This window comes from Odocoileus virginianus, chromosome 18, assembly GCF_023699985.2.
Source record: "Odocoileus virginianus isolate 20LAN1187 ecotype Illinois chromosome 18, Ovbor_1.2, whole genome shotgun sequence".
Classification (NCBI taxonomy): Eukaryota; Metazoa; Chordata; class Mammalia; order Artiodactyla; family Cervidae; genus Odocoileus; species Odocoileus virginianus.
In genome coordinates, this window is record NC_069691.1 from 18,287,849 (window position 1) to 18,359,937 (window position 72,089).

At 41.9% G+C, this 72,089-nt stretch overlaps 1 protein-coding gene across 2 annotated transcripts; it reads left to right on the plus strand.

The window, feature by feature from the left end:
- Nucleotides 1-15,599: 15,599 nt before the first annotated feature.
- Nucleotides 15,600-21,241, plus strand: DMRT2 (doublesex and mab-3 related transcription factor 2). Of its 2 annotated transcripts, XM_070480168.1 has the most exons (4): nucleotides 15,600-16,115; nucleotides 17,733-17,835; nucleotides 19,445-19,525; nucleotides 19,919-20,000. In XM_070480168.1, exons 1-3 carry the CDS (start codon nucleotides 15,600-15,602, stop codon nucleotides 19,498-19,500), a joined length of 675 nt encoding a protein of 224 aa, XP_070336269.1. In that variant the 3' UTR covers nucleotides 19,501-19,525; nucleotides 19,919-20,000. The 2 variants fall into 2 exon arrangements, with proteins under 2 accessions (XP_070336269.1, XP_070336268.1); XM_070480167.1 differs by lacking the exon at nucleotides 19,445-19,525 and having other exon boundaries at nucleotides 19,919-21,241.
- Nucleotides 21,242-72,089: the final 50,848 nt, after the last annotated feature.

Below are 72,089 nucleotides of genomic sequence, written 5' to 3' on the forward strand. Positions count from 1 at the left end.
CAGTTTCCACCAGCAACGGTTAAAGGAATGGGCCCTGGAATTAGGTCTATCTGGAGATGAATTCCAGGCCCACTGATAATCGATCAGATGTGTGACTGTGGGCAAGTTTCTTAAACTTGTTATGTCTACAAAACGGACATATTGCTCAACTCAGGTAAAGTAATTAGATAATCTGTGAATGCACCTGGCCTAGATGGGTGCTCTATAAATGTAGGAGTGATTTTATTTTACACAAATAGCCTGAGCATTGGTCTGATTTTAGTCACTGCCATTCTTGCTAAATGATACTAACTGCTTTAATGCTTTACAGGTCTGTTTAAGTTCCCCATCTTCCTCCAAAGTCCAGGTCCTCTAGTTTCTATATCCAAATGCCCCTCCCCACTTCTCTACCACAGTCTCCCTTACTTACTCTGATACTGTTGCACTGTGCCACTTTTTGTTCACTGAACACACACCAAGCACATTCCTACCTCAGGGCCTTTGCACTTGTCATTTTCTCTCTCTGGAATATCCTTCCATCAGAGAGCAGCACCTCTTTAGGTCTCTGCTCAAACATCTGTCAGTGAAGCCACTCTATGTAAGATAGCACCCCTTCCAGGCACTCCTTATTCCTCTTGTTGTTTATTCACTGAGTTGTGTCCAACTCTGACTTAAAGGCTTTTTTGGTTGGTTGTTTTGGCTTAAACAACAGACACTTGTTTTCTAACAGATCTGGAGGCTGGAAGTCCACAATCAGGCTGCAAGAAATGGTTAGGTTCTGGTGAGGGCTGTTGTCCTGGTTTGCAGACAACCACCTTCTCCTTGTGACCTCGCTGTGTTCCTCAGAGCATGTGTGCAGAGAGACAGGGATTGATCTCACGTCTTACAAGTCCACCAATCCTTTCAGCTAGGACCCTACCCTCATGATCTCATTTAACCTTCATTACCCTCTAAAGCCCTTCACCAAGTACAGTCACATTGGGGGTTAAGGCTTCAATATGTGAATTTTGAGAGGACTTAGTTTTTTTTCATGGCACTTATCTCCATCTGACATAATATGTACTACCTTATTTGTTTGTCTGTCTTCCTTCTATAAAGTCAGGGGATTTAGTCTTTTTTATTCACTGCTGTGTCTTCAGAGCTTAGAACTGGGCTTAACACATGATAAGTACTCAGTAAATGTCTGTTAAATTAATGAATGAAAGACCCTTATCTGCCACTCATAAACGGTGACTTAATCATTTAATCAGCACATATTCACTCACTACACATCTTCCTTAAGGTGCTGTTCTAGGTGCTATTGGAAATACAAAGAGTTGTAAGATATGGTCCTTACTTTTAAGGAGCTTACAGTCTAGATTTAGAAAAATAACATACCCCAAATGACAAAACTAAATAAAACAATATAAAATAGCTAAAAATACAAGGTAGAATATAAAGAGCATAAACATTGAGATAAATCATGGGTCAAGGAGAAGGGTATTCCTTGGATGGGCTGGGCAGAGAAGGTTTCATAAAATGTGAACAAACCCTTAAGAGATGCTGGACTGTGATTGGCAGAGTACTGGGGATGATAGCAGTGGACAGACAGGGAGGAGGTGTCAGTAAAGACCGGCAGGTTCATCAGAGGGCTTTGGGCAAGTCAGTATTGGTGGGTGGTTTCTCATAGACAAAAGCGGAAGTTGAGGTTGTGGATGGCTTTGCAAGCTGGAAGAGTTAGGGCTGGTGGCACTGGCCTGAGGCGCTGAGCTGGGAGTGAGAGTTGGAGGGTAGACCACGTGATGTTTTCAGATGATGCGCCTGTTGATGTGAAGGAGCACTGAATTTGGAGAGGCCTGCCAACAGAGGAGGCTGTGCAAACAGCCAGGCGGAGGGCATGGGAGACTGAGCCACACACCAGACAGGAGGGCTGGCTTTGAAAATAAACTCTTGATTACACAGAGGTTGGTTAGACAGCTTGGAGCTTATCCAGGCCTCCTGTCTTATTTTTCCTATATTAACAGTTAGTGTTTTGGTCATTTCATGGTTCATTGGCCCCTTTAACCAGGTAAGAAGGGCTAGGCTCAGTTGTTTAAAACTTTTCTCAATTGCAGTTTCAGAATTGGTTTGTAGAGGGCCAGAGACTTGGGTGCAGGGCTTTTATGAATATTTAAAAAATAAAGATCATGGGGGAAGTCCCTGGTGGTCCCATGGTTAGGATTCTGCACTTTCACTGCCAAAGGTTCAGGTTCAAAACCTGGTGAGGGAACTAAGATCCCAGGAGCCTTGTGGTGCAGCTGGGAAAAAAATATGTGAGCATTAAACTTAATATCTTCTAAATGTTAATTACACCAGGCTGCCTGTCTGTCAAGGTAGTTTACATCACCCGCCCATCCCGTCTCATGTGCCCAGAGTCAGCGATGAGGACTCTCTCCTATAAACTGTTTTGGCTGTTTCACTACAGTGCTCACTAGTGTATTTTGTTTAGAAACTGCTCCACTGGCAAGGTGTAATGTCAGATTCAGACAGGTGTTTTGCTGGTCTGGGAGGCCGTGCAAGGTCAATGGCCTACTGCTTACACCTGTAAGAATTATCTGTGTGTGTCTATTTGGAGACACTGTCTGCTCCCTTCTCCCCAAACCCAGGTGATCAAAGCAGAGCAGTGTTAGTCGCTGAATTACTTCTTGTTGCTTCAACTGGCTGCTGGGTGTTCTTTTGCTAACAGCCTATGTGACGGATGTGAATTTAATTTTTCAAACACATTAGAGCAATCTAATTATGACTTGGAATCTTGGCAAGCCTTCAAATATGGACTTAGAATTTTTCTTATGATTTCACTGACAGTTGAATTTAAAAAAAATCATTGCCTACAAAGGAAGGAAGCTCCTTCAATGTTCTAAACCTAAGTAAGAATGAAAAAATGCATTCATAGAAATGCCTTCTAAAACCCATTAAGATCTGCTTTCCCAGAGGCAATAATTGGTACAGTATTATGTGTAGCTTTCCCCTCTATTGTAGGTTTTTATTAGTGGCTGCTCCAAATTTCAGTATGGCCCTGCTGAAGCTTAGTAGGGTTGGCTCAGATTGAGATTAATTATCTCTTGATTGGATGAGATTCAACTCAAGGTAGGACTGGGACCCAGGTCCCTGTGGATGGTTATCAAATAACACGGTAGCATAAAGCAAGCAGCATCACATGAAAAATCCCTTGCCTGTCATCCTGAATAACTATTGCACATGATAAATTGTACTCCCAAGTTCTTTGTTAGATTATTGTAATTATTGAGTAATTTTAAGAGTAGCCTATTGTGTCTTTTTTCATTTAAAGTTTTGAAAGCAGTTAATAAGAAATAGAAGTGGAATGATTGGCACCACTGAGTCGTCACCTTCGCCAAAGCAGGCACCACACACTTTGTATTTTTCATATCAATTTAATTAATTTCATAGTGTTTAGAGAAACTAATTTTACAACAGAAGTAAAAGCTAAATTGTACTTTTAGAAAAACTTTTAAATTCTATTTCTAATTTGTTTCAAGAATGAGAAATTTGGTTAATAAAACTTTGTTTTACAGACACACAGACAAAACTAGCATTAATCTCATTATGGTGTAAATTTATAAAAAATTCTAGATAAAATTCCACACTTAATATCTTCCAGGAAAATTTATCCACAATATAGATTTTTAACTGTATATTCTAAATTTTCTGAAACTTATTTTGCTTTTCTGAGTACAAAACAGGATAATCAGAGTTCATTTTTTTTGTTCAAAGAAAGTCACTGGTTGAGCTGAGGTTATGCATGAAAAATTTCACCCCAGAAGGATATTTTTCGAAAGGAACGAGAACAGGGTTTTGAATGGAAGTGTGTAACTGGAAGAGGAGGGAGACATTGCCACAGGTCCCTTCTGTGCTTCAGAAGTCACTGTTGCAGTAATGTTAAGCTGCACTCAATGAGGCAGTTCATCTACTTCTGTCTTGACCTGAAAAACACTTGAAATTCAGAAACCGTGATCCTGTAGCCAGAAGGGAAAATTAAAACATGTTAATTGAGGGAGTTCATTAATTTTTAAAATCTTTTATCTTCAGTCAGCAACCAACATATTAAAGACTTTTAAAAAATGTTTCAAGACACAAAATCCACAGGGACATATTGAAAAAAAAACAGCACTACAATGAAATTCTGCATCTGGTTGACATTTAAATAAAGCTGCCAGAGTACAAATTTCAGGACAACTCTAGTGACATATTTTTAAGAGAGAGTGCAGAAAAAATATTTGGCTGAGCAAATCTTAACACCACATGTGAGGGAACCATCAATATTATTACATTATAGATTTGCCAAATGACACGGAGCATCTGGGAATACTATAAAGAATGCTGTAACTGGAACCTGATTATGTGCTTTCATATGGTAGACTGTGTACTGAGGCCAGTTCTAGTTCTTTTGAAAAAGATAAGCCAAGTCTACTGACTCAGTTCAGTTCAGTCGCTCAGTTGTGTCCAATTCTTTGCGACCCCATGGACTGCAGCATGCCAGGCCTCACTGTCCATCACCAACTCCCAGAGCTTATTCAAACTCGTGTCCATTGAGTTGGTGATGCCATCTAACCATTTCATCCTCAGTCATCCCTTTCTCCTCCTTGTAACTCTTAAATAGATGAAGGTTAAGTGTACAGATGTCTGCATGCATGGTGCAAACTGGGCTGAAGAAAAATCATTAAAAAGAAAACACAGTGACAATGAAACTCGTGTTTGAACACCTGGGAGGTAGCCTGTTCATGTCAGTGTGAGGCAGGTGAAGATGTCTTAGGCTGGGTTCAAGATGTGTCTTGGACAAAAGGTAAAATTCTTTGAGGGCAGAGAGTCCAACTGGTTCACAGATCTACACCAGTTCATACATCTACATAGATCTATACCAGCGCTGAACTACTTTAGCTAAAACTCTGAGAAAGTAACTAATTCCAGGCTCATACAGTGTAAAAATTCTAACCCTTTTGAAAGAGTAATTACTTACTGTGTGTGTTTGAGGGAGTCCTCCAAGTTGGTTAGAAAAGCAGCCTGCACTAGAAAAGCAGGAATTCAGTTTGTAGACTCCAGAATCTAGGCCATGATTCACTTCTGCCACCTGTGTCTCTGATTCCAGCCCACTGGCATCAAGCCAAGTGCTCAAACAAGTATTTTACTGGAGTGATTTATCACAAGGTTGTGAATTCTAGGAGATATCAGATCAGAGACCCAAGAAATTCTATCCAATTACTGTAATTAAATCTTACCAACTCAGTCCGTGGGGCTGAAGCTTTAATTGACATAAAAGCAGTGGACTCTCTGAAGTATTCTTCTGAGAACGGAGGAGCAGAAAGACTAGCCCATGACAACTGTTAAATCTGGCTAACAGATATATACGTATTGTGTATCCATGTGGATGTGTGAATAGCATGGATATTACACTGTTGGATTATACTAATGGACATTACACTATTTGACCTGCCTTTGTATCTTGTTTAACGTTTCCATTATTAAAAGCAGAAGAAAAAGAAAGGGAAGGAAAACAGCTTAGCTTAAAGTTCTAGCTGGAAACCAATATTAGCAGACTGAGATAAGACAGTTAAAGATGAACTTATTCTTCCCTGCATAATGACACAGTGGATTTCTTGGAAGAGAAATGGAAAGCCTGTGGCTGTTTGTTTATTTAGCAAGGTTTTGTTACCTTTCAGCCTCCCTCCTGCTCTTCAAAGTGAGAAGAGTATTTCCTTCTCAATGCTTTCATAAGGATAAAGAAATCTATAAGCATTCCAAAACTTTGTTTCCCATTGGCCACAAGGAAAGTAAAGCGCTGGTTTTATTTGGCAAATGAAGGAGCATAATGGCAGCATAATTTCAGAGAAGGGTATTGCTTGAACAGTCATGAATAAAACCAGCACAGTAGTCCCCTCTGTGGCTGTTCACAGCCATAATCTTATCAACTTGCTTCCCCAGGGCATGATGTTCTTGATTTGACAAAATAAGACAAGGGGGACCTCATTAATACCTTATGTTCAAAAGGCTTTATGATTTTCAAATAATTCCAGATTTTTTTGTTTGTTTGTTTTCATTTTGAACTTAGAAAACCACTGGTATTGGTAAGGAAAATAAGTATTTATTATCTCCATGTTATAAATGAGCAGCTGAGACATAGACAGGTCAAGGGTCTTGACCAAAACTTCTCAGGAGCCTTGGAAATGATTTTAGGTCTTCTATGCTTTCAGAGCCTAGGGTGGTTGACACAGCTTCCTGTAACCTTGGCATTGTGTGGATTTGTCTTGGGTCATTTCTTAGTTTGGGGGATTGGTTTCCTTTAGAAGCAGCTGGGACCTAGGTCTTGCTAACTCCAGGTGGGAAGTGTGCTAGAATGGGATGGTTCAAATTCAGATCTGGGTTCTGTTGTTGTCTTAGCCCCCTGGACAGGACAGCCTCTTAGAACCCACGTCTTTAACTGTCAAATGAAAAGCTGTGAAGAGTCGATGTGTGTGTGTGTGTGTGTGTGTTAGTTGCTTAGTCGTGTCCGACTCTTTGCAATCCCATAGACAACACCATTGGAGAAGGAAATGGCAACCCACTCCAGTGTTCTTGCCTGGAGAATCCCAGGGATGGGGTCGCACAGAGTCGGACACGACTGAAGTGACTTAGCAGTAGCAGACAACACCAAGCTAGAAGGGTCCAGCACCCAAACTGACAAACTGTGGGCCCTCAATAGTTGTGAATCCTACTTCTCTTATCCTTCCTGGGAAATGCAGTCCAAGAATCAATCCAAGAAAGCCCCTCTCCAATTCTTCCAGGTAGATGCTTAAAACGCTAGGAGTGGGATTCAGAACCGCCCCCTCCCCCTCCAGCCCCCCGCCCCCTGCCCGCCACCAGCAAATGACGCTTACAATCTCTCTCTCGCTGATGACCCTTCAGACTTCCAATCGATCGTGCTTCTGACCTCCAACCCCACCCAGAAAAGAGCACGGGAGGGCCAGGAGATTTCAAGCGGTGCTCTGCGTCTCAGCCGGGTCTATTAAGTGCTGGTTAGCGTGCCGCCCCATGGCGCCCCCGTGTGGCTTCTTGTGGTAGGGAGGATGCACCCGTCCCTGTTTTGGAGGAAGCTGGATGCTTGGGCAGTGGCCTGGCCCAGGGGGTGCCTGGCATTTGACAATACAATCGGCTGGGGTCCACTAGGCACTGTGGGAGGATCAAAGCATTCTTGCGGGGTCTGAGGCAGGCGCCCGGGGTTGCAGTTTTGTTAGCTTGGCCTCACCTCGCCAATAAATTTTCTTCGAAAGAACGGGCAGGGGTGGAGGGCAGGGGGCGGGGTGGGGAGGCTTGGTGACCAGGAGAATGGGAGTTTCTTGCACCTGCACTCCCGCCCCGTTAAATCAGTGTGAAGCAAGTGACATCTCCCCTTTGCCTGCCCCCTTCAAACTCCTCATCTTCCTTCCTTAGAACACCCACCTGCGTCTGGGGTCAGCGTTTCAAAGAGAGTATTTCCTCCTGGCTCTTCAAGTTTATGTAGCACTTTGTAAGAGGGGTGCGCTCTCACGCTGGGCTTTCGTCTTTCCCCATCCCCTCTCTCCCCACACACCTCCGTGGAGAAACCATCACACAAGCCTTTTTTCAATTTCTTACCCCACCCAAAAGTATTTTTTTAAAAATATGGGAAGGACCTTTAGAGGTGATCTGGTTCAAGTCTTTCATTTGCAGAGTAGGCAATCAAAGCCTAAAGAAGTAATGGTGAGTAAATTGGCCCAAGGTCAAGGGTTACTTTAGTTGGCAAAACTAAGAATAGAACAGGAAAATCCCTGGAGACTCTTCTACTTTTTTTACACTGCTTATTTCATAGAGGAAAAGAATCTTAGAACTGTCTCAGGCAGGTCAAGTGCTGTGTAGAAGTGTCTGTGTTTTTGCCAGTTGGCTTCGAGACCTGTGATCACACTTCAGTCACTTGGATGTATGGATGGTTGCTTGCTATCTATGTGAATCCAGGGCGAGCGGGAGCCAAGTACAGTTTGATCCTTTTTTCTTAACCACTCCCTCTCCACCCCCAATCCATCAGGAAGGAGCATCTGTGCTATTTGTGTCACACTTTTGGAATCTTCTACTAGGTTAGAGTAAAGCTTGACCATAGGGATGATTTTGGTAGAAACTGGAAGGAATTCAGTCAGCCAGCAAGGACACATTTCAGGGAGACTTCCTGGGGTTAACAACAAAGAAAATACTTTGGCCCTCTCTGAGCCCAAACTCAAACCCCAGAGGGAGCTTAGCATACAGGGTAGGGGTAGGGAGGCCTATTTAAGTGACCTGGTAATTTTTTTTTTCTTTTCTTTTCTTAAATTTCAGCCATCTGGACTGAATCTGGAAGTTATAGCATCATGGAACCTTGATGACATGAGAGAAACTTCTTTGTCATTTGAATGAATCCACACTGGATCTGGGCTCTAGGGAACTGAATCTTTTGTGAAACTACTCCACATCATCCCTTTCTTTTGCTAGTTGACATTTTTGGGTTTTATTATCACATAGTTGACTAGGATTTTGATTAGATAAGATCAGTAATGGAAATATGCAGGAGCAGAATATCACCAAGATGTCAAAATCAACACCAATTTGTTTGTTTCTAATTCTTTTTCTTCTCTCCTCTTCTTGTCCTTCTTGGACTTTCTTCATGCCCTTATGATCTGAACCATGAGTCCATCAAATGGTAGTTTACATTTGTTACTGTTGGAGAGAGAACTTGGAAACCACTGATATTTACTCTTCACTTTAGTCAAGAAACCGGAAGCCCAGGAATGTGAAAGGATTTACTCAATGGGTCCTACCAGGGATGAATTAAATTTTCACCATAGTGCCTGCACCACAAACATTTTGCTTTTCTCTTCTCTACTTGATATTAATAGTTGGACTGTTGGGAAAATATGGAGAGTGATTTGAGTGTGGTTAAGGCTGTCCTCTAGAAATGTTAAGGCGCAGTATGGGATGGGAGTAGAGGTGAACAGTTCTCAGGGATAAGGGTTCATCGTCAGGCAAGCATGAGGCCCCCAGGGGCTGCAGGGAGGCCCCCAGCAGGAGCTCAGTGCCTCCCCTCCCAATGTGGCAACAAGCAAGGACACGCCCACGGGGTGGAACCCAGGCCCCCCTACAAGCCTGGGCCTCCACCTCCCCTGACGGCCATTTGGAATGGGCACTGAGAAGTCAGGGACGCCTGAAGTTGCTTCATCTCCTAGAAGCTGCTTGACCCCCAAGTGAATTGAGCCACATTTTCCAGCATGGAGGATGGAAGCTGCCAGTGGGTTGGGTCGGGCTGGCTGGTAGATCTTTGGATGTTCTAGGATTGCTTCACACACCCGGCATCTAACTCCATCTGCATCCCACAAAGGACACATTTTTGTTTGTTTGAATGGTGTGAAGACTTTGAGGTGGAGGGGAAGTTACTGTGGACCCTTTGGTCCCACGCAGTCATTATGGAGCTGCGTGTCTCCTTAGCAAGTCCCACGCACTCTCTAAAACTCAATTTTCGTCTCCGTTTGTAAAACGAGGTGGCGCTGACTAAGTGCGTCCCCTTCTGTCATAAATGCCTGTGATTTAAACCTTGCTTCTCACGGAGGAGGGATGAGAGCGCAGATCACATTGTCCTTTTTTTGTTCAGCTTTTTTTTTTTTTTTACTAGACATGCAGAGCAGGGAGCAGGGAAAAGGAGACTTCTAAAGCCTCGCGGAGAACAGTTATCTTCCGCTAGCTGCCTCATCCCCCGGCCCCCTCCTCTGGGCTTCTGACAGGTCATATATTTGATTACGCAAAGCAAATTGGGAAATCGAATCGCCGCAGTCCCATCTGGGATTATTTATTTCGCTGCGTCCACAGCCGGTCGAAGTTGTGAGACGATATAACGTTAAGAGTAGCCTTCCGTGAGAGGAGGTGGATTTGAGGTTGTCTTCTGAAAAGAAACCGGAGCGTTTATTAGCCACAGCAGAGCTCTTCTGCGGTGCCTAGAAGGTTCCAAAAACCATTCAACACCCCGGGCGCTGCCGGCAGGTTGACGTCGCGAGGCCGCTCAGGCTGGCGGTGCAGCGCAGGCCTCACCTCCCGGCCTGGATGCTGGAAGGTCGGGCGAGGACCCAGGAAATCGGGCTCGCTTTTCCCGGCTTCGGGCTCCCTCGGGCTCTCCGCAGGCCAGTTCCTTGAGTTCAAATGATAAAACGAAGACAAATAACTCCTAGGTACTGACCGTTTAGTGCGGGCGGGTCACCGTGCCAAGGAGTCTGCACATATCTTTTCCTTTAAGGTTAATTTCACTTTGCAGTTGTGCAAAGTGAGTTGCAGAGGGAGTTAAGGACCCTCCTCGATGTCCCCAGCCAAGGAACCTCATATCAAGCATTTTAACCCCTGAGAGCCTATTCCCAAACCCAGACTCTCGGCCTCCAAGCCGATTACCCTAGAGGAGGCTGCACCCAGAAACCCCGCTCCATTCTAGCAGCCGGGGCCTCAGAGAACGCGGCGGGAATGGCCGGGCCAGGCTTGGTTAGCTCGGCGTCCTGAAGTGGGACCTGAGCTGGCGTGGTGGGCGGCCGGCTGCGATTCTTAGCAAGGAATTGACGGGCGAGCACGGCCAATTTGAAACGTGCTTTTTTTTTTTTTTTGAGAACAGAAAAGAAAGTCCCTATCATTTTGAAAGAGGGAAACTCTCCACCCCTCTCCCCTTTCTGTCCCCCACCCCTCCAGGTTCCCTTGATTGACTTGATGTGGGGTAGGGGGAAGTTAGCATTGCGTGTGTCCGAGATTCAAGAGAAAGGAAAGGGGTTCGAGATGAGAGAGAGTTGGAGGAATGGGAGAGGGAGAAGAAGAAGGGGCCGGCCAGCTCGGAAAGAAGACGCTCCCGAAGCTACCCCCACCATGGGGGGCTGGCGAGATCGGGCAGCCTGCAGCTTTGTAATTTACAAGAGAGAGGCTGAATTGCACTTTGTAATTTACTGTTGGTTTACAAGCCAAAAGAACTTCTGTTTATTCCCCTAATAGATCTGCAGTCAGGGCCTGACCCCATTTCAGAGAAGGCCCCGGGGAAAGGAGCTGGGTTCCTGGCGCCCTCGCCTGTCAGTCAAGTTTGGGAGACACTAGGTGGCTGGGCCCCCTGGGGCTGCAAGGGCGGCCGCCCGCTGGCTAAATAACGTTTATTAAACTCCCGTTGTGTGAAAACTGTTCTCTTTATTACAACGGGCCAAAGATGGACGTTCTTCCCATTTTGCAGATAAGGCAACTGAGGCCCAGGGATGTAATTAACCAAATAAGGTAATGGATGGAACAACCAACAACCAGCCCAGGCTCTCTCACTCCTGCTGCCTCTGTATATTTAGTTTACTAACCAGTTTTTGCAGTCGTGGCCCCGCCTCCACCCAGATAATTTCTGATTTAATATTAGAGTCCCTCAGATTTTCCTAAACTCCTCCTAAGATAAAAACTTCTCCACTCCCACACCATCTCATCTCTCAGCAATTGGAGGGATCTTCATCTTCTTGGGGAATTCAGGCTCAGGGAATGGAGTGTAATTCAACGGGATCATGAGTACAGTTGCTTGCTCCCAAAGTACCACAGGTGGGGTGCAAGGAGAATAGGACAGGATGGCGAAGGTACCTGGAGATGGGTGGGGAAGTCCGGAGGAAGCAATAGGGCTGCAATGTAGATTTTTAATGAGGGAGGAAGGGTGGGGGCTGGCGTGCAGTGGAGGGAACGGTCCAGACCCACCCACCTGGATCCAGAGAGCTCCACCCCTCCAGAAAATTCTCGGGCACAGCTTTCACCAAATCTAGCAGGATGCGGCGCAGGGGAAGGCGCAACGACGGTCTCAGACTTCTGAGCGCCTCGCACTCTCCATACGCTTTCAGGAGCTGCCTTCATGGTCCTCAGGTGCCCCGCCTCCCCCCAACTCCTATCCCTTGTCCTGGTTTCAGCCCGCACGGTTTACTGTTCACAAATCGCACGTGTTTCCTCCTTGTGTAGCAGCTTTTACAACTCGAACTAGTTCAAGGGCTGCCTGTCTTGTTTATTTTATGTTTAGGAAACAGCAGATCCCGCCCCCTTTCCCCTCTCATTCTCTTTTGGTTCCCCCTCCCCTCAATCGAGTTACCCAAAATTTGCAAACTTTTTTTGTGCCTTCCCTCTCCCTTAGGGTAACCACTAGTTTAGCAAACCTACTTTCTTAATTTTGTTTCTTAATGTTTAAAACAACTAGCGAAGGGCTAATGATTTCCTGTCTTCCGCCCCCTCCCGCGGTAAAAACACTAAATTAAATAAAAACCCAGTTGGCCAACTGCTTGCCCATGCAGCCCGCAGTGTTGGAAGTTTGTAGTTCGTTAGCATGTCTCGGTAGAAGCAATGAAAAGGCTGTTTACAAAGGTAAAAACGTAGCTAACGGGGAGACACAGAAGGGCAGGTACTAAAATCAGAAGCCGTGCAGGAAAATAAAATAAAAAATACGAAACCATTGTGAGTTTTTCTGGCTTGAAGCGAAGGGCTTCTCGAATTTGAGACTTCAGAACAGAGGCCGACCTAGGACCTTGCACACCAGTCCACTGCCTTCCCACTGGGTGACCCAGGGCTCCTCTTTGAACTTCGGTTTCATCATTGGAAAAAACGGGACAAATAACACACTTCTGCCTTCAAGAATTCAGGCTCTCTAACACTGGTGAATACACGCGCATTGATGAATGTAAGAAACTACGCAAAAGGTTAACAATCACAGTGTTACTAGGTGGTGCCAAACAGGAGTCTGCTTGGCTCTTTGTCCTGTGTTTGAGTGGACACAGCTCCCAGTCACCCTCCGAAATGCTCAGAGGGACTGAGCAGCCGACAGCAATAAACAGAACTGTTTCTCTACTTCCTTTGCTGGGCATAGAAAGCGGCTCTAGGGAGAAGAACCCGCACAGAGAGAAATCCCAGTGCCCGGTAACTAGGGAAGAACTTTCCGCATCGCCAGAGGATTTGGCATACCTGCGCCTCCAGCACATAGCGTTAGTTTCACAGTAGTCTTTCCTAAGATGCCTCGTTCCCACCTCTTCGAGCTTGGTTAATTCTGCCTGCTTGCCTGCTCAGTTGCTCTGTCGTGTCGGTCTCTTTTCGACCCGCCAGGCTCCTCTGTCCATGGGATTCTCCAGGCAAGAATATTGGAGTGGGTTGCCATGCCCTCCTCCAGGGGATCTTCCCGACCCAGGGATCAAAACCCACGTCTCTTGCTTCTCCAGCATTGGCAAGCGGGTTCTTTACCACTAGCGGTTAACTTCTAACTTTCAGTAATTTACTTTGTTTAACAAATATCTGTAGCGGGCCTACTATGTGTTCAGTGCACTGGCATTCAGTTTTCTAATCTGCCTTCTAAACCAATCCTAAGAGGCACTGATTATTTAAAGGCATAACTAGAAAAAGTGTTCAAGTGACTTTATGTTTAGTTCAAGAAATAAAATGCAGCATTGAATTCCCTAATTCCCCTTTTCAGGATGTCAGAAAAACATTCAGGAAGACTAATTCCCTTTTTCAGGATGTCGGAAACGTAACCGTTGTTAAACATTTACGTAAGAGATTTAAGAAGGAGCCCTTTTCCCTCTTATAAATACATTGACGAATACCAAAAAGTCCTCTGTAAAAGGAGGTTTCGTTTAAAAAAAATGCTTAGAGTGAATATATTGTACTTAGATCTCTTAGTGACACGTACGTACATCCGTTCTCTCCCAAATCAACTCACAGGAATTCATATAGAAAAATATAAGTGACTTGGTGACCTGCCTGTCTCACGGGCGTGGTGAAAGTTAACGAGGAACCACTTTTCACCTTGAGGGTGAGTGGCGCTAGCCCCAAAAGTATCTGCAGGTCATTAAGTCCTCTAAGCCGGCGCTGTGGTGCATGGTAACCGTTGATTTATTCTTGCAGGAGAAAGTAGGATGCCTCCGTGCTCTACTCTTATTTCCGCTCCTAATACTGGGTTAATGATTGAGTCGCAGACACACTAGTGATGCTGATGACTTGTTTTTCTGAAAGCTGACCTCGTTGTCTGTTACTTTCTCTTGAGGACAACGTGATTTGTAAGACTGTTGTCTGCTTATTTTCTAGCCCATGAGATAAATGGCGACATCGCTCCCGCCGGCGCCGTCACACTTCGGCTTTAACCTCGGGACAGACTTCCCGGCTGCACCGAAGGCCGCCAGGGAGGATTCTGGCGGAGCGCGGCGGGAGGGGCGCGGCGGCCGCGAGGAGGCGGGGAGCGCCGGGCCAAAGCGCCTCGGCCAATCAGCGTGCACACCGCCTGACAACCGGCCAATCAGCGGGCACAGAGCTCGGGGGCCCGAGCGGATAATACTAGGAAAGGGAGCCGAGGCTGGCGACTGCAGCCACGGGCACTGCGCCGTTCGCTGCTGCTTGCGACCGCCCTTCCGCGCGTTCCGGGAACTCGGGATCGAAACCTGGTCAAGACGGCCCAACCTTCCAGTTCAGCTAGGGTCAGAGAAAGCCAGAAGCAGCCTCAGCGAGGTGAAGCGCCTGGCTGCTGAGGAATGATCAGAGTCTGGGATGTGCGGAGCGTGGTCGCTAAGAATTTGACTCACCTTCCCCATGCTCCTTCTCTTCCACTCCTCATCCACTGGACTCCGGGCCTCCAGCTGTCAGCCCCGATTTCCTGACAGGGTGTGGCGACCCCGATTTCTGTTTGCAAGCACTGCCAGCAGCCCAAGAGCAAGGTTCCAAGGCTGGATTTCTTTTGCCTAGGCTGCTTAGCCGGGGCCTCAGAGTCTTGGTGAGTTGATGTGATGTTGCTGGGGTGGGCAAAGGACGTGAATCATCTTTCCCTACCTTTCCTATTCTACTTGTATGTCTTGTCTTTAAGTGCAAAGCATGAACGATGTACACAGAGCCCGCCTGGCTTTAGTGCTGCGGGGCTGAAACACTGTTGATGCTGGACGGGTGTCTGTAGCTCTGTGTCCAATGTCCCCATGGGACTCTATTGGCAGCAAAACAACTTTGATTTTTAGTTGATTAAATCTGGAGTACTCTGGGTTGGGGGGAGTGTGCTGGGGTGTGGGGTGGGTTTGGGGGAGGATAAGAGAACCTCTCCAAGCCTGACAGGTGTAGGAGGATGACAGATGTGTGGGTATTGTGGGTGGTACCTCGCAGGGTCCGAAAGTCCTTTGTGATCTGAAAGAAAACAGTTCTTCCATGGACATTTTTATATTCATCATGGCTAAACTAGTTGGATATGGCAAAGCCTGACTAGTGGCAAAGCCGTGGTAGTTGAACACACTATCTTTACCCAGGGACTTGTCCCAAAAGCTTGTGTAAAGCCAGAGAGGGCTGTGATTAAAGGTCAGGTGTTCACAGAGCACTTAGAATGCACAGATAGGAACCTTGTTGGGTTGGAGATCCGTGAGGGGGCCTAAAGATACAAGAAATAAATGCACGTGTGGTCTGGATGTGAAGGACATGTAGAGAAGTGGGCTTCTCAAGAGGTCGGAGGCGGGCAGACCAGGCGCTCTGGGCCCCAGGCCTGGGGCCGGTGCCTGACGGCGGTCGGTCGGTGGGTCTTTGGGTGTTTTCCTGTCTCTCCAGAGCGCAGGCCACTGAGCATAGGCCCGGGCGAGGCGTGGTGCGCCATGGCGGACGGGCAGCCGGGTCCCGCCGTGGACTGGGAGATCGACGTGGAGAGCCTGGAGCTGGAGGAGGACAGCTGCGGGGCACCGCCGCCAACGCCGCCCGGGCCCAGCCCGCCGCCTGCCTACGAGGACGACGACGACGCGGAGGACGAGGACGACGTCGACGCGGAGGACGAGGGCGACGGGGAGGAGGCGGCCGCATCCCCAGGGGTGCCGGGGCGGCCGGAGCGGCAGGGAGCCCTGGCGCCAAGGCCGCCCGCGGCGCCGCAGGCCTCGCAGGCGCCCGCGGGGCCCCCGGAGCGCGGCGCGAACGCGGGCGGCGGCGCGGAGCCGCGCAAGCTCAGTCGCACGCCCAAGTGCGCGCGCTGCCGCAACCACGGCGTGGTGTCCTGCCTCAAGGGCCACAAGCGCTTCTGCCGCTGGCGTGACTGCCAGTGCGCCAACTGCCTGCTGGTGGTGGAGCGGCAGCGCGTCATGGCCGCCCAGGTGGCGCTCCGGAGGCAGCAGGCCACGGAGGTGCGTACCCGCCAGCCAGCTCGCCCCTTCCCGGGTGTCCCGGGCCGCGGTGGGGGTCGGGAGTCGGGGAGGCGGGTTCCGCACACTCTCCGGCCCGGGTCTTCGAGGCGCCTGGCCCTGCCTCAGAAGGATGTTGAGGACACCTCCGCCCACGCTGGCCTGCGGTGTCGGGAGGCAGGAAGCCATGGCCATCGCTGGGGAACTTGGCAGAAAAGATTTTGTGTTAAGAAGCAGGCAGAGAGGTCTTGAAAGTGGTTTAGTTCCGTTGGGGACATTATGGGACATAATTTTAATTCGATTTTCTATATTTTAACGTTTATTTTGGTGGTGTGGGGGGGAAGCGGAGGACAGAGGCCCGTGCAGCGCCCTAAGTCCATGGCCGTGTTACCCAGCTGATCGAGAAAAAGAACCACCCAGCACGTAGAGCTCACAGCGCTTCCGCAGTCACGGGCCATTTAGGAAAGCGCTGCCTATTTACGTGTGTGTTGAGTCGTGTCCTACTCTGCGACACCACGGACTGTAGTCCACCAGGCTTCTCTGTTCAGGGGGTTTTCCCGGCAAGAAGACTGGAGTGGGTTGCCATTTTTTACAGATGAGAACAAAAGTGACGTGGAATTTAGAAGAAACGTCTGCCTTCGAGGAGAACTACCTAAGAACCAGTTGACAGGTCTCTGCCGCTAGCGCGGGGCTTATGGCTGTGAGGAGAGCCTGAATCTTGTTTAATGGAGAGGGTCTTCTTGAACCTCGGCCGGGGACTGTGTGTGTGTCCTTGTGTCCCTGCGCAAGCGCGCTCCGAAGAGAGAATTTTTGGGGGTGGAAGGAGAATTTTTGATACTACTTTTTGGCGAGAAGGGGCCGGGAGTGGACCACATGCAAGCCTTGGGCAGTGATCCTCATGGGAAGCCTCCCAAGGGCCCCAGAGAGCGCGGCGCACTGGACTCCAGAGGTGTCTGGGCCGCGGCGCGGCCTCCTCCGTGTCCCGCGGGTTGCAAGGCGGGCTCTGCATTCGCTCGAGCTCCCCGCGGCGTGCGGGAGGGGACGCGGGTGGGGAAGGGCCCGGAATTCCACCTACTCTGGTTTTGCTCACCTTCGGGTGCCCAGTGAACAGCTTGGAGTTTTGGGCAGACCTGAAGACTTTCGACTTTTCCCCGTGAACCCCCTGTACCCGATCCCATCGATCTCATCAGCCCTGCTTCGAGGAGAAACCTGCTTCACATCTCTGGCCAACGTCTGGTGCCCGGCGTCGTCTTTGGCCCTAGGCTGGTCACAGCGGTTCGCCGCAGCTTTGTTTTAGGGTCCGGCTCCTACCATCTCATCCACTGTGAATTTCACTTCCTCCCCGGCTGTCCCCCCATTTCTGAATGTGGACTATGTCTAGATGACTCTCGCACAGTGGCCCCAGGGAAATCCCAGGCCCTTGCCTCCCAGTTGGATGGTTCGGACAGAGCATCTAGCTAATTGTCCTGGAATTAAGAGGTGCTGATGTTAATTTGTTTAGAATCATTTTCACATGGGATGGGAAAATAAATTTAGAAGGAGGAGGATTACTCATGCCTCTCGCTTCTGTTAACACTTTTTTTTTCAGGGCTCTATTGATTATGTTTCTTGTGTTTACAGGACAAGAAGGGGCTTTCTGGGAAACAGCATAATTTCGAGCGCAAAGCAGTGTACCAGAGGCAAGTCAGGGCACCCAGTTTGCTGGCCAAAAGCATTTTAGAAGGTAAAGCAACGCAGAATTATCCTTTAGCCGTTTAAACTGTGTTCTCAGTGATTCTCATTATTCAGGCACATGGCATTTTCACTTATCTGTGAAGGAGCAATCTGAGGGGGAATTGCTTTTTATTGGAAAGTTTGGGTTTTGTATAGAAATCAGTATTTGGGAAAATTAATCTCACATACCTCCTTTTTTTCCACTGGTAATTTTGTTTTCTGCCTAGTAGTTAATGGGTTAACATGGAGTACATGTGAAATTTGCCCTAGTGTGAGGGATGTACAGATACACTGCCAAGTGGTCCCAGAGCAGATGTCCTAGAAGGAAATTAATTAAAAGAAAAGAAATCTTTAGTTTCATTTGGAACTAAATAGGATGAGTCAATGAGGAGTTTAACAGCTACCCATTGCCTTCAGTCTGGGCAGTCCAGCCATTAATCCCTCTTTTTAATTGTACTCCTTTTCTCTCTGGATTATCTACTTAAATTGCAGTTATTCCACTCTTCATTTTGCTATATTGACAGTTTGTAGACTGTAGAACGTGGAAAAAGTTTTGAATCACACAAGAGAAGTGGAGGTTGACTTTGAACAGAATGATGTCTCTCTTCATGTGTTTGTTTTCTCTAAAGCTTGGGGATATTTAACTTTTTCTTAAAATACTAGTGATTTTTAAAAATGGTTAAGTTTGGATATGAAATTTATTGATATAATAAATAATATACTGACAGTCTCTCACCATTTAAAGACAAGGAAGGTTTATATTTGCTCTAATTGCTGCCATTTCATAAGGCTCAGGTTGAAAAGCAGATTTTTTTTTTTTAAAGTAGGCATTTGAATTGTTTTTCCTATGTGGCTTCTGATTTGAGTTGTTTCTGGACAGGTTTTAAGTTTGCTCATGTCTCACCCTGCGCTGTATACTTCTGACCTTAGAATGGCTTCTCATGCATTCAAAATGAATTTGGTTACAAACTGGGTAAACAGATTTATAACCATAGGGACCACACTGATAAATTGAAATTGTGCCAAAGCAACTTGAGAAGTGGGAGGGCGAAATGGAATAGAAAATCCAAGTAAATAACTTTCTGGCAAGAGCTCACCATAGAAATGTACACATTCATTTTCAAATTATATTTTATTTGCAAATGAGTATGATGGGCTTGTCACTATGTAAACACAAACATCACAATGAATCCTTCAAACAAACTTGACAGTGGTGAGTGCTTGGGGCTGATGAAATACTCAAAATATTTTATGCTGCCAGGAATTCTATTTATGTTTTATACTAATCTTTGTTTTTTATTTTATCCCTATTTATAAGATGTATAATGACTTAATCTATGTGCTAGTGATTGCTTGTTCAACCATTTTGGTATCTGGCCAACATGATTAGTACTTGTGAAAAATGTTTTAGATCAGCTATTTTCCATATAGCAGGGGATACTCTAGCCTTTGTTTGTACTGGTAGTCGGAGGTGGGGGTAGGGGCCCACTTAAATTGTTCACTGCAGAGTCTCTTTATCTAGTTAACAGCTCTTTTCAGTTTTCTATGCTTTTCTGTTTCCTTAAGTCTTTCATCTTTTACTCCTCACTAATCTTCTTTAACTTTCTCTTTTTCCCTAGTTCTCCTTGGATTATTCTGCAACTGTAACAATGTGTACATAATGAGCCAACTTTAGAAAATAAAAGTGACATCAGCTCTAGGTATAGATATCTTTTTTTAATAATGGAAAAAGGTGACATGGATAGTAATAAAGAATTGATTGAAGCAAGCTGAGCAACCTTGTCTTCTTAATATATAGGAGCCTGGGAAGAATATTAAAATTTCAGCCAGTAAAGTATGCCTGTCAAAATAAACAAACCTATCATAACAACAGAAACAACAACAATAAAAAGTTACAGTATGGATATCCTTCCCTGGGAAGGGATTCATTTTAAATTGAACCCATACTTTTGCTTTCTGTTTAAAAATACTAGTGATATGAAACTGTACATAACTGTTGTGTCGATATGCATTGTTTCTGTTGCCTTCTGGATTTCCAGATTTTTCCTTATTAGGTGTTAATCTCTGTCATGTGCAATGCTTACTTATTTTAGGCTACCGCCCCATTCCGTCAGAGACTTATGTGGGAGGGAGTTTACCTCTACCTCCCCCAGTAAGTGACCGGATGAGGAAAAGGAGGGCCTTTGCGGATAAAGAGTTGGAGAACATTATGCTGGAGAGAGAATATAAAGAGAGGGAGATGTTGGAAGCTTCCCAAGCTGCTGCCTTATTCCTGCCCAACCGCATGGTGCACGGTTCTGAGTACAGCTCCTACAAAAGTGCCTACAGCCCCACCCCAGTGGAACCACCAAGCAAGGACTTCTGCAGTTTTTTGCCCACCTGCCTTGATCTCACCATGCAGTATTCAGGCTCTGGGAACATGGAACTAATTTCTTCCAATGTCAGCGTGGCCACGACTTACAGACAGTATCCCCTATCCTCGAGACTTTTAGTTTGGCCCAAGTGTGGCCCTATTAGTGACACCCTCCTCTACCAGCAGTGCCTGCTGAACGCTACCACGTCAGTTCAGGCCCTGAAGCCTGGGACCAGCTGGGACTTGAAGGGAGTGCGACTGCAGGATGGACTTGCAGCAGATCATGACATGATGCCACCGAAATTGGAAGGCTCTCTGGTGCTGCCTCACACTCCTGAGGGCCACATCTTAAGAAGTGACCTGCAGGGTCACCAGGCCCTCCCGGAGAGGTCTGCGTTCTCCCCACCCCGACGGAATTTCTCGCCTGTTGTTGACACGGACACCATGGCAGCTCAAGGGCACGTCTTAACCAAGATCAGCAAAGAAAGCACCAGGCACCCTCTGCCACTTAAACATAATCCATTCCACTCATTATTCCAACAGACTCATAATGACAAATCAGGTCCCGAGTTGAAAACATCATCTGTCAAAGAGGCCTTTGAAGAGGCCCCTAAGAAACCCAGGGAGTGTTTAGTCAAGGAGAACCAGAAATACACATTTACAATAGATAGATGTGCAAAAGACTTTTTCGTAGCCAAACAAGTCGGAACAAAACTCTCAGTGAATGAGCCCCTGTCATTTTCTGTTGAGTCTATTCTTAAGAGGCCTTCATCTGCTATCACTCATGTCTCTCAGTGAAAGGCTGCTGAAATGGAAAGCTGGATTTGCTGCCGTCTCAGAGGATTCTTACCAGTCACTAATTTTTTTAAAGATAAAAGTTGTATAAAGAAATTTCTAATGTAAATGATGATGATTAAAAAAATTCTGTATCTTCATACGCATGTACTTTACCTTACCACATAAATATATTTAAAGATGGAAATTGCTTATGTGCAAATTTTCAGGCTTTAGATATCATTTCAAAAAGCAATAAAATTGACACTGTCTTCTAAAAGACCCAGAATTTGCTTAAGTAAATAGTTTCTCTGTCTAGGTAAAACAGCAAGTGTCCATGAAATGTGTTCTTTATTTTTCTGTGATTCTGTGTATTTTCAGGTGCTCTTAATGGTTTCTGGGAGCCAGAGGGGAACACTTATAATGCCTTAGTTGTGCATTTTGGAGGGCATCTAAATGTAGGTATTCAAGACTGAGGCAAAAATAGCTATAAGGAGAATATAGGGAAGGTTTAGTATATAGAATCTTCATTTCATGTGATTGGACAAAGCTGAATTAATTTGAAGGGAAATGAAGTTTAATATCTCATTTATATGACATAGGTTCTTGGAATGGGTCCCAGTTTCCTTCTCTAATGGGCATGTATATGTGGGACCTCAGGCTTCCTTTCTAGGTTGAACATTCATTCTGTGATTTTTCAGGTTGCTGGGAGTCACAGAGCAGGTTCCCCTGCACATGGTGAACACCAGCTCAGCTCCACGTTACTTTGTTCTTTCCCGGGATCTGGTGACAGCAGGCATTTAGCAGCAGACCTAGTCACCACTCGCAGCTGATCTGGGAGTCTCAGCTTCATGTGTCCCACGTTTTTGCCAGTGTCAAAGGTATAGCTTTCAGTGTAGCTCTCTTCTGAGATAAAAACATTTTGTTTTCAAACTGCTTCAGCAGACAGTTGCCAAAGCCTGCAGATGTTTATCACAGCATAAGGGTGGCTTCTTGTTTCTTACAACTTCCTCCCTGTTTTTAAGTTGTTATCAGATAACAAAATGTTATCTATTGTTCTATAAGATTGATAAAATGTCAGTAAAGCATTTATGAAAGTATGAAATTCATCCTTGAAGACTTCACCTGTGGACCTAGAATCAAGTACTAAGATGTTATGGTCATTTCAAATAGTCAGCAGCCAAATCCACCTCTAATTTTGCCATGGGGTGAGGTTTTACTTTCAACTCTGCTCTCATTGGGTGACAGGAACGCTAGGCGGGCATACGGAATGTGCCAAGACATTTAGCAGTTTGAAGAATTTATTTTTCACTCTGAAAAACATTAAAAATTATTTAAGAATGATTTTTTTTTGCTACTGATGAGCTCATATAAGGCTCAAGGGGTTCTCTGGATTGTTGCTTAAAATCAACAGCAGTTGCAAAAACAAGCCACACTGTAGATTGATTTTCAGTTTGTACTTGTAAAATAACACTTGGTTTAGGTGAGTCAGGTTTTCTTATTTTTACTATCGCAAAAGCCAGAGTGAATGGAAGTATGCCAGAAAAAAAGAAAATGAAAGCAGGCGGAGATCCCAGTAACTGTTGAGGATTCTCATTAAGTGGAAAGTGTTTTCCAGTCATGAAGTCCTGGTGTCAGAGATAGAATCTTGCATTGTAGTTGCCCCTCTGCTCCCACCCCCAGTCATCTTTATTTTATATTTACAGTTACTAATTGTTATCCTCCTGTTAGGAATTTATTCTTCATATTAAGTATAAGGTGTTCCCCAGTGGCTCAGCAGGTAAAGAATCTGCCTGCAATGCAGGAGACACAGGAGATGTAGAATCAATTGCTGGGTTGGGAAGATCCCCTGGAGGGAGCAGTGGCAACCCACTCCAGTAATTTTGCCTGAAAAATCCCATGAACAAAGGAGCCTGGCCAACTACAATCCAAAGGGTTGCAAAGAATAGGACATGATTGAGTGACTGAGCATTCACACACACATTGAGTGTAAACTTAGCATCGAAACTAACTGCTGCAGAGGTAATGGGGGAAATCACATTAGAATAAAACCACATAAAAAATCCCATTGAGAAGGCTTTCTCAATCCAAACATGGGTTTTTCTCTTTTTCTTACCCTATTTTAGTATTGGGTACATATATATGTATTTGTCAAGTTTTTTACCCTTTTGTGTTCATTGGACATTTGAGCATATATTTTCTGACCTCTCTGTATATCATTTTATCTCAGTAAGTGAATCCAGTTGGCTGTGAATATTAGTCATTTTCCTCACATTACCAGTGACCAAAATTTCACTGTTTTGAAGATTTATGAGGGGCAGTACTTTCCTTGGTGAGTATATTACTCCACCATGCATTAATTCTGCTGTAATGATGAGTTCTTGGAATTTCACATCTACCGTCAGCCACTCAGTGAGAGCTTTGTGTTTGGCACTTCGCTGCTTTTAATCTTTTCTCTTCTGTAAAAGCTAGGATTTGGCTATATACAGTCTTCAGAGAATACTGTCTTCAACAAATTGAATTAAAATTTCAGTTTTAAGTATTTTTTATGTTCAAAACAATAAATGGATTTGGCTTTAATCATTTTTAAGAACTTAAGGAATAGCAAAACATGGACCTTTCCCTCAATTTGACTCAACAGTACAATAATGCACTTTAATAACCTATTTTCCTTCCATTTCAACGGATCAAGCAGTTCTGAATCGTTTACAACAATGCTTCTCAAGCTTTAATGCATGATGAGTTACCTGGGAATCTTGATAAATGCACATTCTGATTCTGTAGGTCTGGAATGGGCCTGAGCTTCTGCATTTCTAACATTCCTCCCAGGGCCTGCCTGTGTTGCTGTCTTCAGACCACGCTTTGAATAGCAAATGTTTACATTTCTATTATTTTAATGCACATTTAACACACTCTTCTGCGCATGTTGGGTTCTAATGCAATAGAGTCATCATGAATAATTTAATATTGGGTTAGCCAAAAAGTTTGTTTGGGTTTTTCTGAAACTATGAATTATTAAAAAAAAATTTCCCTCCAAACCCATAGAATATCTAACACCAAGAGTGAATATTAATGTAAACTATGGACTTTGGGTGATTGTAATGTGACAGTGAAGATTCATTAGTTAAAACAAACGTTCCACTCTAGTGGGGATATTGGTAAGGGGGAGGTTATACATGTGTTGGGGAAGGGGGAACATGAGAGATCTCTGTACTGTCCCCTCAATTTTGCCATGTCAGTTAAGAAAGTGCCCTTTCTGACCCTTTGGTGGCAGAAGTAGAAGACCTAGGCAAAGTCATGAAGCAAACAAGTTGCTTCTGTTTTCCCTATTTTTTAATGCCTAGATATTCTTTCAATTTGGTTAAAAATTAATATATATTTTCAATTGTGATAAAATACACATAGCATAAAAATCACTATCTTAACCATTTTTAAGTGCACAGTCAGTGGTATTTAAGTATATTCACATTATGTACAACCATAACTGCCATCCCTCTCCAGAACTCTTCACTTCGCAAAACTGAAACCCTTTTACCACTAAACAATAACTCCTTGCTCCCCACAGCCCTTGACAAACACCATTCTACTTTAATTTATTTATGACTGTGCTGAGTCTTCCTTGCTTTTGCGTGGGACTTTTCTCTAGTTATGATGTTAGGGGCTCCTGTCTAGTTGGGGTGTGTGGGCTTTTCATTGCGGTGACTTTTGTTGCAGAGCACAGGCTTTCTAGTGCTGGGGCTTCAGTTGTGATGCATGGGCTCCGTAGTTCCTGGACTCTAGAGCACAGGCTCAGTAGTTGTGGCACACTTGCTTGGTTGCCCTTTAGCATGTGGGGTCTTCCCAGACCAGGAATTAAACCAGTGTCTCCTGCATTGGCAGGCGGAGTCTAAAACACTGAGCCCCAAGTGAATTTGACTACTCTAGGTACCTCATATAAGTGGAGACATAATGTGTTTGTCCCTTTGTGACTGACTGGTTTATTTCACTTAGAATATTGTCTTCAAGTTTTATTCATGTTGTAGCATATGTCAGAATTTCCTTCCTTTGTAAGACAGTAGTATTCCATTGCATGTGTATGCCACAATTTCTTTATCCTTTTATCTGTTGGTGAACACTTGGGTTGCTTTAATGCTGGTATGAACATGGCTGTGTAACTATCTCTTCCCCTAGTCCTCACTTCCTGATTTCACTTTCCCATCTTCAAGAACTCCGTTTTCTCAAGTGCACACCCATCCCACATGGTTTCCCTCTCTCCTGGCGAGTGAACCATCTCCATTCCTCACCAAGTCAGCTCTGCTTTGCCCAGAGAGGCTCCAGGGTCAGTCATGTACCTTTTAATGTGAGTTTAAGTGAGTATGCTCTCACATCATCTTCATTTCAAAGCTTGATTCTAATTGTGGACTGAAAGACTTGCATTAACTTGTATTAAGAAACTTTCTGGAATGTCTTCTGGAAAGTCTCAGCAGTGCTAAAGAGCACAGAAATGGCTGAAGGTCAGGATGAAGTAAGAAAAGGAGAGACTGCAATTCCCTGTAGAATAATAAAGACATCACTTCATTTTGAGGCTGGATTTTCAATTGGGACTAGAATTCTACTGGCCATCCTGATTTTATTTATTTTTGGATTAACTTTCTTTGTTCCTATTCTAGGTCTGTAAGCTTAGGCTTATTTCCTAATAAGCCCTAGGGCTGTTAGTTTTTTATATAGAAGGATTCTGCAGTTTGTAAACTTTGGTTTGTGGCACCCACTTATTTTAATGGTTATATCAAGCTTTTATCATACTCTACCATCCTTAGTTATGTTGTTTTTTAGCTTGTTATATCTGAACATGTTTAGAGTATATGATTATTCATGGAATTCAGTTTAATGAACATCTACTGAGAACTTTTTGTATGCCAGATACATGCTGGTAAGTGGGCCTATATTATTTAGGTTCTTTTAAGTAGAAAAAAGAACCCAGAAGACTACTTCAGTTATTTTTTAAAATAAGATTTTATTTTAAAGAGAAGGAAATAAGGAGGATGGAAATCTTGACACTTGGCAGGTCTCCCAAAGACTGGGACATGGTCTGAACACTATAAGGTTGTTCAGCCCAGGTCTAGCAGACTTGCTTCCCTTTTGTTCCCTTGGCAGTTAACGCGTGACCCAGGGAAAGTACCTGCAAGCGCTAGTGGCCTCTTCAATACCTACTCTCCTCTCCTTTAGTAACAGAGCCCTGGAATTATTTGGACTGGTGACATGCCCAGCTAAAAGTCTGCATTTCCAGCCTGATTTGCATCTAGGTGTGGCAGTCCACTTCAGTATTCTTGCCTAGAGAATCCCATGGAAAGAGGAGCCTGGCAGGCTACAGTCCATGGGGTCAGAAGAGTTGGACATGACTGAGAGACTTAGCATGCATGCACGTGGCTATTGTGACACAGGTGGGCAGCCATGGGTGGACTTCAGAATATCTAACAGAGACTGAAACCACGAGGAGGAGCACCTTTGGGTTTTTTCTGTTTTGTCTTCTTCATTTCTGGAATTTGGAAGAATCCTGTAGCATGTTATGACATCGAGGTTGGCAGCCATGTTCAAAGGAGGCTGAAGCAGAGAAATAAAAAAGCCTAGATGCCTGTTTCTTTAGAGGATCTGCTATGGCAGCCCTCGATTGCTTTCCTCTGTTTGTTCATCTTTTATGGGAGATACTATGTGCATGCGCTGTTGTCACTGGCTCATGGTTACAAACAGCTGAGTGTAATCCCTTCTGGTAAAGTGGGGAGGGTGCCTCCATTCTGATGAAGCATCTGCTGGGCGTGCCTGCTGTTCCTCTGTTCCCACTCTTTTCTCTAATTTTCCTTCCCTTCTTTACTATTATCTCTACGTGCATCTTTTGGCTTCCTTCTCTGCTATTGTTCCATCATACCCTAACTCCTTCCTCTATACCAAGAGTAGGATTCAATGAGTTCAGGTGATTCCTGTTGTCTTCTTTCATCCAAGCCTTACAGGTAAGGTACTTGGACTTGGTCTCTGCGGGGAGTCCTGTGGTATAAGCCATGGCACTCTCCGCTAGGAAACCTCTCACTGGATATAGGGGGCTCTTGGAATATTAATATGATATATTCCCTTACAAATTAGTTTAAAATATGAATAAGACATGGTCCCTGTACCCTTAGGGCTCAGAGCCTACTGAAGCAGAAGCGTACATATGCTTAGTGGGTTTTTCGTTTTGTTTTTGTTCTTTACAAAAATCCAACTCTAGGTCAGATGATAATGATAAAAGAGCTAACTTATGGTCTTCATTTTTTGTCTGAAACTTTTCAGGCATTACTTCATTTAATTCACACAAAGTTTAACTTGTGAAGTAGGTATAATTGTTTTCCTTGCTTTACATGTAAGAACACAGGCTTAGAGACGTGAAGTAGCCTGCCCAGGATCACACGCTGGGGACGTGACTGTGTAGGGAAGAATCCCAGGTCACTGGAATTTCAGAGAGTGTACTCTTAACCTGCACCTTATGCGACTGCACATGCCCATAGCTTGGTGTAAGAGGATAGAGAGGCGGGAGACCTGAGTTCCAATTCATGCTTCCTCTTTCTGTCCTTTTGCATCTCAGACTTTGTTTCCATCTGTAAAGCAAGGGTTGATGAAGTGGGCCTGAAAGACTTGGCTGTTGAAAGGCAGAGCTTGAATCCTGGTGGACCACGTGCTTGTCACGCGGCAAGAAGACTCAGCAGAACCCCTGAGCTGTGGTGGCTCTGGCTGATCTGTTCAGCCTGGGCTCCATCTGTAGCGTTAATCCTCTGGAAAGAGGCTCTTTAAAATCCACTTTATGTGGGATAAAGCTAAATTGTCCAGGGGGACATCTGAAGCATGAACCGGAGGATGTGTTTAAGAAGCTTACCCTGATGCCGAAAAGCCTCCAACAGGAAACAGACATGGCTGATAGTCACTAAAGTCAGCTCTAGTCTACTTTTTATATGGCATTTCTCTTCCTTTCTCCACTCACTCAAATGACCAATATTCTTAATATGAACCTGTTCCCTTAGATTGCTTCCAGGAGGCAGCATGGCAAACTGGAATGCATACAGGCTTGGAGTCAGGTTAAAGCAGTTTAAAATTTAGCTCATCCTTGGCCAGTCATCTCACTTCTCTGAACTTCCTTTTTTCCTTCTGTGCAGTGGAGACAATAACATCAGAGAGAATTGTTAAGAGGATTAAGTAGTTTAATGTATATAAAGGGCCTGATCCAAATAAAGTTGCTCTCCCTACCTTTGACCCGTGATATTCCCTAGAAGGTATTTCTCTTCACCAAGAGCCTAAAACTTCAAACAGTCTACAAGGAGAATTACATGGTTTTAAAGACTTATTATTAAGATGGAAAAATTTAGCCTCGAGATTCTACAGAACTGTAGACTATGTCATTTAATTTTATAACATAATAAACACAAAATTATCATAAAAGCAAACACATGCTATAATAAAAATGAGCCATTTTGTACCCACTCATAATATGGACCTCTTTTCTAGATTTTAAACTATTAAATAGGTGAAGAATGTACGTGGTGCAAGACTACAAAGGATATACAGTGTAAAGTGAGCTCCTGAATCCCCTCTTCAGAATCAACTCCTATTGCTCATTCATTACATGTCTTTCCAGAGATCGTCTATGAACACAGATGCATGAATGGGAGACGACATGTGCAGAGGTCTGCACTTTGCCCTTAGTACTGTATCCTGGGACACATTACATGTCAATTCATGTTGAGCTGCTTTAATATTGACTTAATGTAGACTCTGTGTCTTGAACTAGATTCTCAGAGATGACCTTCTCAGATGGTAAAGAGTCTGCCTGCAATGCAGGAGATCTGGGTTCAATCCCTGGGTTGGGAAGATCCCCTGGAGAAGGGCATGGCTACGCACTCCAGTATTCTTGCCTGGAGAATTCCATGGACAGAGGAGCCTAGCTGGCTACAGTCCATGGGGTTGCAAAGAGTTGGACACCACTGAGTGACTAACACACAATATAGTCAGCTCTCTGTATCTGTGGATTTCACATTCACAGTTTCAACCAATGAGCTGCCATTCAGTTGAGTTAGTGAATGCAGAACCCTCAGTACTGAGAGGTGACTGTATTCATTGTACTGCACCATTATATCTACAGGATTTGAGCTTCACAGACTTTGGTGTCTGTCGGGGTTCTCAGAACCAATCTCCCCATCCACTCCCTTTGGATACAGAGAGAGAGGACTGTGCAAACTTTCACTGTGCAGAGGACACTGTGGCTTACAGGAGTGTGAACTGTTCAAGGTTACAGATCCCTTCATTTTCATTCTGGTGAGCTTTTCTTGTCACCAGGCTATGGATGAGTATAGGTGTATGTGCAGACGTGTGTGAGCCCAATTGGCCAGTGAGTTAGCTAATACCTACTATTTAAAGATATGGTACCTTTCATTTAGAAGTTATAACAAGAGATACAGACACAAATGAGGAGAGTGAGCTTGAGTAAAGAATCTGTTCAAGGTTTTTGGTTCTCTCAGGCTCTAAAATCCATACCCTTTGGCACTGCACCTAACTTTCTGTCTCCCTCTTGGAGGTGACAGTTTCAGGAAAGTGGGGACAAAGGATGCAAAGTGGCATAAAGTGATTAGATTTTGACTAAATGTAAAGTACTTTCCTGGTGGCTCAGATGGTAAAGAATCCACCTGCAACGTGGGAGATCTGAGTTTGATCCCTGGGTTGAGAAGATCCCCTGGAGGAGGGCATGGCTACCCACTCCAGTATTCTTGCCTGGAGAATACCCATGGACGGAGGAGCCTGGTGGACTACAGTCCACGGGTTCACAAAGAGTTGGACACGACTGAGCAACTAAGTGCGCACACGCACACTTCCAGTAAAACAAATGACTTCGTTGAATCTTGAGGGAAAGGCACATTGTGTTGTATTGGCAGAGGTGAGGGTGGCTGGGAAGATGGGTCACTGGGAAGTGTGGGTCAAAGTTGCCTGCAGGTGTGGTGAGGGCATTGCAGCTTCACGATGACAGCCCAGTCTGGGTGCTCTCACAATGACACCACTAACTGACTTCTTGTTTGCAAGAACCAAACCTGTCAGCCAACGTGGTTAGCAGCCCACGTCCTTCTTTTAAACCACGGCATGTGTTACCCAGTTTCATTTCCTTTTTTCTCCTGGAAAGTGCTCCCTTATCAGACGTGGAAGACAAAGTCATTTGAGCCGCCTTCACTCACAGTGAAGACCACTGTATTTCTCATTTATGTTATAGGCTTAGATTCCTGTAGGGCCTGCCTTGGAGCACTGAATCACAGTGGATCCTAAGGCTGTGTCCGTGCCAGAGTGGACTGCGAACAGTAGATGACATAGTAATGTGGCCACAGCCATGGTGGCTGGCTGCCTCCGGCCAGGATCTGGCCTTTTCTGGCAAGTTGAAAAGCATTCCCTGCTCACAGATAGTGTCATGAATGTTTCCTCCCTATTTTGCACTGAATATGTGTGTGTATGTGTGTGTGTGTGTATAATTTTTGTTTTCTTTCCTTTCTTATTCCTCATAAAATGTATTAATTTTATATCACAGTATTTAAATATTGTTAATTTTACAACATAGTCTATAAGTTATGGAATATGATGAAGAGTAGACATGACTTAAGGACTTTACACCCTGTTTGTTCTGAGGTGGAGGTTACTGTGATTTCAGCCTACACAATATAGTTATGACCTTATTACTGTTTTATTTAAAGACAAGTATGGTTTAAAGAGAGGCATGTGGATGCCAATTTGACAAAGGCTTAATCTTACCATGTGAACTTGGTGGGGCCGCAGTGTGCCCAAGATTAAACATAATTTCTGGGTGTGTCTGAGAGGGTGGTTCCCAATGAGATCAGCATTTGAGTCGGAGGACTCTGTAAAGTAGACTGCCTTCCCCACTGTGGATGGGCATTGTCCAGTCCATTGAGGGCCTGAATAGAATGAAAGATAGAGGAAGGAGGAATGAGTCCCTTTTAGGGCCTCGCTGCGTGAACTCAGATATCTTATCTCATCTTCTGCCTTTGGACTGAGGTTTACACTTGGCTCTCCTGGTTTTCAGGCATTTGGACTCATACTGAATTACATCATTGGTTGTCCTGGGTCTCCAGCTTGCAGATGGCAAGAATTTCAACCTCCATAATCTCATGAATCAGTTCCTTATCACTCACAACTCTTGTAGCTTTCCCATTGAAGACTCATTGGGTTGGAGTTTGTAAATTTAACTCCAGAGTTCTGCTTGCCTTTTTGTGCACCTGCTACCAGGCAGTGGTGATTAGTTATGATCTCATGGATCAGATGGATACTGAGGAAACATGGATTAGCATGCTTTTCCATCCAGCTAGGGGAATTAAGGGAACACGCTTCATAAACCTCTTATTGGGATGTACACACTTTTTATACAATTTTGTGCAAGATACGAATATTCTATGCCTTTCTCTTCTTGTCCATAAAGTGGAAATACTTACATATGTGTCACTGGGATGTCACACATATTTAAATTAGGTCTTATATTGTGTGCATTCAATAAGTATACGCTAACTTTGGAGAGTTACTATATCGATATTCATAGTTTTCCAAAAATGGATTTTCCTGGCAGCTATATTCTGTGTTCTAACCTGCCTTTTTTATTTGTGGGAAAGCCTTTTAGCTTACAGCCTACCTTTGTGATCAAGAAAGATTTTTAGAATGTGGATGTTCATAACCAATATGTTCCCAGATCACTGCCAGACATACTGCTGATTTTTAAACAAGTTGTATTTTCCTAGACTATACTATTTTGAAAGTGAAAGTGAAGTAGCTCAGTCATGTCCAACTCTTCGCGACCCCATGGACTGCAGCCTACCAGGCTCCTCTGTCCGTGGGATTTTCCAGGCAAGAGTACTGGAGTGGGGTGCCATTGCCCTCTCCATGACTGAGCGACTTCACTTTCACTTTTCACTTTTATGCGTTGGAGAAGGAAATGGCAACACACTCCAGTGTTCTTGCCTGGAGAGTCCCAGGGATGGGGTCGCACAGAGTCAGACATGACTGAAGTGACTTAGCAGTAGCAGCATACTATTTTGAAACACTTAACCAGAATCCAGCACTCTTTCTGAGAAAATAAAGGGTGCAATTTTTCCATAATTCATCACTAGAAAAACTTGGATACTTATGAGCAAAGGATAATTCAATTTTTTTCAGTATCTAATTTTTTGCTAATGACATAATGACTGAAAATGGCTTACACTCAAGGTGAAGCATACTGAGGATGAGAATGCCAGATATTAGATATTGCCAAATCAGAACAGGATAGAAATGTTCCTCTTTCCAGACTCTTATTGTAATCCTTAGGTCTTTCATTCACAGGAGACCTAAACCCTAAATAATACAGAATAAACTAGTGTTCTGCCCAATGTCCGAATCCCTGAGCGGGAAGAGAGAAGGCTTCCAAGACAATGCAGTTCACAAAAAGGGAAGTTTATTACTGACTTGAGTCAGGGCTTTCTGCTGCAACCAACACAGTGGTGCAGGGTCAGAAAAAGCCTTGAGCAGAGGCTGTTATCCAAATTTATAAGGTATGCATAAGCGGTTAGTAGCTGGCTTAAGTGGATTGGGTACATGTTTGCAAAGCAATTTTATTGGTACAAACTTTCGCAGGCTTTTTTCAAACCTGGGCATTCGCGGGCTTTTCAGCTCTCCCTTTATTTCTTACTGGGTGCACATTGGCTGGCTCCAGGTTACCTGATGGGGGTAGGGAATCTTACCATTTTGGGGGAAGCCAAAACTTAGGTCCAGGCTGCCTGTCATGGTATTAACCCTGGCAGCCTCACAACTAGGACACTGAAATGAAGGTGGGGCAGGGGTATTTGAAAGGCATATTCATGATTCATTTCTGCTTGTTCTCAAAATTCAATGTATCTTGAATAATTTTGATAGTGTATCCTGCAGATTTAGGGCATCAAAAAAACTAAGTTTTTTGATGTAGACTAGCTTTTGGGTTTGCAGAAATACCACTGCCCTCCATAAACTGACATGTGCCTGGTAGAAGAATATCCACTCACCAACTCCTGCTGACAGGATTGTGTATTGGGTGTTGTGTTAGAATACTTTGTGTTGCAAGTGACAGAAATCTAACCCTTAAGCATTTAGTTTAAGCAGAAATGGAGAATGTTTGAAATACAGGGGTTTCTTATATACTTGAAGAAGGATTTATAAATAAAATCTCAAAAGAAGCAAGGAAACATTCAGGCTTCCCTTCAGGAGCAACTGGAACTGGGACATTTATCTCTGTACCGGATTCTCTGATGTGTAACATCTATCATGGCTTCTTCTGGCGGTATTCCTCCTTCATTCTCTCTCATTGCAGACCAAGTCCCTCCCAAGCATCATATTTCATAGCTTTCACCCCTGAGAATACTGAACTCCTACCTTTGTTCCATTTAAAAGTCCTGGGAAAGAACTCTGATTGGTCAGGCTTGGGTAAAGTACCATCCTTGGACCAATCAACCCTAGCCAGGAAGATGAAGAGATAGGGCCTAGGCATTGCTACCAGAGACCAGAAGAGAGACTCCTGAGTCAAGTAGACCCCGTTTGGTACCAACCACAGTTTGCTAGTCCCAGGTCTCTTTAGGTGCTCAGGCATCTCTGCATTTCCTGAAAAAACCCTGTACACTTGGTATGTTCCTATGCTGAAATCCAGGTATGGAAATCTGGAGGAACTCTGTATGATGTACCTGGAGACCACATAATCATCTCTGGCCCAGGGGAAAAGATCCTCTTGGCCATAGGATAAAGGTGTAGAGAAATTTCTTGCACCACACACCCTAAAGGAACATGCATTTCTTAGAGCCAGGGGTGAACATGAGCACTTTGGCATTTTCTTTTCCCCAGGAGAAGACATGTCAAACCACTAACGTATTCATTTCCCTCACTTCCTTTGCAAAGGCTCATCCTGCCTCCCCATCTTTGAGATACTCAGTGGAGACACTCACTGGCTTTGATATCACAAATAATTTTTTCTTTTGGATGAACATGTTTGCTGAGGCAGCAGATTTCCCTGCTTGATTTTTTATTTGTGCATTAAAATATACTAGGTCTGCAGTTTTAATCCTGGACCAGAAAGAACATAAAACGTGTTTGATCTCTGGTTTGTGATGGAGCTCCTTAGGTCTTGGATAGATTACTTCTGAATAGGTGCCCTTTGCCCAGAATTCCAGCGAGTACTCCAGGGCAAAGATAAACTGTGTCTCCAGAGATGAAAGGACAGTTGTTTTCCCACAAAACCTCATAAATCAGTTTTGATATTGTTTCTGTTTGATTTGATTTTTTTTTTCAGGCACAACGTTAGGGCTGTTCGATGCATTTAACTGAAAATATTTGTATAGGGTCCTGGATTTTCTTTTGTGATGAAAAGAGTTACCTCAAAAAATGAGCTGATAAATTGAAAAGCAAAGTGAAATGAACATCCACCCAGCATCAGGCTCTGAGAGTCCAACATCTGATTGTACTTAGTGAGGAGGAAACTTGAAAAAAAATCAACCCAACTTTCATTTCTTGCTTCTTTTATCCTTAAGCTCAGCAATAAACTAGCACTCTTTGGTTAAAAAGTCAAGGGAACAGATGTATCATACTGGTGCTTCAGCATGTATATTTCAAGCGGAGCACGTAAAGTATGCGAACGCCTCTCAACCCTCAGCGGGGAGAGCCTCAAGGAGCATGCGCCACGCTGCTGTCAGTCACCAGGGCACATCCCTGAAATTACAGCTCCTCTAGTTCGCTGGAGCTTGGTACAAAGGGATGCGCTTCTGGAGGCTGGCTGCTCACTTCACAGAGAGGAAGTCAGTGGTTGACCTGTACAGAGCTGAAACGCCGACATTTGACAGCTGGTAGGTCACAAGCAGAACCTGGGAATGGTACTGTTGAAAACTAGGGACAAACCTCAGAGGCAGTTTAAAAAGGCACTGAGCGCAAGGTCTCAAGTTCTGTCCCAGAAGACCTGGGTTGTGTCCCACCCTGCCGTTGCTAGTTAGATGAAATTATTTAGTTTTCTGCTCCCCAGACTGGGCCTATCTGTGTTTGCCTCGGAGAACTTTTTAGGATGAATGACAGTGCGTGCGTCTGTATTTGGTCTCTCAGTCCTGTCCAACTCTTTGTGACCCTTTTGGACTGAAACCTATCAGATTTCTCTGTCCATGGGATTTTCCAGGCAATAAAGCTAGGATGGATAGCCATTTCCTCCTCCAGAGGATCTTCCTGACCCAGGGATTGAACCCTCTATTCCTGTGGCTCTGACAGTGCAGGTGGATTCTTTACCTCCTGAGCCAGTGAATAACAGTAGTGTGTGTAAAATGCTTTTCTTATGCTCTAGTGTAGACTGTATTTTTTTTAAAATTAGAATTAATTACGTATAAGAAAGGCTTCATTCAACTTTTTAAATTCAAAAACTGGAAAGGACCTTTGAAAGCATCTGGTTTGACTTCCTCATTTTGAGAGGCTTCCTGATTTTGAGGCAGTGGCTTTTCCCAGGAAAGGATGGGCATAATGGGGTGGAAAAGGCACACGTTTCAGCCTTAGCATGGTACTCCGGCTAAACCATGCTGCTGTCAGACTCTAAGTGCCACCAGGGCAGGGCCGCCAGAGGTGTATTCAATGCCTCTTATGGTGCCTGACATTAAGTGAAAGTTTGTTCAGTTGATAAATGAAACTCAGGGATGCTAAACTTTAACCAGAAGAAATCATTTTTTTGCTTTGTGTTTCAGCTTCTACGTCTTTCTGAAGAGTCAATGAGCAAAATATTGTGAACTACTTATTACATAATACAGATTACTAAACAGCTTAATATGTGTACTGAACAAAAAAATGGGATATTTGAAGGAAAACTGCTAACTGATGTATGACAGTGCAGTTGAAACCCTAATCATCTTAGGCTGTTAGGAAATACTTTTTTAGATGTCTGCTTTACATCTAGGATTATGTTATGATGTGTTAAATTGAGAAGAGAGGTTAAAGGATTGTGGTTACCAAACATCCTACAGAATATGCACAAACAAACAAAACTAATGAACAAACTGTTCTCTTGATAGTCCCAAAATGCCTTTAGGAATTAGTAGTGGCTCACATCTCTTTTTCCTAAGAGTTAGGATCAAATAAAGATGCCTGTCCCTCTTCTCAAAAACACCCTTTTTGTAGCTCAGGCCAGGATTCTTGGCCTGGTTTTCTGCATGGCCATGCTCCTTTGCTTAGTAAGTGAATGGAATCCACAGAGAGCCCCTTGACCACTATTGGCCACCTGCCATCCACTGCTCCTACCTCTTCCTGCCATGTAAGGAAGGATGGCCAGATGAAGGGCAGTTAGACTCTGAAGGTCTGGCACATGGGGCTTCAGTGTTCTAAACTAGAGGAGCTTCTGTTGAATCTGTCCTTCTTTGTTGGGGAGCAGAGCTAGATAGGAGCAGGTGGCTTCCCAGGCAGTCTCATACTTGGTGCCTTGATGCCCTGTAAATATGTATCCAGTTTTTTTTAAGCTGCATGGGAGAAGCAGGAGTGGTGCTCTGCCTCTCTGTTTTCCCACATAATTCAACTCCAGCCCCAAACGTGCTTATCTCACATTTGAAGCAAAAGCCTTGCATTCTGATTGAGTGGGGTTATTTGTTCACCTAAATGACTGAGCAAGCCTCCTATGGTGGCAGTTTAAACAAGGTCACCGTGGACAGCCTTGCAGGTCATATGTAAATGACATCTGCTGGAGTTGTGCAGACTCCTCATTATAATCTTGTTTCCCTGAGTTTAAATAATTCTTATTATTTTTCCCTGAGAGAGGGGCCACACACAGGCCCACCCCACACAATTTATAACTCAATTCTTTTCTAGCCTTGCTAAGTGCTCTCGGTAACATGAGTGCTTGGAAAAATAATTTTTTCCATCTTGCTGTAATTCTAGTGATATTTTTAGCACCTCTTAAATACTAGCACCCCAGGCAACTCCTACCTGACCTACCTCTTAATCTGGCTCAGTATGGAATAGAATATAAAAAAGAGAAAAAAAGAAATTTGTGGTAATGGGAGATCACTGGAGACATTTACAAGCTCATAAAATGTAGATGAACTTCCAGCATGTGATGCTTAACCAATGTGTAGATCACCAGTTTTTAGAATTCACTGAAGGTCCAAAAAATTAGGAGTCAAATCTATTTTGGTTCATTTTATTCCTCTTCAATGAAGGAAATAATAAACTACAAACTGTAAGGCTTTATATAATTTCAAAGGATTTTCATGTATATGATGTAATTTCTTTTTAAGGTGCAAACTTTTCAGTTCATAATACTTCACTGTTGTTCATTGTTGGTCCATGTAAATCCCTCTTATTTTTATCATTTATTCCCCCTAATTCCCCAACCTCCGCTCCAAGTTCCCTCTCTGCAAATATTTCCAACTAATATGTTGATAATGAGTCTTTTAAAGATGTGTGTGTCTTACTAAAATATGGAGTGCTGTTTGGAACATATTTGTGTTTTTCATTTTGATCAATCTTGTATTTAATATCATATGGCTGTAGCTAGTTAGTTCAGTATTTTTAACTCCTGCAAAGTATTGCATAGTGAGTATCCACTGTATTTAAAAAAATATTTTAAAAATTCTGGTAAAATATACATCACATAAAATTTACCATTTAATTATTTTCAAGTGTACAGTTCTTTGGCATTAGGTACATTCCCATGATTCTACAACCATCACTACTGTCTTTCTGCAGATCGTGTTCATTTGACCAAACCAGAAGTTAACTGTTAAACGTGAGCTCCACATTCTCCTTTTCCTTCAGCCCCTGGCAACCACCATTGCATCTACTGTATATTATCATTCCCCTACTGATGGACACGGAGGCTATTTTCAAGTCCCAGTATCACAAACCCTACCACCACCAATGACCTCATACAGATCCCCCGTGAAGCTGAGCAAGAATTTCTCTGACTTAATAGAACCAGAAGGAGATTTTGGAATCATAGAGGATACATGGTTTTCTAGAAAGACTGTACCAGTTTACAGTTTCCCCAAAGGTATCCCAGAGTTTCTATTTTGCTATATCCTGCCTTATCTAGAATTAGCTACTTTTAATTTTCTTCAGTGATAATAGTCTTATTTTCACTTAAATTTCTTTGTTTACTGAAGAATCTGAGCATCTCTTAATATTCTTTTTAGTTACTTGGACTTGTGTTTCTGAGAATTACCTTTGTAATACTTTGCTCATTTTAAAATTGGAATTCCCGCTTTTTCCTTACGGATTTTCAGGAGTTGTTTGCATATTATTTGGTGCAAAGTTCTTGCTGGTTTTGTGTTAAAAATATTTCCCCCTAAATTCTCATCTTTTAATTTGTCTATGGTGTTCTTTATTATCTTTTTAAACTTTTTATTTTGTATTGAGGTATAGGTGATTAACAATGTTGTGAATTTCAAGTGAACAGCAAAGGGACTCAGCCAAATGTATCAATTCTCCCCTAGACTCCCCTGGGAAGTTGATTGTTGATGATCCATTTCCATCTGACAGTGGAAACTGATAATCCTTTTTTTTTTTTCTTTTCCAGGTGGGCAGTGGTTCATCACCTCTCATGATCAGTCTCGTCTCAGTTGGGTGACAACATCAAGGTAGCTTTGTCCTCTCTACCTGAAAAATTCTAGCATCTCTATTTGTACAAGAAGTCAGCCATCCTTGCAAAATTCCTGTTTTTCTAATTTGTAACAAACTAGCCAGCAATGATGACACAATAGGATTCTGGGGGCCAGGAACACAGGGGAATCATTAGGTTACCACCACCTATTTCTCTTTCATCTTTTTTATTCTTCTAGAAACACATTTTCTTCTTTTTGCTGTTGTGGTTCCCGAGTAACTTTATTTTGACACAATCAAATCATCAGTTTTTTAATGTTAGCATTTATACTTTTAGTGTCTTGTTCCAGAAGTCCTCCGCCAACCCTATATAAAAACTGTACTATTGTACATTTTCTTTACATTTTTTGCTCCCTCATATCTCAGCTATATTTTCTTCATAAAGTCACCTCTGACACATGTGCCTTTAATCTATCTGAAGGACACCTTTTTACTAGTCTGGTATAAATAGTCCTAAGGTCCAGCCTTATTTTGCCTCATCTTGGTGATCTATTTTCCCATCAGAATTTATTAATATAAACGGCTCATTCTTTTCTTCTTGTTTTGTGGTACCAACTTTATCTCACATAAGTTCCCGTGTACATGTGGCACTGCTTCTAAAATTTCTGTTCTTTTCCATCGGTCTGTTTGCCTACTCCTGGTTCAGCGCCATGCTGTCTGCACAGCTTTGTAATATGTCTCCCTATCTGGTGGGGTGAGTGTCTCTTCCTCGACTGTCTGTTTCAAAATCGCGTTAGCTATTTGTGGAATTTTACTTTCCCGTATACATTTTAGAATGAGTTTATGGAATTCTTTAAAAAATCCCCTTGGAAATTTGATGAGATTGCCTTGAGTGTATAGATTAATTTGAGAAGCATTGACATCATTCCAGTATTTCTCTATTTATTCAGACTTTCCTTTATGTACTTTAATAGAATATTTTTAGTGTCTATTTTATAAAGGTCATATATTGTTAGTTCTTAGATACATTGTAATTTTTGTTGTTACTGTAAATGGCATCTTACTTTCTAGTTCATCATTGCTAGCATAGAGGGATGTTGTTTTGTTTGTCTCTTGCTAAACTCTAGAAGTTCTAATATTAATAATTTATTGAAACTCTTGAGTTTTCTCTGTGATAATGCTATTATCTGAGCACAGTAAGTTTTGTCTTCTTTGTCTAATCCTTATACTTCTTACGTCTTTTTCTTTTTTGCCTTATAGCATTTGTCAGTTTCTCTTGTTAAATGAAGAAGTGATATGGGGCATTCCTGTTTGGTATTCATTATTAGTGGAAATAAGTGAAATGTTTTTGTATTATATGTGATGTTTAATATAGGTTGGTGGCATGTAGTTTATTTAAACTCAGGGAAATATTTCTCTGGGATCACTGATCTTTATTGAATGCTTTGTTTGCATGTTCTTAGATAATCATATGATTTTTCTTGCTTCCTTCCCACATCATATCACTAAGCATCTGTCCTATGCCAAAGAATGCTGAGAGGATAAAGTGAGAATTGGAGATTATGGGCAGACTTTTTGGAGATAATGAACAGTACCAGGGGCAGGTAAATCTATGGCTCTTTAGGGCTTTGTAGGAAGCAGTTGAAGGGATTGTGAGAGGAAAAAAAAAATCTCATTAAAATTGTATAATATGGTGATTAAAAGTAAATTTATTGAGTATTTACTGTGTGTCAGGATCTTAGTTGGCAACTTTAAAGCTGTTATGTCTCTTGAAGCCTCATAATAACCAGGAGAAGTGGAATTATTCTCACATTTTAAGGTAGAAGAAACAAAGGCTTAAAGAAGTTAAATAACTTTGTTGTTTTGTTTGAATGTTGGGAATGCTGATTGCCTTGAGGAGAGGAACCAGGAAATGGGAGAAAAGGAGTAAAAGGGAAATTTCACAGATTCCCTTTTGTTGTTGTTCAGTCACTAAGTCACGTCTGACTCTGCGACTCCATGGACTGAAGCACACCAGACTTCCCTGTCCTTCACTATCTCCCGGAGTTTGCTCAAACTCATACCCATTGAGTTGGTGATGCTATCTAACCATCTGGTCATCTGCCACCCTCTTCTCCTTTTGCCTTCAATCTTTCCCAGCATCAGAGCCTTAGCAAGTAATAGAACCAGTGTTCAGACTCAGATCTCTTTCCAAAGCTCATGTCTTTCCCACACACTGTATCATATTCCTTAAAAAATCCCTAATGATAATATGAAAGAGATATAAAGATGAATCCCAGTCAATCATCAAAAGCAAAACAAAACAATTCCATCTCAATATGCTATAAATTTGGAGAAAAGAAAAATGAACTAGAGCTCCTTTGAGAAATTACCAATTTCAGGACTGGGACCATGAAGGTACAAGATGATCCTGGAACGTGTTGTTATGCCAGAAAGTAAAGAAGTTCTCATAAAAATGATAGGGACTTGTCAAAAGGGTACAAGAACCAGCTAAAGGGGCTCCTGCTGGTCAAATCTGGAACAATTTGAGCATCAAAATAAACAAGAACAGTAATTAGTTGTAATCCATTGAAAAGTGAGAATCCATGAGTCTGTACTAACAAATATATAAATTGAAATAGGAGAAAAAAAGGTGATTGTTCCTTTTGTACACATGATAAACATGGAGGGAGTGGTGTAGTTGGGAAAATCACTCTTTTGCAGCCATCTCTGCAAAGATTGTTTTAGGCTTGAATCATCAATGGATGCTAAATTCCCATGTGAAGCAGAATGTTTGCATGGTCACAAAATGTCTGTCCAAAGGTTTTCTTTTCCTTCAGTGCAAGGGGGGAAAATAATAAATATACAGTGGAGAAATTGGACAACACCTTAAGTTAGCAATAAAAATCATTTTCACCAAGGATGGGCTTGTGTGGCTCTAGATTTGATACTTCAAGGGTGTAGCATCATGGTATATAACCAAATTTAATCATAAGGAAACTTGAACCAAACCCAAACTGAGGAATGTTTTATAAAATAGTATTCTATATAATACCTGACCTGTGCAGAAGGACTGAGAACTGTTTCAGTTTAAAAGAGATGAAAAGGACATGACATATAAAATTCAATACTGTTTGTGATCCTTAACTATATCATATCCTGGAGAAAGGAATGTTATAAAAAAAAAGTCTTTATTGGTACAATTGATAAAAATAGATTATGGATTGTAGATGAGATAAAACTATTGTATGTGTGTTGAATTTCTTGAATTAGATAGCAATTGTAGCACCATAAAAACACTTAGTTTTTAAGGACTATGTACTGAAATATTAAGGGGAAATGGAGCATTTTCTAATGGCTCAGAAAGGAAATAAATAATAAAATATGTACAGGTAGAAGAATGAGAAAACAAATGTGGCACAATGTTAATAATTAGTGAATCTGAGTAAAGGCAATATGGAAGTTCTCTGTACAATTTTTGCATATTTTCAGAAATTATGAATTATTTTAGAATGAAAAAACTATTGAGTAAGAATTAGTAAAACCCTTTGTTGAAAGTACTGACAGGTTCTGGCAATCAACATTTGACCTGTACCATCTCTGTTTTCCCATAGAAGGGATGATGAACACTCCTAAAGGGCACATTTGTCCCCAAGATGGACTTATTAGACGCAGAGAGCTCCTTTTTGGTTATCTGCCTGCTCTTGTTTGTAAATTCAGTACCATTATTATAAGGAGAGGAGGCGTTTGTTAATGAATAGAGGTTTTTATTGTTTTCCTTTACTCAAAATGGTGGATGCCAAGCCTAACAGTTTCAGCCTTGCCAAGACTCTGTTTCCCAATTTGGTATATTTATAATAATAATGTTTAAGAAATCAGTCCTCAGTGACACCCTGCCCCCAAGGGGAATGAAAAACCACTGATTTTTGTTTACTCTCTGCTGTGCTCTGGGATGCTGTGTGGAGCTCAGAGTCACGTTGGGGATGTCTTTTGTGTGGTGCCTAGCAAGTCACCCAGATTGTATTATCGCCAATACTTTGCTTAGAAGTGAACAGGAATTCTATAAGTTGCATAATACTTCTATTTTTTCTTTAACATTAATTTAAAATTTGTCAGTTCAATCTCAGTCATGTTCCACTCTTTGCGACCCCATGAATTGCAGCACGCCAGGCCTCCCTGTCCATCAACTGTTGATGATGTCCATCAAGTCAGTGATGCCATCCAGCCATCTCATCTTCTGTCGTCCCCTTCTCCTCCTGCCCCCAATCCCTCTCAGCATCAGGGTCTTTTCCAATAAGTCAACTCTTCGCATGAAGTGGCCAGAGTACTGGAGTTTCAGCTTCAGCATCAGTCCTTCCAATGAACACCCAGGACTGATCTCCTTCAGGATGGACTGGTTGGATCTCCTTGCAGTCCAAGGGACTCTCAAGAGTCTTCTCCAACACCACAGTTCAAAAGCATCAATTTTTCGGTGCTCAGCTTTCTTTGCAGTCCAACTCTCACATCCATACATGACCACTGGAAAAACCATAGCCTTGACTAGACAGACCTTTTTTGGCAATGTAATGTCTCTGTTTTTTAATATGCTATCTAGGTTGGTCATAACTTTCCTTCCAAGGAGTAGGCGTCTTTTAATTTCATGGCTGCAGTCACCATCTGCAGTGATTTTGGAGCCCCCCCAAATAAAGTCTGACACTGTTTCCACTGTTTCCCCATCTATTTGCCATGAAGTGATGGGACCAGATGCCATGATCTTAGTTTTCTGAATGTTGAGCTTTAAGCCAACTTTTTCACTCTCCTCTTTCACTTTCATCAAGAGGTTTTTTAGTTCCTCTTCACTTTCTGCCTTAAGGGTGGTGTCATCTGCATATCTGAGGTTGTTGATATTTCTCCCGGCTATTTTGATTCCAGCTTGTGCTTCTTCCAGCCCAGTGTTTCTCATGTTGTACTCTGCATGTAAGTTAAATGAGCAGGGTGACAATATATAGCCTTGACGTACTCCTTTTCCTATTTGGAACCAGTCTGTTGTTCCATGTCCAGTTCTAACTGTTGCTTCCTGATCTGCATACAGGTTTCTCAAGAAGCAGGTCAGGTGGTCTAGTATTCCCATCTCTTTCAGAATTTTCTACAGTTTATTGTGATCTACACAGTTGAAGGCTTTGGCATAGTCAATAAAACAGAAATGGATGTTTTTCTGGAACTCTCTTGCTTTTTTGATGATCCAGCGGATGTTGGCAATTTGATCTCTGGTTCTTCTGCCTTTTCTAAAACCAGCTTAAACATCTGGAAATTCATGGTTCGTGTATTGCTGAAGCCTGGCTTGGAGAATTTTGAGCATTACTTTACTAGCGTGTGAGATGAGTGCAATTGTGCAGTAGTTTGAGCATTCTTTGGGATTGCCTTTCTTTGGGATTGGAATGAAAACTGACCTTTTCAAGGCCTGTGGTCACTGCTGAGTTTTCCATATTTGCTGGCATATTGAGTGCATCACTTTCACAGCATCATCTTTCAGGATTTGAAATAGCTCAACTGGAATTCCATCACCTCTACTAGCTGTGTTTGTAGTGATGCTTTCTAAGGCCCACTTGACTTCACATTCCAGGATGTCTGGCTCTAGGTGAGTGATCACCCCATTGTGATTATCTGGGTCATGATGATCTTTTTTGTATAGTTCTTTTGTGTATTCTTGCCACCTCTTCTTAATATTTTCTGCTTCTGTTAGGTCCATACCATTTCTGTCCTTTCATGAGCCCACTTTGCATAAAATATTCCCTTGGTATCTCTAATTTTCTTGATGAGATCTCTAGTCTTTCCCATTCTGTTGTTTTCCTCTATTTTTTTGCATTGATCACTGAGGAAGGCTTTCTTATCTCTCCTTGCTATTCTTTGGAACTCTGCATTCAAATGGGTATATCTTTCCTTTTCTCCTTTGCTTTTTGCCTCTCTTCTTTTCACAGCTACTTGTAAGGCCTCCTCAGGCAACCATTTTGCCTTTTTGCATTTCTTTTCCATGGGGATGATCTTGATCCCTGTCTCCTGTACAATGTCATGAATCTCCGTCCATAGTCCATCAGGCACTCTGTCTATCAGATCTAGTCCCTTAAATCTATTTCTCACTTCCACTGCATAGTCATAAGGGATTTGATTTAGGTCATACCTGAATGGTCTAGTGGTTTTCCCTACTTTCTTCAGTTTAAGTCTGAATTTGGCAATAAGGAGTTCATGATCTGAGCCACAGTCAGCTCCCAGTCTTGTTTTTGCTGACTGTATAGAGCTTCTCCATCTTTGGCTGCAAAGAATATAGTGAATCCGATTTCGGTGTTGACCATCTGGTGATGTCCATGTGTAGAGTCTTTTCTTGTGTTGTTGGAAGAGGGTGTTTGCTATGACCAGTGTGTTCTCTTGTCAAAACTCTGTTAGCCTTTGCCCTGCTTCATTCTGTACTCCAAGGCCAAATTTACCTGTTACTCCAGGTCTTTCTTGATTTCCTACTTTTGCATTCCAGTCCCCTATAATGTAAAGGACATCTTTTTTGGGTGTTAGTTCTAAAAGGTCTTATAGGTCTTCATAGAACCGTTCAACTTCAGCTTCTTCAGCGTTACTGGTTGGGGCATAGCCTTGAATTACCGTGATATTGAATGGTTTGCCTTGGAAACGAACAGAGATCATTCTGTCATTTTTGAGACTGCATCCAAGTACTGCATTTTGGACTCTTTTGTTGACAATGATGGCTACTCCATTTCTTCTAAGGGATTCCTGCCCAGAGTAGTAGATATAATGGTGATCTGAGTTAAATTCACCCATTCCTGTCCATTTTGGTTTGCTGATTCCTACAATGTTGATGTTCACTCTTGCCGTCTCCTGTTTGACCACTTCCAATTTGCTTTGATTCATGGACCTAACATTCCTGGTTTGTATGCAATATTGCTCTTTACAGCATCAGACCTTGCTTCTATCACTAGTCACATCCACTACTGGGTATTATTTTTGTTTTGGCTTCATGCCTTCATTCTTTCTGGAGTTATTTCTCCACTGATCTCCAGTAGCATATTGGGCACCTACTGACCTGGGGAGTTCCTCTTTCAGTATCCTATCATTTTGCCATTTCATACTGTTAAAATTTGTAGTGAATACATATAAAATTGTGATGATATACATATAATGTATACTATAAAATTTATAGTATAAGATGATCATTTAAAGCATTCAGCTTAGTGGCATTACGTACATTCATATTGCTGTGCTACTTATCATCGCCTTCCATCCACAGAATTGTTTTAATCTCGAAAAACTGAAATTCTGTACTTATTAAACAGTAATTTCCTTCTTCCCTCTCCCCACCCCTACCCCTCCAGACCTTGGCAGTCACCATTCTAGTTTCTGTCTCTGTAATTTTGACTACTCTCGGTACCACATATATGTGGATACTGTATTTGTACTTTTATGACTGACTTGTTTCACCTAGCATAATGTCCTCAAGTTCCATCCATGGTGGCATGTGTCAAATATTCTTTGCTTTCAAGACTGAATATTATTCTACTACATATATGCCACAGTTTGTTTGTCATTCATCTGTTGATGGACATTTGGGTTTTGTCTGCCTTTTAGCTTTTGTGAGCAATGCTGGTGTGAACATTACTATAACATTTATGTTCAAGTTCCTGTTTGCAGTTCTTCTGGGTATATACCTAGAAGTGGAATTGTTGGATCATGTAGTAATTCTATGCTTAATTTTTTGAGGAGCCATCATACTTTTTCTATAGTGGATGCACTAATTTACATTCTCATCAGCAGTACACAAAGCTTCCAATTTCTCCACATCCTCTGTAACACTTGTTATTTCATTTTATTTTACTAGCAGTCATCCTATTGCATGTATCTCATTGTGATTTTGAGTTGAATTTCTTTTAAATGCAAACTCCCTTGAGAAGGAAAAGCAAATATTATCAGATTATCAGTACTCTAGAGTGAGTGAGTTTATAAGGTTTTCTTTTTTCTCAAAATGACAGCTCCCTTTAGAATGACATTATCTGGATGGAAAATTACTTGTAGTATGTAATCTAACTCTGAGATAAGAGCCAGAAGGCCTTTTTCCAGCCCATTATTATGAGGTCTTTGATAAGTCAATATAATTGACAAAAGCCTCAATTTCTTTATCTGAAAAATTTGCTAATACTCTATGGCAATGGCCCTCAAGCTTTAGCGCACATCTGAATCCCTTGGATGGCTTGATAAAGCACAGATCACTGCACCCATCCTCAAGGTTTCTGAGGAATTTGCGTTTCTCCCGGTGGTGCTGATGTTGCTCAGGCCAGGGACCACACTTTGAAAATCATGGCTTTAAGGACTTGTTTTAGGAGTGAGATAATGTAAATAAAATAAAATAATTTCCTACAATTACTAAATACTGTGAAATGCCAGAGATTAATTTAATCACATGAGGATAGAGAGGTCTCATAAGTTAGGCGGTGGAATCTAATAGAGTGATACTTTTCAGGACTGCACTAAATCTCAATGATTTGAGCTTTCTGAGAAGTGGGCCAATGAGGAGAGAGTAGGGGATATCATGAAGGAGATGACTTTGGGAGTGAAGCTGGGAAAGTGTCAAAACCTTGTTTTATTAAAGGCACAAGTTTGCCCAGGACCAGTTCTAGTGCCTACTTGAGGCTGCTGTATCAGTAAAGAATTGTTTGGGTATAAGGGTGAGAAAATTCAAAGAATGGGCATAATAGCTGCTTGACCAATTAAGGGCTGACTTTTTTTCTCATGCAAAAAGAACTATAGAGATAGAAAGTTATTTCTATTGATTCAGTGGCTCATGGATTTCAGTATTGAGGTCTGTCAATTTTTTGCCCTCTGTCATGCATACAATGTAGCTGCCACAGTTCCAGCCATCACACCTGCTCTCCACACATGTATGCATGGAAACAGAGAGGAGAGGTCAGTGTTTATGACAGGAAAACAAAACTTTCTCAGACATTTTTGTCTGGTTTCTGTTTATGCCTCAATGTCTAGAGCTTCCCTTGGCCATTCATAGCTTTGGTGTGGCTGAGGAATATTTCAGTTGAGTACATAGCTATCTAAAACTAATTGCAATTTTGTCAGTAAGGTGGAATGTGTCTGTCCCAGCTTCATAACTTTTCCTGCCCCTAGTGATTTTAGGCTAAGATGGTCAGGCCACCGTGGGCAAAGCTGTTAGTCTGAGTTCTCTTTTTTTCTTATATAATTTAATGTACTTTTTTTTTTTTTACAGTTATTGTCATCATTAGTACTTTAACATCTATGACAAATTGAAGCTGGAGAATACTTTTCACTCATGTGGGCTCAACTATTTCTCCAAGTCACCTTGGGAGATCGTATCAGCCCTAGTTTGTAGGTATGAGAATAGCTACTCCTTTTCCATTTATATCTCTCTGAATCCTACCACTTCACTAAGTTTCTGTAGCCTGTCATCCTGCTTTGGTCTCTCCCACAATGTGGTGTGCTTTCCAAATTCCCCAAATCCTAACATTTTCCTATGTCCCATTGCCCCTGGGAACTCTGTGGTGATCAAGCTAATCTGATGGACTGGTTCATGGGAAAAACCACCTTTAAGAGGTGAAATCTGTAGGTAAACTTTGGCTGTCATTGTGTACAAAAACTTTCAGTCTGTGTTCTCATCCAGAAGTTAATGCTTTTCTTAGCCTCCTAATCTACTCGCCATGGTGTAGAGGCAATAATGAAGTCCACCTTTTGCATTTTTGAGAATCTCCTTGGAAATGTGCTTTGTAAACATGAAATCATATATTTATTTATGGTTTCTCACTTTAAGTTTTCTTTGTGAGCTCCACTGTAGAATAAATAAAGAAGTGATGTCTTCCCAGGATGGTAACATTGTGAATATTCAGGGAGATTTGAAAGAGGAAAGGCTGGTATCTGGGCCATCAGGCTCCTTCCAGGAAGGTAACCTCAGGAGTAGATGTCCCGGGGAAGACAGTGGAAAGAAGGCAGACAAAGGAGGTATAGGCAGTGGCTAATGGACAAGGCTGGGAGGTGAGATGAGAGTGGGAGGAAATGAGTGCTGATACTGATAGTCTCACTGAAGATGGAGTAAGGGGGCCAGGTCAGGGACAGGAAAGTGGAAAAGGAGGCAGGGAGGTAGGCTGACTTGCAGCAAGCACCAGAGTGACTAGAAAGGAGATGATATTCCCAAGAAGCTAGGAGTCTGGGGAGAAGTGAGCCACCATAGATCAGTTTAGCCAATTTGAGTCCAATTCAGCAAATGTTTATTACAATTTTTCTAAAACTTTATTTAAAAAATTAGTTCTAACAGAAATATAGTTGATATATAATATTATATGTTACAGCTGTACAGTTGACTGATTCACAATTTTTAAAGGTTATATTCCATTTATGGTTATTATAAAATATTGGCTGTATTTTCTGTGTCATACAGTATATCCTTATAGCTTATTTTATATCTAAGAATTTATACCTCTTGATCGTCTACCCCTATTTTGCCCTTCCCTCTCCCCACTGGGAACCACTAGTTTGTTCTCAGTATCTGTGAGTCTGGTTCTTTTTTGTTATATTCATTATTTTATTTTTTAGATTCTGCATATAACTTATATAATACAAAAAAGTAGTCTTTCTCTGTGTGACTTTTTTTCACTTAGCATAATGTTCTCTTAAGTCCATCCAGGTTGCTGCAAATGACAACATTTTACTCTTTTTTATGGCTGAGTAATGTTCCATTATATCCTTTCATTTTCTTTATCCATTCATTTATTGATGGACACTTAGACTGCTTTCATATCTTGGCGATTTTAAATAATGCTGCCATAAACATTGGGGTACTTGTGTTTTCATTTTTTTCAGATACATATGCAGAGTGGAATTTCTGGGTCATATGGTAGTTCTATATTTAGTGGGATTTTCTTTGCTCTTTTTTTAAAATCTATTTTTAATGCTGGATAGCCAACACAACATTATTTTTGTTGTGGTTTTTTGAGAAACCTCCATCATGTTTTCCACAGTGTCTGTACCAATTTATATTCCTAACAACAATACATGAGTGTTCCCTTTTTTCCACATCTCATCAGCATTTGTTCAGCAAACGTTTATCAAGTGTCATGGAAAAAAAATAATCCCTACCTCCTCAAAAAATTAATTGTCCTTGTGATCCCTAGAATTTGTGAATCTACTGTTTTGTATTTTGCTGATATAATTAAGTTAATGAGCTTAAGATGGGGAGAGCATCCAGGTGGCTCAGTGTAATCACAAGCGTCCTTATTAGTGAAGGGGGAGGAGAAAGAAGGATCTGAAGAGCTGCTAGGTTTGAAGTCTGAGAGGAGAGCCATAAGCCATGGAAAGCAGGTAGCCTCTAGAAGCCAAAAGGCAAGGGGAATGGATTCTCTTTTACAACCTCCAGAAGGCATGTTGCCGTGACAACACCTTGATGTTGGTTTAGTGAAACCCATTTTGGATGACCTTCAAAACTGTAAGCCAATATATATATGTATATATGTATATATATAAATTTACGTGTTTTTTTTTGCTTATGTCCACTGCTGCTGCTGCTAAGTCATTTCAGTCGTGTCTGACTCTGTGCACCCCCATAGACGGCAGCCCACCAGGCTCCCCTGTCCCTGGGATTCTCCAGGCAAGATTACTGGAGTGGGTTGCCATTTCCTTCTCCAATGCGTGAAAGTGAAAAGTGAAAGTGAAGTCCCTCAGTCGTGTCCGACTCTTAGCGACCCCATGGACTGCAGCCTACCAGGCTCCTCCATCCATGGGATTTTCCAGGCAAGAGTACTGGAGTGGGGTGCCATTGCCTTCTCTGGCTTATGTCCACTAAACTCCTGATAATTTGTTATCGCAACAGGAAAATAACCTGATACATTGAGATAATACCAGATGGTGCTACGGATTGGGAAATATGAATAAATAAGATATTAATGCTAACCTTTAGATGACTATCAATTCCCTGGTCCAAGTCAGTGATGGTCGAATTTAATGTGACCAGAAGGATTTTTGCTAAAATCTAGATTCTGACCAACGAGGTTTGAAGTGACCCCAAGATTCTACATTGCAAATACTTCCTAGGCGATGCATGTGCTCTTTGTCTGGACAGTATGCTTTGTTTAGCAAGGGTCTAGACTGTGAGTCTGTCCTAGGGGCTGGAAAACCAAGAACAGCAAAGCTTCTTAGTTATGATGGAGAAAATTGTTGGAATATCACTTGACACTAAAATTTAACAATATGAAACTTACTAGTAGAAGAAACTTGGGGTTTCAGACTCTTTAAAGGATTGTTGTGATAAACAGGATGTTGTATGTGAAAGCAGTAGGCAATTTATAAAGGTAGGCAGGTAGCATTTAATATGCACTGTGTACAAATTTTAGTTACCCCCTTTGAATGTCAGATGAGAGCAGTTTTGGCAAGAAAGTGCAAGTGTCATTTTGGACTCATACTTTGTTTGCTAAAGTGAAGGAAGAAATATTTGAATTAAAAACACCTCAGTGTTTATCCCAGTCATTTTCCTTTTATGTCTTTTAAGTCCTCTGTTCTGCTCTGGTTATACTACACATATGGAATGCTACACTTGAAAACAAAAAGTGTACAGAGAATAAAATAGTAGTCATCTGTAACTCCATAATTCAGAGATTACCAGAAACTAGAATTTTTCCAAGAGCTTGATTGATTTGATACTCTTTTAGAGTCTGTGCAGACTTTTGTCTCCCTTAAATATTTTAGAAAGGAATAACTATGCTCTTGTGTTGTGCACTGTTATTAATATCCTATAGTGATATTGTCTTTAATAATTCTATTCACATCAAGGAACACTTTACCATAAAGCAATAGTTCTCAACTGGGGGCTATTTTGTTCTTTGGGAACATTTCACAATGACTGGGGGTAGGTTCCTGCTGGCCCCTAGTAGGGATGCTCTCCAACATCCTACCATGCACGGGACAGCATCCACAACGTTAATTATCTGCTTCAAAATGTCAGTGTTTAGTTTGAGAAACTCAGCTATAGAGCAGAGGGTTGCAAATTCTACTGGTCATCAGTCATCTGAAAGGCTTGTTAAAGCAATAATTGCCCCCTACCAAATTTCTGATCTAGTAGGCTTTGGAGGGGGCTGAGAGTTTGTTGTTCTAACAAGTTGTCAGGTGATGTTGATACTGCTGGTCTGAGAGCTGCACTGTGAGAACTGTTTCTATAGGGCTTAATAGCTACGTGACTTTAATTGAACCTATATGAGCCCCTTAATTTGGGTCCTGACTTATATCTAGCAGTTAGGCTTATCATATCACTGGTGTGTTGTGAACATAACTTGGGCACAGGGAAGGTCTCTTTCTTTCTTGCTATGTCCTGGGATGCTGAGAATAGGCCTGAGAATAGAAGATAGGTCTCATTACTGTGGACCAGATGGTTTCACTTGGCTGTGTGGACTTGGCACCATATAAATGGCTCCAAGGACATATGAATGAGTTGTTGGCCTGGGAGAGATTGATAGAGAGAGGGGAGGAGATGGAGCAAGTGAATGTGGAAAGGAAAAAAACATCCATTTTTTATTGTGCTTACGACACTCTCTCACTGTATCTCGAAACCTCAATACACCTGTGCAGAGTTTTGCAATTTCTTATAAAAACACGGCCTTTTAGTCTGGAATGGGAGATTCTCAACCTGACACTATCTTAATGGTATTGCAGGCAGGTTAACTTTTCACTGTCATCACACCAGCAAGCTCTCAAGAGGGAAGGTTTGTCACTTGTGTCTCTGGGTTCATAATCTCTTTTCCAAGCATCCTTTCTCCCACCTTGCCTCCTGTTGCCCCCAGTACATTCAGCGTGAGCAGAGCTCACTACCCCCTCTCATAATGCGTCATATTGAGGCCTTGCACAGAGGTGGCAACTGAATTCAGGGTGGGGGAAGCTGAGGCAAGTTGGAACTGAGAGGGGTGGGGATAAAGCATGGATTAGATCAGAAAGATCCCAGAAGCTGTGGGTCAGGAACCAAGGAAAAATTGTGCTTAAAATGAGGCAGTAGGTCAAAAACCAGATAAAGGTTAGAAAAGTACTGGGGACAAAGCATGCAGGAATGGGAGTGTTCAAAAGTGAAGTGAAGCCCTTTTTTTGAAGCCTCTTATGATTTCTACTTGGCTAGTGAATAAAATAGTGCTGGTCTGTGAAGTGCTAAGCCGGTTCATCTGGTTGACGGGGCAGACCTCAGAGCATAAGAAGAATAGTTGATAATTTTCTAGGTGGAGCATAGAGATGGGCACACAGGGATTTCAGAGATACTGCTAATATTTCTTTCCTTAAGCTGTTTCCTCCTGATCATTGTGGAGTCCTCTCTGTGGGTCGGGAGTCACCCTGTTGCCCAATCATGGGTGCTCACAGCTCCACTATTCCAGCCTGCTGAAATTTACCCACCTTTCTATGAAGATTTTTTTACCGGTTTCCTTTCAAATATTAAACAATTCTCATAAAGACAGCAACTCACTTCCTTTCTAACCTGGGAATTTGAGGGGTGGAGAGTGGTGTTTTGCAGCACTGAAAATTAAACTTGGTAGTTTCATAAGTATTTGACACAACCATCCCTGATAAAACGTGTGAGCTGCAGTGCACTTTGAAAGCCCGCTGTTCAATCAGGCCCACATCCAACCACATGGGAGTCCCACTTTCACCGTTGCGAGTGAGAGTCACGCCAGCCTTTTCTATAAAACAGTCCTGCTACACTCAGCAATGCTCTGCCCTCGTTCATGTGACTTGAGCAGGGTCTGAGTGGCACTGTAAAACCGAGTTTGCGGCGCCCATGAGTCATGCGGGGGAGAGCTGTGTGGTGGCTGGAGCCAGTGGCAGAATCAAAGAGGCAGAAGTTGGGGACCATGGTTTAGGGGTCTCGAGGGCCTGGGAATCATGGATTAATGCCCACATCAGGGTATCCTGGGGAAATTGCAGCATCCTAAAATTTTGGAACAAAGCTAAAATTTTGGAACAAAGTAGACTGCCCAGTCCAGAGTTTTTACAGGATACACCCTGATAGAAAAACCAGGGCTGTGTCATTTTAGCTAGAGCCAAGCCAGAGATGTGTGTCTTTATTTTGATAGTCTTTGCATCTGAAACCCGGAAGCTGCCTTGTGATAAACGTCTCAGGTCTTGCTTTCAAATAAGGTATATTTAAATATATTCTTTAAAAATACTTTATCATCTTCACAGGTGACATCAGGGCAACTAAACACTGATCAGAACTGCCCACCCCTCTTTGTAGCCAGCCTGGCCTGTCCCCATGGCCTGAGTCATTTTGCTGCAAAATGAGGTCTCAGTGGTTGCAGCCAGGTCGCCAGGTGTCAGGCCTGTGGTGAGCACTCCGAGGCCACTTCCGTCTCAGCACTGCCCACTAGGTGACGCCTGTGGGTGGAAGAGGCTCTCCATAGTGCGGGCTTCCTTGCTTTCTTCCTTGCCCGGCTCACATCTTGCTGAGAAGATGCTTGCATGGCAAGAACTGAAGAAATTATTCTGGCCTACTTGCTTGGAGAGAGTGCATGTGAGGGTCTCAGTCAGCTCCTTCTGAGGGATGTCGATGTGTTCGCTTAGCATGTGTGACGGTCTAATTATAAAAGAAGGAAAAGCCAAAAGCCTAGCATAGCCCAGACAGCTTTTTAAGTTTCTGGGTGGGTTTATAGCTGCTTTATCAATGTACAAAAATCATGTCCAAGTTAAGGTGACTTGCAGTGGTCCTAGAGCAGTAAGCTTAACTATGCGATCGTGCAGGTAAGAAGGTTGGAGACGGTGTGATTGGAGCAGTTGTGTGACTGTTTATGCTGCAGCACTGGTTCTCAGACGGGAGAGCAGCAGAATCTCTGCGAGAGACTGGCCAGCCGCAGATTTCTGGGTCCCACTCAGACCCAGAAGTTCCCGATTTGGAACATCGTGGGCGGGGCCTGAGAATCTGCATTTCTAAGTTTCTAACAGGTTCCCAGGTGATGCTGATGCTGCAGGTTCAGGGACCTCACTTAGAGAACCACTGCATGACAGCATTTTGTTCTGAGTATGGGGGTGAGGGGGCCAGAAATGGGCGGAGAGGGGGTGGAGGCTCAGAGCTGGAATATCCTGGAGGGGCAGGGGGACAGTGAACTGGGAATCTGTGTAAACAGAGGTTGTCTTTTAGTTATAGCAAAGTCACTTCCCCTTTCCTTGTACAGCTTTTCAGATGTTCTTATTCCAAAGAATGCCAACAGCACATTGTACTTTTGATAAATAAATCTTCTGGGCAGGGATAACTTAAATCTAATGACAAGTCAGGGACGAATAACCAGGCAGCTGGGCCATTGCTGGAGATACATTGAGGTGATTTATTTAAATTCACTTGGTTGTTTTTCTAGTAGGGAAATGAAATAGTCTCTGTGTATCACAGGTGTTCAAGTGCTTTTTTTTTTAATGGCTAAATATTTAAAGTGACAGTCAAGGTTAAGAAGGTTGTATGAAAACACATTATAGCTGGTGGTTTTTGAACATCTTAATTGAGATTCTTGGTTCTTTATAAAGAGTGAGAATGGGTGTGTAGGTATATATGAAAACAGCTATCCCTGTTACACCCCAAACTCCTCTTGAAGTGTGTTTGCATGACTTAAAGCATCTTTGTATGACATAGCTTCTTTGTACAGATTTTTTGATGTTTATGCTTTTTCTTTTTTTCTAAACTAATGCTTCTGTGCAGCATAAGATAGGTTAGTTTGATCTCCATTCCATAAGTGAGGACTGTGGGCCAGGGCAGCTAAATAATAAGCCAAAAGTTACTCGGTTTAGCATCAAAACTGGAAACAAGTCCTAGACTTTAGTTTCCAGGCTCAATCTCCATTTTTCACCTCTGCTTTTCCCACAGGACTCTGTCTATCAAAGCATCTCTTGTGAAAATTTCCATGAAGTTTACTGTAGTTGTGTCTTGTCCTCAGTTATAATTGGGGTCCCCTAAGATCTAGTGAAATATCTAGCCCTCAGGTTGATAGCAAGGCAGGCAAGAATGTTCCTTTCTATCTTTCATATAATGACAGTTAAATCCCTTTCACAAGAACATAGAGGTTTTGTTCTGTTTCTAATTTCAGAACAATAAGTTTCCAATGCACCACCACCCACCGGAAAAGGAGCACAGGGTGACTGACAAGGTGAGGTCTTTGTTTGGTTGTATTTCAAATCTTGCGCTTTCTGAAATCCCTAACACTTTGGTTATAAATCACTAAAAGGTGGATGTTCTCTAAAATGAATTTTGCATGAAATGTCAGCTGGAGTCTAGGGGACAGCTACAATATTTACGACTGGTGGTATTTCTTAGGAGAGAGAGAAGAAAATGAAGCCAATATAGTTTAGTGCTAGGGGGTGGGGAATAAAGGGGTGAGGAGAGCAGATTTCTTTCACTCACTCAGATACTTTGTTGCAGCCATTTTCAGTGCAAACACAACTCATGGTGCTCATAGTAGAGAGTTCAGGGATGTTGATCCATATGGTAAAGAATGGGTTGGAAGAATTTGGGCAGCTGTGTTAAGGGGAAAATAAACAAAGCTAAAACTACTATGGGAATGCATTTGTTAGTAGGGAGATTGTTTTACTAAGTCCTCTATTTCTGAAAGACAATTCGACCCTAGTCACAGCTCATGGTGGTTTGCTTTCAAAAGCAAACTGCTCTGTTTATTTGGGGGGAGGAAATGTTGCAGAGATAATGTAACATCCACGTGTCCCCCTTCATTGTTGGGAAAACAGAGAACATCTCTGCCTGCCATTTGAAGGCCAGCCCCTGAGTCAGATATGAACTTACATTTTCAGTGTTTTCTCCGATTCAGTATTCCTCGCTAGCAGCTCTAGTCCCGTGGGCCTCTTGAGTATTTCTGTCCTGTGTCTTTGCTTGAAAACTCGCTCTGTATGGTAGAGTGAGTTTCTCTCCCTTTGCTACTCAAGTGGCTCTTCATTAAAAAACAAACAAACAAAAACCTTCATTGAGGTAACTCCCTGTCTTAGCTCAGGCTGTTTAACAAAATACCGTAGACTGGCGTGGGGGCGGGAGGGCTTAAATAACACACATTTCTATCTGAAAGTTCTGGGACTTCCAGGATTAAGGTGCCAGCAGCTTGTGTGTCTGATGAGAGCTCTCTAGTGGCAGCTTTCTTGGCTGTCCTCACAGAGCAGAGAGCCTGCATGCTCTGGTACCTTCTCATATGGACACTAATCCCAACTGGAGGCCTCACCCTCGTGACCTCATCTAAACCCAATTCCCTCACAGACTCCTCCTCCAGATACCGTCATATGAGGAGTTAGGGCTTCCACATAGGACTTTTGAGGGGGCACAAGCAATTGATAAGATTCATGTACCATACACTCATTTTAAATTTGTAATTCAGTAGCTTTTTTATTATACTCAGTGTAACCATCACCGCAATATAAGTTTGGAACATTTTTAATAACTGAAAAAAATCCTGTACCCACTAGTAGGCTCTATCTAAATAAATCTATATCTAGATGTATAATTTCTCTGTGAAAGTGAAAAGTACAAGTGTTAGTTGCTCAGTGGAGTCTGATTCTTTATGACCTCATGGACTGTAGCCCACCAGGCTCTCCTGGCCATGAATTCTCCAAGCAGGAATACTGGGATGGGTAGCCATTCCCTTCTCCAGGGGACCTTCCTGACCCAGGGATTGAACCTGGGTCTCCTACATTGTAGGCAGATTCTTTACCATCTGAGCCACCAGTAGGTTGACTATTTAAGGTATTTCATAAAAATGGAATCATATAGTATGTGACATTTTGTGAGTGGCTTCTTTTACTCGTATAATGTTCTCAAAGTTTCATCCAAGTTCTAGCTTGTGTTAAAACTTTCATTTTTTATTGCCAAGTAATATTGTTTTATATGGATATCCCATATTTATTTATTCATCAAATGATGGATACTTGGATATTTTCTGTCTTTTGGCTTATTGCCATAAGTAGTCATGTGTAAGTTTTCTTTTTTTTAATGTGAATAAATGCTTTCATTTATCTTGGATGCATACCAAGGAGTAAAATTGCTGGCTCCTATGACAAATCTGCTTAACCATTTGTAGAACTGCCAGACTCTCTTTCAAAATGACTATACTATTTTTACTTTCCCACCAACAATGAATGGGAGTTTCTAATTTCTCTGTATCTTTGCCAACACACACTATTGTTGGCTTTAAAATTTTAGCAATCCTAATGGGTGTGAAATTGTTTCGATTCACATTTCTATTAAGGACTAACAAAATGACTGGTGAAAATATTTTATGAAAGTGAAATTTGCTCAGTCATGTCCGACTCTTTGTGACCCCATGGACTATACAGTCCATGGAATTCTCCAGGCCAGAATACTGGAGTGGGTATTCCCTCTCCAGGGGATCTTCCCAACCCAGGGATTGAACCCAGGTCTCCTGCATTGCAGGTGGATTCTTTACCAGTTGAGTCACAAGGGAAGCCCAAATATTTTCTAGTTGGGTATATTTTATTTATATGGTATGAGGTAAGGGTCCAACTTTTTTCCATGTATTTTCCTAGCATCATTTGTTGAAGATTTTCCTTTCTATAAAATTGACTTGGTACCTTTGTCTAAGATCAGTTGACATAAGCATGAGTTTATTTCTGGATTCTCAGTTCTGTTCCACTGAAATAAATGTGCCACACTATCTTGATTATTGTAGCTTTGTGTAGTAAGTTTTGAAATGGCCACGTGTAAGTCTCTCAACTTTGTTCAAGATTGTTTTGGGTATTCTGTGTACCTTGAATTTCTGTATGCATTTTAGAATGAGTTTCAATTTGTGCAAAGAAGCCAGCTGGGATTTTGGAAGAGACTGTATTGAGTCTGTTCAATTTGTATAAAGTATTGCCGTCTTAACTGTATTATGTCTTCTGATCTATGAGTGTGAAATGTCTTTCCTTCTATTGAGGTCTTCTTAAACTTCAACAACCTTGAAGTTTTTGGAATATAAGTTTTGTATTTCTTATGTTAAATCTAGTTATCTTTTTGATACTGTTGTAGATGAAATTCTCTTCATGTTTGTGTTGCTCATTGCTACTGTGTAGAATTATGATGGAGGAGCCTGGTGGGCTGCCGTCTATGGGGTCGCACAGAGTCGGACACGACTGAAGCAACTTAGCAGCAGCAGCAGCAGAATTATGACTGCTTTTTTTGTATATTGATCTTTTCTTCTGAAAATCTTGCTTGTTCTTTAGTTCTAAAGGCATTTTAGCAGATTAGACAGGATTTTTTCATAGACAATATTATATTTTTGTGAATACAGAGTTTTATTTCTTCCTTTCTAGTATGTCACTTTACTGACTAATTATTTTGGCTAGAATCTCTCGTACAGTGTTGAATAGAAGTGGTCGTTTTGGTCTTGTCTGTGATCTTACAGGGGAAGGCATTCAGCCTTTCACAATTAAGTGTAATTTTTAGGTGCAGAGTTTTTTTGTAGTTGCCCTTGATCAGGTTGAAGACATTTCCTCTTATTCCTGATTTGTTGACTGTTTCTATCATGAAGGTCTGCTGAATTTTGTTAATGATTTTCTCCATTTATTGAGATGGTCATGCCATTTTTGTCCTTTATTGGCATGATTGTGGTATATTGCATTGATTTTTTTTTTTGGTTGTTAAACAACCTTGCATTCAAGGGATAAACTCCACTTGACCAAAATGTATGAATATAGTCTTCTGTATGTGTTTCTAGATCCATTTTGCTAGTATTTTGATGAAGATTTTTGCATCTATATTTATAAAGAATGTTGGTCTAAAGTTTTTTCTTTGTGACAACTTCGTTTAGTATTGGGTTTTGGTATCTGGATAGTAGCGGCCTCACTGAATGAGTTGGTAAGTGTTGCTTCCAATTTTGTTTTTTGGGAAGGTTTTGTGAGGGATTGGTATAAATACTTGTTTAAATATTTGATAGAATTCATCAGTGAAGCCACCTGGACCTGGGTTGCTTTTGTGAGTTTTCTTAAAATTAATGATTCACTCTCTTTACTTGATTTGTTGAGATTTTCTAATTCTTGTAGTGTCAGTAGTTGTATATATATAAGAATTTGTCCATTTCATCTAAGTTGTCTTAATTTTTTAAAAGTTGTTCATAATATACATATATATATATATATACATACACACATATATATACACACATACACACAGATACACATTCTGTCAGTAATGGTCTTGCCTCTTTAATTTCTAAAATAGTAACTCATCTTCATTTTCATCATGGTCAGTCTAGCTAAAGTTTGTAAATTCTTTTCAAAACACACCTTTTTGTGTCAGTGATTTTTTTTCTCTATTGCAATTTTTTTATTCACTTGTATACTAATTTTTATTTTATTCATTCTGCTATATTTGGGTTTAGTTTCGCTATTTCCAGTTTTTTAAAGTGGAATGTTACATTGTTTTTAGATCTTTTTCAGTATAGTCTATTGTTTCAGCTATATATTTCCCTCTAAGCACTGGTCATATCCAGTAAAAATTGGTATGTTGTATTTTTTTCATTTATCTCAATACATTCTGTTTTTCCTTGTGATTTCTCCTTTGACCAATTTTAAAGGCTATAATCCCAGAGATAGGATAATCCTTCCCAAATGAAAGACAGAAATGTTAAACTAATAATTTTGCAGCCGACTGAAACTTTGTCACATATCAACATTTGGGAACTTTGGGTTTGTGTAAGTAATAGTATCATTAGCTTCATCAAAATGACTAATTTTATTTAGTGCATATTATTGTGAGTCAGGCATTGTTTGAGGCACTCCCTTGTATGTTGACTCATTACTAACATAATTGGTGAGGTGGATATGATTGTCATCATCATTTTATAGTGGAGAGAACTGAGGCACAAAGAAGGTGGGGAACTTGTCAGGTCCTGCGTGTCAGAGCCAGGACTCAAAGGCCAGAGTTCAGCTCTGGCATCTGTTACCCTCAACTGCTGTAGGGTGTTAGGGCAGGTTGGCCGAATGTGGTCCTGGACTGTGATACTGGTTTCATTAGGGACAGTGAACAGCGAGGTTTGCTAGAGTGTCCCAGAGAGGGAGACTTGGCCTTGACCTTGTGAATGACAGGTTCACAAGTCATGACTGAATGACTGTTCACTGAGTCAGTCAACAGTGATGATCTCTTGGTGTGCATTCAATCAGAGAGCAGCTGCAAAACCCAGAAGCTAGAATGTCATTTTAGACCCTCTCACCCGCTCATGACCTGTCAGTCACTGAGTTTTATTAGTTCAACCTCCTAAATATATTTCTTGGTTATCTACTTCTTGTTCTCTTTGGTTCCATCCTATCCAGACCATCATCATGGATGGCCTAGTTCATTTTAACAATCTCCTAACTGGCCTTCCTAACTGTAGTCTTGGTTTTCTTAAATCTATTCATTCTGCATACAGAATGGGTTTTCTTTTCTTTTTTTTTTTTTTTTAAAACAGTTTCAGTGAGGCATAATTGATATACCACAAGTCATACGTTAAAAATATTTATCTGGCTGCGTTTGGTCTTAGCTATAGCCCGCAGGATCTTGTTTGTGTCACGTGGGACCCTCCACCGTGGCTCCCAGACTCTCTAGTCATGGTCTGTGAGCTCCGTTCTTGCAGCATGTGGGCCCAGTTGCTCTGCAGCACGTGGGGTCTTTTGTTCCTCGACCAGGGTCCAAACCCATGTCCCCATGTTGCAAGGTGGACACCCAACCATGAGACCACCAGGGGAGTCCCTGGATTGGTTTTCTAAGAACACAAATCATACCTGAGGGCATACCTCTTCTTATAATCTCCAGATGGTTTCCTTCTGCCTTTAAAACACTCCAAATATACACTCTAGGGCTTTCTAGCCTTTCCTTTTCCCTGCCCATATTCCCTTTCTTCTTCTAATCTCCAGCCATAATAAACATTGTTTTCTCAAAATGTCTTTTTAATTGCTATTTGTTGAATAAGAAAAACTCATCTTTACCAAGATTTTAAACATTTAATCATGAAAGTTATAACAGTTTCCTAGGATCCCATAACAAACTGAGTGGCTTGGAACAACAGAAATTTTATTATCTCACAGTCCTGGAGGCCAGAAGTCCTGAATCCAAATGTAGGTAGGGTTGGTTCTCAAGGCTATGGGGGAGTATCTGTTCCCTGGCCTTCTCCTAGCATCCTCAGGCATTCCTCAGTTTATAGATGGCGCTCTTCCTGTGTCTTCTCTCTATGCCTATCTGTGTTCAGATTTCCTCTTTTTGTGAGGTCAAAATCATGTTGACTTGGAGCCCACCCTAATGATGTCCTCTTAACTTGATTATCTGCAAAGATCCTATTACCAAACAAGGTCACAGTTACTTGTACTGGGAGTTAGGACTTCAGCATCTTTTCAGAGGACACAGTTCAACCCATAAAGTGTCTTATCTGGTAGAATTTATTTCAGAAACATTGAACACAGATAATGGTATTATCATGAATAACTTTGCCATCCTAAATAGCGGTTGTTGGCATTTTTGTGTATTACCTTTCATTCATTTATATAAGCACTTTAAGAATCTTTTTTGGAACATGATTGGAACAACTATCCCTTTTCCAGCAAATCTGCTGAGAGCTTTTGACTGGCAGCCTTTGCCTCTTGCGCTCAGAACCCAGAATTCTCTCATCATATAGATGCTCATTGAAATAATGGTTGTAAACACATCAACAGAGGAGTGGAAGTGTAGCTTCCCTGTGGCTGGGAAGTTCTCTCACAGTGGGCAATAGAGTGGGCAAAGTGACCAAATGACAGGGATACACAGCTTTTTTTTTTTTCCCCCCACATTGCTTCTTCCAGATACCAGCCTGAATTTTGTTTTTGAATGTTCTGTACTCTTCCAAGAAGGCAATATTCATGTTTCTATCACTTTATCAAGGCGCTTTTATTTTTGGCTCTAAATTAAAAATGAAACTTCAAGAAAATTTAAAGTCTAGTTGGGACAGGTACAAGGACAACTAGATTTTTCTTGGTCCACTTCCTTTTCAAGCTAATCCTTTCTTCTTCTGCCTCTTTCCTATTTTCTTCTTTTCCTCTCCTCCTCTTTCTTTTCTTCTTTTCCTCCTGTGTACAGATGAGACAGTCTCTTCTGACCATAGTTTCAAACTGCCCAGGGCCAGCAGATAAACCTGCAGTAGGACTTGTGAGAGGGCTGGATTTGCTTGGAGCAAATTGGGGCAGTTGTGCAGAGTCCTGATATCTGAGGTGGAAGAGTCCTTGGCGTTGGGCCCTGGATACCACCCAGGAGGGAACAAGTGTGTGTGTGGGTACAGCTGGCTTTTCCCATTTCTACTCGAAATGTCCTAAAGCACTTATTTGTGATGGTACTTTACTCTCTGTGACTGATCATTTAATGAACGTATTGGAACCCCTATGCCCATGAAGAAATTCTGTTTATTATAGTGTGGAATGGCTTTTTAGTGTTTTTGGTTATCTAGCATTGCACATTTCTGTGTGCTGTCGCTGTTTCCCCCCTTTCCCCCTACCAAAAGATTACCAAAGGCCAGACCTTGCCTTTCTGTGTGTGGTAGCTGGTCTTACAAACAATGAGCTATGCCTCTCAGCCTTCCCATTCTTGTGTGGTTCCCTCTTCTTCAACCTGGAGGGACGGACACATGGCTCCCTTGCAACCAATAGCATATGATAGAAGTGATACTGTGTGACTTCAGAGTCTGACATGACAGGCCTTTTATCTCTTGGAACACTTGCTTTTGGGATGCTTCCTCTCAGAACTCAGCTACTATGACATGAGGACCCCAAACCACATGAAGAGGCCACAGATGGTTATTCTGGTCTACATCCAGGAGCACCTGCCAGCATGGGAGGTGACCACCCTAGATATCTGTCCAGTCCACCCTTCAGATGACAGCAGTGCTAATTGGCATCTGATCTCAGGACACGGGGAGACCTCAGGTAAGAGGTGCCTTCCTGAGCCCAGTCAACCCCAGATCTGGAAGAAATGATAATTTTTAATCCACTAAATTGGGGCATCCTTTGTAGGCAGCTTCTCCTGTCCATGAGGCCTGGGTACCTGACTTACCAGTGTCCTCAGGCTTGACCAAGACATTCTACCCAGACTTTAAATCTAGCATGAGTGATATAAAGGTGGAGGGACCTTGGAGAACTCATCATGGAAGCGGGGGGGGCTGTAGCAACATCCAATGTCCAGGGTGACTGTGGCCTTGACCAGTGCCACTGGCCAGTGATCAGCTGCACTTGTCCAGTGCCTGGAGCTGGCAGCAGCATTTCTCCACAGTGTTCCTGTGGTATGAGTTTTGGCTACTTTCTGGCTTCCCAGTCTCCCTTCTTCCCACCTGCTTTCTGATCCCCAGTTCTTCAAATTTCCTGGGAGCTCTCTGAAATTCCCTCAGTTTTCTCAGTTAATTCCTTTTCTGCTCAAATTAGCCAAATATCTACTTATACACGGTCAAAGTGATAAAAGACACACTTTCTTTTGTGAATGCAGTGACGTCTTAAAAGGATTCCTTTGCTATAGTTAAACTTGCATGTCAAAAAATTATTCTCTGCATGCAGTTTACTCTCTGTTTATTCAGGGTTGGTTCCTGTCACATACAACTGGTGATCTTAATTGATACTATTCTTTGTCCTTTGTGAAAGTGACTAAAAAATTGGAGGCACACTCCAATGCATTTTGTATTTTCATCCTGTGAGGGTAGATGTGATATTTAGAAATGGTTCAGAACTACTGGGAGCAGGTATCATGGTGGAGTGGTGGTGAGGGAACCACTGAACCTGCTAGAAGTCAGGGGATGTGAGTTTTAGCTTTAAAACTGTGGCTAATTCACTGTATCTGTTATCAGCACATTGCTTCCTTTCTGTAGACCCATTTCCTTATCTTTATAGATGAGAGTTGAATAGCACTAGGTGATTCCTAATATTCCTTTGAGCTCTGAAACTTCCCAAGGTTACCTCTGTTGTTCATTTTAAGCAGAATATTTCATCTCAACATTGTCAAGAAGAAGAGATCTTTGTGATTGATCCACTGTGGACCCCATCACCCTCAGGATGACTCTAGGGAACTTGACAGGAGATATTAGAGATGTGCAGTAAATGTTTTCCAAGGGAAGGCTGAGTGGTGCTTTACTAGGTGCTGGGGGTTGCAGTTAAATTGTTTGTAGAGATGGAGACAGATTCTTCCAACAGTGTGACAAACACTTGTACTGGAGAAGTTTGGTGATCCAGAAGGAGGATACTAGTGAACTACCTGTGAGGTTTGTATGTGTGTTTGTACAGTGTGTAAGAACTGGATAGGGAAGTCTTTAGAAGAGGTCGCTTTTTTGCTGAAGAAGTAGAGGAAGGGAGTTCTAGGCAGAGAGAACAAGAATGAGATGGCCCCAAAGACCATGGAGACGTTTGGAGAACAACAGCAGCTCATTGTGGCCAGGATTCAGGCTTCCTGGTTGGAATGGGGATGAGTAGCTGTGGGAGGTGAAGCCAGGATTGGATCAGAAGGGGCCTTCTGGAACAAGTTAAGTAGGTGAGACTCTCTTCTCTGGGAGAGGAGCCATAAAAATTTTCAGTAGTAAACGATCAGACTGAAACCACAAGGCTGACTTTTTAAAAATTTTTGATTAAAGATTCTAGCAATCAAGGGCAGTATCTTCTCATCTGTAGCCAGAATAAGGAGATATTTTCTGTGTTATGTCTGGACAGAAGTTTGTAGAATGACCCAAATCTGCCTCTTCAGGGGCCAGAGTTCAACTTCTAAAGCTCCAAAGGGATTAAAGAACTTCTTGGTACAAGATAACCAATTTCTGTTAGTACAGGTATATATTTTACTCACTCTTTGTAAAGGTGAGACTAAGGAAGAACATGAATCAAAGTATCAAATATTATAAAGCATGTGTAGATTAAATTGGTGAAAGGTGAATTTTCTTTCCTTCATGAGTTAATGTCATCTTTTAAAAAACTAGAAACTTTACCAGGAGGTTTTTGAATTCTTAAACATCCACATACACGTGGTCAAAGTGGTAAAAGACAGGTTTTCTTATCTGAATGCAATGACATCTTAAAAGGTTTTCTTTGTTCTAGTTAAACTTGCATGTCAAAAAATTATTCTCTGCATACAATTTATTCTCTATTTATTCAATATTACTTAACAGTGAAGTTGATAGAAAGTGAGACAGCACCCTTTTAAATTCTAAACTACAATTGTTGGACAAGAATCTTGACAATGCTAGACTAATCTCTTCTGATTGGTGCTGTATTGATAGGGGCTGACAACATAAACCCATGCTGGAATATTCTAATCCATCACCTGGCATAAGGCGTATTTTACTTTGGGCTTTGCGGGAAGATAATCCATTTGCATCTGTGTTTCAAAGTGAGTGTTTCTAGGTTCATGAATGTCCCAACTTGCTACCATCTCTTTATAAGGAGGGATTACAACAGGCAATCTTGCAATTAAAGAAATAGCAACTTATCTCTATAGAGGTGTCTGTGCTTTGATTCAGAACCACATTCACCCATATTGTCTTTGAAATCTGTCTTTTGTATTATGTTTCATAACTGTGTTTCTCTATCACATGGAAAAATCTGGGCCTAGATAAAAATCTTCACATAATGGCCTGTACCAGACTATTTTTCCTCTTTACCTGTCCTTTGTATCTTGGTAGAAATGGAAGAAACCAGACATCATGAAGTAGAGACATGTCATCGCCTATGTATCCTGTCAGAGGTTGTGACCTGCCAAATCCATGAGCAAAATAACAGTGGTGGTGGCTTCACGCCACTCAGTGTGGGAGTGTTTGTTATGTGACAACAGAGAAGTAGTACAGGTATTACCATGGGCACCTGGACAGTCTTGGATAAGGGATCTGGCGTTCCTAAAGCTTAGTTTCTTTCATCTTGAAGTCTGTTTAATCATATTGATTATATGTTGACTACCTTTTACTTGCCAGACATTTGTATACACATATGTACGTGTACTTACCTACACTGGACCCTTGAACAGCATGGGTTTGAAATGCACTTTCATGTGAACTTTTTTTTCACTAAATATGTACCACAGTACTATTTGATCTATAGATGGATGAATCAGCAGGTGCAGAACCCCGTATATGGAGGACTGGCTGGATTATCAACTCTGAAGATGGTGCCCTTAACCCTGGCATTACTCAAGGGCCAGCTGTACATTGTATATCTATATCCACATACACGTGTACATATATACACATTATGGATATAAGTTGATTCACATTTTTCATGGCTGTTCTATAAAGTTGCCTAGAGCAGTTGCTAGAGAGTTGGATTCCTGTGAGTCTCTAATCAAAATATTTTTGCCAACCAAGCAACATTCACCCTGTTTTGTGCTTCTGTTTAAAGATCCCTTATTTCATGTATATAGTTGGCTTATCAACAATGAACTCACAGCCAATGGCCCCATAACTCATGCCTGAATGACACTTGTCTAACATGTATTTCTCTGTAACGTACATCCTTCTTGCAGTTAGGAATATACTAGACAGCACTGCAGTGCTATGCTTGGAGTGGGGAGTGCCCATTTTAAACAGCAAAATCAGAAACAAAAATGAGAAAAGCCTTTGTTTTCCTCTAGGAGTTTTATAGTTTCTGGTCTTACATTTAGATCTTTAATCCATTTTGAGTTTATTTTTGTGTATGGTGTTAGAAAGTGTTCTAGTTTCATTCTTTTACAAGTGGTTGGCCAGTTTTCCCAGCACCACTTGTTAAAGAGGTTGTCTTTTTTCCATTGTATATCCTTGCCTCCTTTGTCGAAGATAAGGTGTCCATAGGTTCGTGGATTTATCTCTGGGCTTTCTATTCTGTTCCATTGATCTGTATTTCTGTCTTTGTGCCAGTACCATACTGTCTTGATGACTGTGGCTTTGTAGTATAGTCTGAAGTCAAGCAGGTTGATTCCTCCAGTCCCATTCTTCTTTCTCAAGATTACTTTGGCTATTTGAGGTTTTTTGTATTTCCATACAAATTGTGAAATTATTTGTTCTAGTTCTGTGAAAAATACCGTTGGTAGCTTGATAGGGATTGCATTGAATCTATAGATTGCTTTGGGTAGTAAAGTCATTTTGACAATATTGATTTTTTCAATCCATGAACACAGTATGTTTCTCCATCTGTTTGTGTCCTCTTTGATTTCTTTCATCAGTGATTTATAGTTTTCTATGTATAGGTCTTTTGTTTCTTTAGGTAGATATACTCCTAAGTATTTCATTCTTTTTGTTGCAATGGTGAATGGTATTGTTTCCTTAATTTCTCTTTCTGTTTTCTCATTGTTAGTGTATAGGAATGCAAGGGATTTCTGTGTGTTAATTTTATATCCTGCAACTTTACTATATTCATTGATTAGCTCTAGTAACTTTCTGGTAGAGTCTTTAGGGTTTTCTATGTAGAGGATCATGTCATCTGCAAACAGTGAGAGTTTCACTTCTTGTTTTCCTATCTGGATTCCTTTTACTTCTTTTTCTGCCCTGATTGCTGTGGCCAAAACCTCCAAAACTATGTTGAATAGTAGTGGTGAGAGTGGGCATCCTTGTCTTGTTCCTGATTTTAGGGGAAATGCTTTCAATTTTTCACCATTGAGGGTGATGCTTGCTGTGGGTTTGTCATATATAGCTTTTATTATGTTGAGGTATGTTCCTTCTATTCCTGCTTTCTGGAGAGTTTTAATCATAAATGGATGTTGAATTTTGTCAAAGGCTTTTTCTGCGTCTATTGAGATAATCATATGGTTTTTATCTTTCAATTTGTTAATGTGGTGTATTACATTGATTGATTTGTGGATATTAAAGAATCCTTGCATTCCTAAACACACTCCAACATAAATCACAGCAGGGTCCTCTATGACCCACATCCCAGAATATTGGAAATAAAAGCAAAAATAAACAAATGGGACCTAATTAAACTTAAAAGCTTTTGCACAACAAAGGAAACTATAAGCAGGGTAAAAAGACAGCCCTCAGATTGGGAGAAAATAATAGCAAATGAAGCAACAGACAAAGGATTAATCTCAAAAATATACAAGCAACTCCTGCAGCTCAATTCCAGAAAAATAAATGACCCAATCAAAAAATGGGCCAAAGAACTAAACAGACATTTCTCCAGAGAAGACATACAGATGGCTAACAAACACATGAAAACATGCTCAACATCACTCTTTATCAGAGAATTGCAAATCAAAACCACAATGAGGTACTATTATACGCCAGTCAGGATGGCTGCTATTCAAAAGTCTACAACCAATAAATGCTGGAGAGGGTGGAGAAAAGGGAACCCTCTTACACTGTTGGTGGGAATGCAAACTAGTACAGCTGCTATGGAGAACAGTGTGGAGATTTCTTAAAAAAATGGAAATAGAACTGCCATATGACCCAGCAATCCCACGTCTGGGCATACACACCGAGGAAACCAGATCTGAAAGAGACACATGCACCCCAATGTTCATCGCAGCACTCTTTATAATTTCCAGGACGTGGAAGCAACCTAGATGCCCATCAGCAGACGAATGGATAAGGAAGCAGTGGTACATATACACCATGGAATATTACTCAGCCATTAAAAAGAATTCATTTGAATCAGTTCTAATGAGATGGATGAAACTGGAGCCCATTTTACAGAGTGAAGTAAGCCAGAAAGATAAAGACCAATACAGTATACTAACAATATATATGGAATTTAGAAAGATGGTAACGATAACCCTATATGCAAAACAGAAAAAGATCGACACAGATGTACAGAACAGACTTTTGGACTCTGTAGGAGAAGGCGAGGATGGGATGTTTCGAGAGAACAGCATCGAAACATGGATATTATCTAGGGTGAAACAGATCACCAGCCCAGGTTGGATGCATGAGACAAGTTCTCGGGCCTGGTGCACTGGGAAGACCCAGAGGGATCGGGTGGAGAGGGAGGTGGGAGGGGAGATCGGGATGGGGGATACATGTAAATCCATGGCTGATTCATGTCAATGTATGACAAAAACCACTAAAATATTGTAAAGTAATTAGCCTCCAACTAATAAAAATAAATGGAAAAAAAAAAAGAGAAAAGTCTGGCGCACTAAGTATGCCCTGAAAGACACTTGTTTTCAGGATGAGAGCTGGAATAAGTTGACAAGTGTGGCCTTGTTTGTCCTCAGCTCGGTCCCGTGTGCTTGGAATAGCCCAGTTTTCATTGTGTTGTAAATGTTCATGAATAACTGTAGAAGTGTCAGAAGTGTTAACTTTGGGGTTACAGATTCTAGTGAGCAGGAGAATCTGTGATAATGGGGATCAATAGTATACATAATCTCATTTAATTATCATAATAGCTCTATTTTGTAGGATTCAGTGTCTGTGGTTTCCTTTTTTTTTTTCACTGTCTCTGCTAGACTGATAAAGACTGTCTGTAGAGTAGGCTCTTGTTGGAGAGAGAGGAATAGACAGGTAGAAGAGGGAGTGTGTAGAAAGAGGGGAGGAGGAAAGGGAAAGGAAAGGAAGCGAAGAGTTTTTGACAACCTTGCTATTTAAAAAATTTTTATTTAATTGGAGGCTAATTAGTTTACAATATTGTGGTGGTTTTTGCCATACATAGACATGAATCAGCCATGGGTGTACATGTGTCTCCCATCCTGAACACCCTTCCACCCCCCTCCCCACCCCATCCCTCTAGGTTGTCCGAGAGCACCGGCTTTGAGTGTCCTGCATCATGCATCAAACTTGCACTGGTCATCTGTATGACATATGGTAATACACATGTTTCAATGCTATCCTCTCAAATCATCCCACCCTTACCTTCTCCCACAGAGTCCAAAAGTCTGTTCTTTACTTCTGTGTCTCTCTAGCTGTGTTGCGTATAGGGTTGTTGTTTCTGTCTTTCTAAATTCCATATATATGCATGACAACCTCACTTTTAAAAACTTTTATTTTATATTGGAATATAGTTGATTAACAGTGTTGGGTTAGTTTCAAGTGAACAGTGAAGTGATTCAGTTAAGCATATACATGTATCTATTCTTTTTAAAATTCTTTCTCATTTAGGTTATAGAATGTTGAGCAGAGTTCTCTGCGTTATACAGTAGGTCCTTGTTGGTAATCTATTTTGAAGTCTCCTGCCCAAGACAGGAGATGTGAGTTCAGTTCCTGGGTCGAGAAGATCCCCTGGAGAAGGAAATGGTAACCCACTCCAGTACTCTTGCCTGGGAAATCCCATGAACAGAGGAGCCTGACAGGCTACAGTCCACGCGGTCACAAAGAGTTGGACACAACTTAGTTACTAAACAACAACAATATATGTCAATCTCAGGCTCCCAATTTGTCCCTCCCCCATTTTCCCTTTGGTATCCATAAGTTTGTTTCCTGAGTCTGTGATTCTATTTATGTTTTGTAAATAAATTCATTTGTATTTTTTAAAATTCCATATATAATTGATTTAATATGATATTTGTCTTCCTCAGTCTGACTTCACTGAGAATGATAACCTACAGGTCCATTCATGTTGCTGCAAATTAGATGCATGTGTTTTTGGCTATTCCACAAGGCTGCTCCACCACTGCCATTTGAATCTGGAATGTTAAATGAAATGCATGTAATGGAGAGATGCTATTTGAAATATACAATTCTCTTTTGCATTGTTTCTGGCATGACTTACCTCTGTTGTGCCAGAGGCATCCATTTGCCTCAGATGATAGGGAAGTTATAGCAGAGATGCTAAGAGAAGACAAAAGCCAATACAGGCATATTTCAGGGATATTATGGGTTCCATTCCAGACCACAACAATAAAGCAAGAATCACAATAAAGAGAGTTACCCAATTTTTTTGGTTTCCCACTGCATGTAAAAGTTGTATTTACAGTATACTGTAGTCTATTAAGTATGAGATAGCCTTATGTCTAAAAAAATCTCTATACCTTAATTAAAAACAGTTAATTGCTAAAAAATGTTTTCCATCATCTGACAAATGGAAGGTTGCCACAAACCTTCCATTTGTAAAAACTATATCTGCAAAGTATCATAAAGTGCAATCAACGTATACCTGAAATAGCAGCCACTACTTTAACAGTGCATAGAGGTTGTGAAGTACTCGTCTGTGTTTTATCTGTGTTAATTCCATCCTCACAGTAGTCCTACAAGGTGGTAGAACCCAGGCAGCCAAGCCGTAGTCTACTGCTCACCCTGATGCCTTAAGGGCACCTTTCCACAGTCAGGTTTTGACATGCAGAATAGTCCAGAGCAAAACAATATGCTTCATTGAGGCAACAGTAGAGGAGGCATTCCTCAGTATTCTTTTGTTGTTGTTCAGCAACTAAGTGGTGTCTGACTCTTTGTGACCCCATGGCCTGTAGCACCCCAGGCTCCCCTGTCCATCACTATCTCCCAGAGTTTGCTCAGACTCATGTCCATTGAGTCCATGATGCCATCCAGCCATCTCATCCTCTGTTGCCTCCTCCTACTTTGCCAGTTTCCTTACTCCTACAATCAGGTGTAAGCCTGATGACCAGAGATTTCCTTTGTAATGTAGAGAAGCCACCTCTTTACTTTAAGGTGTAGTTTCCATGAGGAAACTTTTAGCGGGGAGGTGCAGGC

What these genes read in the sequence shown, in the direction of transcription:
- DMRT2 (XM_070480167.1), top strand. Translation starts at nt 15,600, where the DNA reads ATGGCGGACGGGCAGCCGGGTCCCGCCGTGGACTGGGAGATCGACGTG. An exon ending in GGAGGCAGCAGGCCACGGAG is followed by an intron (nt 16,116 to 17,732) that starts GTGCGTACCCGC and finishes TTGTGTTTACAG; the next exon opens with GACAAGAAGGGGCTTTCTGG. An exon ending in GGCCAAAAGCATTTTAGAAG is followed by an intron (nt 17,836 to 19,918) that starts GTAAAGCAACGC and finishes TACTTATTTTAG; the next exon opens with GCTACCGCCCCATTCCGTCA.